Raw genomic sequence first — 72,089 nt, forward strand, 5'->3', positions numbered from 1 at the left:
GAGATGCTGAGGCTGAGCCATTGAATGTTCCTTAATCTCAGCGGTTTGGACTACAAAACCAATTTTGGAGGTCCTTAACGACCGTTTTTTATACCCATAATCTGCCATCTCAATTGCATATAGTCTCAGATAAATTCAATTTGATAGCGTTCAAAAAAATTGCAAAAAAGTTTGTCGGCCATGGAGCAATGAAGAAATAGGCTCGAATTTTTATTGTCTGTGATTATGTAAGATGGAAACATATTAGCATCTTATGTGCAGGCCTTTGCTCTTAGGATTATCAGCGTTCTTTGTAATTTTGATACTACTTCATTTCTTTAATCTATGGATTGCTTGCCTCAAGTATCCGTAGTACCCTACTTTTGTTTTCGACATTTTTATCATAATAGTGAAATGTCATCATACATTTTTCAGTTCCTAACTTTTGTAATCACTTTTAAACTTGATGCTGTGTTTAAGTTATCACGAGGCATCCTTTAATGGATGGACGGCTAAATCTGGTTAGGACTGTCAGTATTTGATACATGTGTTCGGCTAGTCATTTGCTGTGTTATACTTTTTATACATTTTAAACATACGACTATTGTTTTTTTTGTTCTGTAATATAATTTATTTTTTGACACTCGTATAGAATATCATGGATTGTATTTGGACTAGTGTTCTACATGACATGTTTGTTCTCGATTAAAATGTTGAAAAATAAAATATAATGGGGTAATAGTACAAAACTTCCTATCTTTCGATGTTTTTGTGAAAAATGTCCTTACCTTTTATTTTTTGATGGGTTATATCCTCACATTTACCTTTTTTTTTTGCGCAAAACATTTTTCTGTCAACACTTTGTTAAAATGCTCCGTTAAATCAAAGGGTAATTAGCACAAAAAGTTTCTACCTGTTCATATTATTGTACAAAACGTTCATACTTTTCATTTTTTGACATAATTAGCACAAAGGGTAATTAGTACAAAACATCTCTATCTTTCGATGTTTTTGTGAAAAATGTCCCTACCTTTCATTTTTTGACGGATTATGCCCTCACATTTACTTTTTTTTTTTTTTTTGCGCAAAATGTCCTTCAGTCAACTCTTCGTTAAAATGCTCCGTAAAATCAAAATGTAATTAGAACAAAAGGTTCTTACCTCTCAATGTTATCGTGCAAAACGTCCATACCTTTCATTTTTTAGCATAATTAGCACAAAAGGTAGGGCCCTTTCAATGTTATTATGCAAAACGTCCTACCTTTCATTTTTAGAATTTTCACCCCTACATTTCGCATTTCATTGCGCTAAAGGTCATTTTCATCCATTTTTTTAAAAATAAAATGACGATTTTACCCTCATATTGAAATAAAACAAAAAGAAAAAAAAATTAATTAAATGCAATCATAGTCCTAAATCTTTCAAAACATTACAGATAAATCCTAAATTCTCCACTACCGCAACTTTCACAACCCCACCAAGCCATCACCAATAGATCCATATAGCACCACCTTTCGGCCACAACACCTATCGGACTCCACCACCACCAACCTCGCTTCACTCTCTCCAATATCCTTCTCCATAGTGTTGGTCACCAATCTGTCCGAAACAACCACATTTACGGTGGTAGAGTCCGGTGGGCATAGTGGCCGAAAAGGTGGTGTTATGTGGATTTATAGTTGTCAGCTTGATAGATTGTGAAAGTGGTGGTGGTTTAGAATTTATGATTTCTTTGTAATTTTTAAAAAATTTAAGGGCTATGGTTGCAGTGGGTAATTCATCTTTTCTTTTTGTTTTATTTGAATAGGAGGGAAAAATTGTCATTTTATTAAAAAATGGATGAGAATGACCTTTTTCGCAATGAAAGGTGAAAGGTAGGGGTGAAAATGTTAAAAAATGAAAGGTAGGGACCTTTTGTGCCAATTATGCCAAAAAATAAAAGGTATGGATGTTTTGCACAATAATATTGAAAGATATGAACATTTTGTGTTAATTACCTTTTAATTTAACGAAGTATTTTAACTGAAAGTTGATAGAAGGACATTTTGCGCAAAAAAAATGTAAAGGTGAGGGCGTAATCCGCCAAAAAAAAAAAAGGTAGGGACGTCTTCCACAAAAACATCGAAAGGTAGGGACGTTTTGTGCTAATTACCCTTAGCATAAAATGTCCATACCTTTTAATGTTATTGTGCAAAACGTTCATACCTTTTATTATTTTTTTTTTTTATCATTTTCATTCCTCCCTTTCACATTTCATTGCGCAAAGGTCATTTTCATTCATTTTTTTCAATAAAATGGTGATTTTACCCTCCTATTCAAATAAAACAAAAAGAAAAGAAAAATAAATAATTAATTGCAATCATAATCTTAAATCTTTCAAAACATTACAGATAAATCATAAATTCTCCACTATCGTCACTTTCACAACCCCATCAAGCCACCACCTATAGATCCATATAACATCATCTTTCAGCCACAACATCTATTGGACTCCGCCACCACCAGCCTCGTCTCACTCTCCCCAATATCCTCCTCTATAGTATTGATCACCAATCTGTCCGAAACAACCACATTTACGGTGGTGGAGTCCGATGGCATGGTAGCCGAAAGGTGGTATTATGTGAATTTATAGTTGGCAGCTTGATAAGTTTTGAAAGTGGTGGTGGTTGATAATTTATAATTTCTTTGTGATTTTTTAAAAATTTAAGTACTATGATTACAGTTGGTAATTTATCTTTTCTTTTTGTTTTATTTGAATATGAAGATAAAATCGTTATTTTATTGAAAAAATGGATGAAAATGACATTTTGCGCAATGAAAGATGAAAGGTAGGGATGAAAATGCTAAAAAATGAAAGGTATAGACGTTTTGCACAATAACATTGAAAGGTAGGGACCTTTTGTGCTATTTATGCCAAAAAATAAAAGGTATGAACATTTTGTACAATAATAATGAAAGGTAAGGATTTTTTGTGCTAATCACCCTTTGATTTAATGGAGCATTTTAACGGGGAGTTAACAGAAGAAAGTTTTGCACAAAAAAAAAAAAGATAAATGTGAAGGTGTAATCCGCAAAAAAGAAATGTATGGACATTTTTCACAAAAAACATAGAAAGGTAGGGACGTTTTGTGCTAATTATCAAATATAATGTATAAAATTAAATTTGTAAAGAATTTAAATTGATGAATGTTGACATGTTCGTGTTTTATTTTTAAATAAATGGATAATTGTAAAAGAAGTTCCAAATCTTTCAAACATTCGCAGAGTTTTCTCAAATTTTTGGTGTGTTGTATGCGTCACCTTTTACCTTTTCAAACGTTGCCTATGACACTCTTTCGGATGATTTTCATCCAAAGTTTTGTCAGTTGATCAAAAAAATGATTTTAACCACATTTTAACAATTTTTAAAAGGGTAGAATGATGACTTTACATTAAAAGCAAAAATAAAATTGATCTCTTTCTTCCCCATACCACCCAAAATCCACCCCCCACCCCATTTGCCATTTGATTGGAGGATGGGGTGTTTCATTTGTGTTTTCACTAAGGAAGAAACAAAATATAAAGAGAAACAGGAAATCTTCTCTCCCCCCAAACCTATCTTTTGTTTTGCAGTAATTTCTGCTTTAGTAGAAATAACTTTCAAATGAAATGAAGTATTTATCTAGTAAACTGGGACGCCCACGAGATATAAGAAACCACATCAGAAATAGAAGAATGCACGAAAAATATTAAAAATTAAAATTAGAAGTTCACCTTAAAAAATATAAAATGATAAACCGTTACCAAAAAAAATAAAAAAAGGGAACATCCCGGACTTAAAATTCTCGAATTTCAGACAAAAAAAAATGCGTTAATTATGAATACTATTACTCTTTTTTTTTTTTTTTTAAAAGGTGTCCTCACCGCAAAATATATGCAAACAAAATAGATCAAAAATGATTTGTGTACTTCGATTAGCAAGCCGAGAAGTAATTCAGGAAAGTACACAGCTTTCAGTTGTAATAACTAAAATCAGCTTGAGAAAAAGCTAGGAAGAGGGTGAAATCAAACGGCAAATGAGGTGGGGTGTATTTGGTGTGGGTTAGGGAATAGGAGGACCAATTTTATTTTTTGATTTTTTATTTTAATGTAAAGAATCATTCTGCTCCTTTAAAAATTATTAAAATGTGGTCAAAATCATATTTTTGATCAACTAACGAAATTTTGGATGAAAACCGTCCAAAAGGGCCTCACGTGCAATATTTGGAAAGATTAGAGGTGACGATTGCAACAAATCAAAGATTTGAAAAAAATCTACGATATTTCAGAAATTTAAAACTTCTGCTACAATTATCCCTTAAAGAAATTCACGTGTCCTGGTCTTTGTTTCGTGGGTCCTCAAGTGTATGGCCTAAACAAGCAATAAAAAGAAAAAGTAATGACATAAATTTGATAAAATAGCAAATTAGCAATATCGAATGAATTTAATATGGGAATTTGATTACGGTATTTATAGCAAATTTGGTTGTGTAAAAAAAGTTGATATTCATCATGTATAATGTTGGTGCCCGGAACAAGTAACAGTAGCAAAAATTCATTTGTAATTATCTTATATAAAATTTCCTGTTTGGTCTCCATCTATTTAAAATTCAATTTTTTTAAATTTATTTTCAATCGTACATTTTATGGAACTCACAATATCACACCTTTCATTAATTTTAATCAAAATCTACTAAAAATTTGACTTTTAAGCTAAACAAAACATATAATTAGGGTTAGTGAGCTGTGCAAGTTACACCTCATCCTTTGCCTTGGTAGTGGATAGTAACATACTAACAAACCTATGTTTCCTTGTAAACTACTCTCTCCGTCTCATTTGCATATACTTGTTTTGTTTTTTCCACGAATTAAAATGTTACTGAGAAGCATTTTTTGTCAAAAAATTTCTTAATCTGCCATTATTTATATTTGTACAATTACAATATTAAGTGGAAAAATTTGATTATAACTAGGCAAATTAAATAAGGATATATTAGTAAATGAACAAAGTAAAATATTCTCAATGAAAAAAACATGATTATGTAATTGGGACAAGAAAATAAGAGAAGTAAGTTTATATAAATTAAATGGGACGGAGGAAGTATTATGTTAGGATTAATTTATGTTGACAAAAGAAAAATGACAGAGAGATTGATAGATGTGTATATGGTAGTAGATGAGAGGATGAAAAAGTTGAATGTGTTTTAAACTTGAATAATTTGATTTTTACTCTAAAAAATGTACCGAATTGTTTACCCCTTTCACATGCATGTGAGACCCGTGTCAATAAAAAAAATCCCAAATATGATTCCTACCCTTTATTTTGAGTAGTCGATAAGGAATTAGATAAAAAAAAAAAAAAAAATTAGGTACATGTAGCATGATCTTTTAAACTTTCCAATAATAAGATGCTATGTGATATTTGGCAATGTTACGTGTACATAATCGTTTACACATGACTTTACATTGCCCTCACATGGAAGAGGGCCCACACTAAGGCCGTGTGTACACCTTGAGATGTAGCCCTAGCATTATTTATGTGATATTATGTCAGGAAATATGTCAATCATTATAGAGTTATGCTACATATATGTTATAGTATTCATAATGTACAAGTGATAACATGATTGAAGAGTTGAAAAACAATCTTTTCAACCCTCCAATTACGAAATTTCATATTTACATTATGAACACTTTTATAAATATTATAATATACATGTAGAATTATCCATTATTATATCACTATAGTATAATTCATTATGTTACAGCTGTCGAATTGCTTTAATCTTTATTACACACATGTTACTATACAATTTGACCAAGGTAAAACTGTGCAACAATTATTATGCCAACATCAGTATTACATAAATAAATAAATAAATAAATAAATTTATCCTTTTCCGAAAGTTTATAATAATGGTCCCTTAGTCACCAGTACACACACACACACACATATTTATCATAAAAGAAAAAGAAAAGTTGCACGAGCGAGACGGGGCGGTTTGTCAATTGATATTACTGTCTCTGTCAATATTTCTTTACTGAAAAAAAGACATAAATAAGAATCTGTACAAGGCCTTGTCTTCTCATAAAGAATCAGTAGACTGTACAATAATTTATCAGTTAATGTTCAGACCAATTAAACATAGGAATGAAGCCTTCAATAACATAAATCTTCACTAGAAAGAGAAGCAAAAATAAATAAATAAAAGATGAACCTTTTGATTTTCTGTTGGAGGAAAAAGATTCTGTTATCTTTCAAAAAAGTTTCAAAGAATTTATCTACATTTCCATTTGAATCCATTGTAGCGCTTGACTGGATTAAAATAATCCATTTTTGCCTATGAAATTATAAGAAATATTTATATACTCTCAACCACTGAATTATTAATTACAATGTACCATAGACTAATAAAAAAATTTCATCCACTGCTCTATAGATGCAAGTGGAGAATCCATAAAGCATGCATCTCTTTTTGCTTCACCCAATATATTCCCAGCTTTTGATCCTGTAGTAATATTTTGTTCATAAAAGTATTGATTATTATGGTAATGCAACGCTTATTACCATTTGGGTTGGATACATGAATGATTTTTAATGAGTTCAACATAAAATCTCGTGTGAAAGTTTGATTAATGAAAAAGTTACAGTATAATTAGTATCCGAAAGATCAACTCGCTAATAATTAATTAAAATCTGATCCCTATTTACGAGAGAATGAAAGAAAACAACCAAAATATGCACACAAATTATAATCGTGTTTTGCTCAATGTCAGAGGTACATCCACTTCACCGCAGTGAGTTTTCATTACAAAATAATCTCGACGTCTCTCGAACAAAAAACCAGCTTCCTTTGTATAAGAAATATTAAATGCAGTTCAACACAAGTTTGTTTTGCATAATAAGATTTAATTACTCCCTTCGTTCCATAAATATACGATTGCTTCTATTTTCACACAAATAAAGAGAAATGTAATTAGTATAGTTGGAACAATATATTTTACTTACATCTCTCCTAATATACTCCTGCGTTAATAATTGTTTAAGTATTAATAGTTCGTATGTATTGATAACAAGACAAAAGACATACTAGAAAACTAATAAATAACTATACTCTCTACAAGAAAAGTTACTTATAATTTGAGACATATGGGAATGAAAATCAAGTTTATCTATATGGGACGAAATGAATAGCTTCGTTCTACTAACTATAGATTTTAACTCTTGTTTCATTGAATATGTCAACAAGAAATCATTTGAAATTCATAATTTGATAATACTGTATCTTCACATGATAAAGAAAGAAGAAGATAATATTTTCTACAAATCTGTTGGGCTCTGTATCTTCACATGATAAAGAAAGGAGAAGATAATCTTTTCTTCAAATCTGTTGAGCTCGATATCCGTTGAACAGATTCGCATGTCATTGCAAAACAATAATCCTCCGGTCCAATAAGAATATAAATAGAATAGGTTATGGATTCTTTGATCGATCTTGATTATGACAAATTGTTCCATATCATAATTATTAATCCCATTCTTATTCCTTGTTTGGAGGAACCAATCTCGATTTTTAGAAACCTCAACCTTGTGGGCTTTTGCTATATAAGGAGGTGTTGCACCATTCTTTTTATACAAGAAACTTCTCCATCTCGCTCCAGTCCTATGTTTTCATATTTAATCCGAGGAGTAGACATGGCGTGATATTGCTTTTGGCTCAGCACTTTCTGTTGAATTTGCATGAACAGTTGGGCGATGAGCCGAATCAATATCACTCTTGTATGCTTCTTTGCATCAATCAGCAAGCCTCAGGTTATGTAAACAGTTTCACTCTCTCTGATATTTTCGATATTTTCAATGGTTTCAGACTACAGAAAACTGTGTAGATCCATAATTTCTTGAAAAGGGATGAATAGCGATTGTAAGTAGAATCAGTAGTTCGGTTCCTGACTCCGGCTCGGTAAACATTCCTTTATCAAGTACGCTCATAAATCAGGCACTTCGTTTTCTGTCATTTCGTTTTAATTCCTATAATCTTCATAATTCATTTCTTCAATGAATACAGATTACTGACGCATTTCAAGCATCACGAACCATCATGAAGAAGTTATTTTCAGATTCAACAAATTTTTAATATTCCCATGTTAAAGACGCTTTTCTTTTCTGAATTCTTTGGTTACAAAGTTGTAGCTGATGGAGGCGGCTTTGATCCGTTCATAGCATAAACTGGTTACAAGATGAGACTTGAGATGGAGACGCAAAGCCAGAAGAAAAGAACAAGAAATATAACAGTTATGGAGAATTAAGGAAGTGCTTCCAACCTTACAAAAAGTTTAAGCTTTTAGACGATGTTGCTCCGAGAAGAGGACTCGAGTTCAAGAAATCGTATTTGTCGGGCCTTTGTGAAACTGCAACTGACGTTATTTTGGAGTCGTAATTAATTTAGTATCTGACCCTCTTTAAAATTGCTGGTTCAACATGATACCAAAGCTGAAATAAACCATTCTTGCTCCATAGTTTCTGTCATTTTGTGCGGAAGACTTTTAGAATCATAAATCAAAAATATCCCACAGATATTGAGTGAAAATGAAAGCATTACCAAAGAAATTGTCTTGGAGAAGGAACATATTGGCCCGGTGGCATTCTATATATACGATACGGATGGCCAAAACCGAGTAAAACTAAAAATACACTTCCCTACCATCTTGAATACGTTGTACTAACTCCGTTTCAAATTTACAGTACCGTATGACGTAAATTCAGAGCTTCTTTTTCTACTTTTTATTCATATATTATTCAAAAAATCATTGTTACAAAGTCCATTCTCCGTTGGGCTATGATGAAGGAAAGAAATGCTGAGGCTGAGCCATCGAATGTTCCTTAATCCCAGTGGTTTGGACTACAAAACCAATTTTGGAGGTCCTTGACGACCCCTTTTTGTAGCCATAATCTGCCATCTCAATGGCATATAGTCTCAGATGAATTCAATTTGATAGTGTTCAAAAAAATTACAAAAAAGTTTGTCGGCCATGGAGCAATGAAGAAGTAGGCTCGAATTTTTTTTGTCTGTGATTATGTAAGATGGAACATATTTGCATCTTATGTGCAGGCCTTTGCTCTTAGGATTATCAGTGTTCTTTGTAATTTTGAATGCTACTTCATTTCCCTAATCTATGGATTGCTTGCCTCAAGTATCCATAGTACCCTAGTTTTGTTTTCGATATTTTTATCATATAATAGTGGTATTGATTATTATGGTAATGCAACGCTTATTACCATTTGGGTTGGATACATGAATGATTTTTAATGAGTTCAACATAAAATCTCGTGTGAAAGTTTGATTAATGAAAAAGTTACAGTATAATTAGTATCCGAAAGATCAACTCGCTAATAATTAATTAAAATCTGATCCCTATTTACGAGAGAATGAAAGAAAACAACCAAAATATGCACACAAATTATAATCGTGTTTTGCTCAATGTCAGAGGTACATCCACTTCACCGCAGTGAGTTTTCATTACAAAATAATCTCGACGTCTCTCGAACAAAAAACCAGCTTCCTTTGTATAAGAAATATTAAATGCAGTTCAACACAAGTTTGTTTTGCATAATAAGATTTAATTACTCCCTTCGTTCCATAAATATACGATTGCTTCTATTTTCACACAAATAAAGAGAAATGTAATTAGTATAGTTGGAACAATATATTTTACTTACATCTCTCCTAATATACTCCTGCGTTAATAATTGTTTAAGTATTAATAGTTCGTATGTATTGATAACAAGACAAAAGACATACTAGAAAACTAATAAATAACTATACTCTCTACAAGAAAAGTTACTTATAATTTGAGACATATGGGAATGAAAATCAAGTTTATCTATATGGGACGAAATGAATAGCTTCGTTCTACTAACTATAGATTTTAACTCTTGTTTCATTGAATATGTCAACAAGAAATCATTTGAAATTCATAATTTGATAATACTGTATCTTCACATGATAAAGAAAGAAGAAGATAATATTTTCTACAAATCTGTTGGGCTCTGTATCTTCACATGATAAAGAAAGGAGAAGATAATCTTTTCTTCAAATCTGTTGAGCTCGATATCCGTTGAACAGATTCGCATGTCATTGCAAAACAATAATCCTCCGGTCCAATAAGAATATAAATAGAATAGGTTATGGATTCTTTGATCGATCTTGATTATGACAAATTGTTCCATATCATAATTATTAATCCCATTCTTATTCCTTGTTTGGAGGAACCAATCTCGATTTTTAGAAACCTCAACCTTGTGGGCTTTTGCTATATAAGGAGGTGTTGCACCATTCTTTTTATACAAGAAACTTCTCCATCTCGCTCCAGTCCTATGTTTTCATATTTAATCCGAGGAGTAGACATGGCGTGATATTGCTTTTGGCTCAGCACTTTCTGTTGAATTTGCATGAACAGTTGGGCGATGAGCCGAATCAATATCACTCTTGTATGCTTCTTTGCATCAATCAGCAAGCCTCAGGTTATGTAAACAGTTTCACTCTCTCTGATATTTTCGATATTTTCAATGGTTTCAGACTACAGAAAACTGTGTAGATCCATAATTTCTTGAAAAGGGATGAATAGCGATTGTAAGTAGAATCAGTAGTTCGGTTCCTGACTCCGGCTCGGTAAACATTCCTTTATCAAGTACGCTCATAAATCAGGCACTTCGTTTTCTGTCATTTCGTTTTAATTCCTATAATCTTCATAATTCATTTCTTCAATGAATACAGATTACTGACGCATTTCAAGCATCACGAACCATCATGAAGAAGTTATTTTCAGATTCAACAAATTTTTAATATTCCCATGTTAAAGACGCTTTTCTTTTCTGAATTCTTTGGTTACAAAGTTGTAGCTGATGGAGGCGGCTTTGATCCGTTCATAGCATAAACTGGTTACAAGATGAGACTTGAGATGGAGACGCAAAGCCAGAAGAAAAGAACAAGAAATATAACAGTTATGGAGAATTAAGGAAGTGCTTCCAACCTTACAAAAAGTTTAAGCTTTTAGACGATGTTGCTCCGAGAAGAGGACTCGAGTTCAAGAAATCGTATTTGTCGGGCCTTTGTGAAACTGCAACTGACGTTATTTTGGAGTCGTAATTAATTTAGTATCTGACCCTCTTTAAAATTGCTGGTTCAACATGATACCAAAGCTGAAATAAACCATTCTTGCTCCATAGTTTCTGTCATTTTGTGCGGAAGACTTTTAGAATCATAAATCAAAAATATCCCACAGATATTGAGTGAAAATGAAAGCATTACCAAAGAAATTGTCTTGGAGAAGGAACATATTGGCCCGGTGGCATTCTATATATACGATACGGATGGCCAAAACCGAGTAAAACTAAAAATACACTTCCCTACCATCTTGAATACGTTGTACTAACTCCGTTTCAAATTTACAGTACCGTATGACGTAAATTCAGAGCTTCTTTTTCTACTTTTTATTCATATATTATTCAAAAAATCATTGTTACAAAGTCCATTCTCCGTTGGGCTATGATGAAGGAAAGAAATGCTGAGGCTGAGCCATCGAATGTTCCTTAATCCCAGTGGTTTGGACTACAAAACCAATTTTGGAGGTCCTTGACGACCCCTTTTTGTAGCCATAATCTGCCATCTCAATGGCATATAGTCTCAGATGAATTCAATTTGATAGTGTTCAAAAAAATTACAAAAAAGTTTGTCGGCCATGGAGCAATGAAGAAGTAGTCTCGAATTTTTTTTGTCTGTGATTATGTAAGATGGAACATATTTGCATCTTATGTGCAGGCCTTTGCTCTTAGGATTATCAGTGTTCTTTGTAATTTTGAATGCTACTTCATTTCCCTAATCTATGGATTGCTTGCCTCAAGTATCCATAGTACCCTAGTTTTGTTTTCGATATTTTTATCATATAATAGTGAAATGTCATCATACAATTTTCAGTTCCTACCTTTTGTAATCACTTTTTAAACTTGATTCTGTGTTTGAGTTGCTGTGTATTTGTACGAAAGCATCCTCTAATGGATCGATGGATAAATCTCCTTATTAGGACTATCAGTATTTAATACGACACACCTTTCAGACACTCCATGACATGTGTTTGGCAAGTCATTTGCTATGTTATACTTTTTATATATTTTAAAAATACGATTAATGTTATTTTTGTTTTGTAATATAGTGCTTGTTTGGTAAGGATTTTAATAATTAATTTTTTGACCATTAGAGATAAAGTGAATCCTCCATATGAGAGAAGGATTCAAAAATGACGACTGTAATAGTGAAATAACGGTAAAAAAATTGATTTTGATTGACTTAAAATATGTACCAAACAAGCACATAATTTTTTTTTGACACGCTTATCAATTATCAGGGATTGTCTTTGGACTAGTGTTCTACATGGCATGTCTATTCTCGATTAAAAAGTTGAAAATTAAAATATAATGTATAAAATTAAATTTGTAAAGAATTTAAATAGATGAGTATTGACATGTTAAATCTTTTACTTTTTAAAAGAATTCACTTGTCCTTGTCTTTGTTTCGTGGGTCCCCTCAAGCGTATGGCCTAAGCAAGCAATAAAATGAAAAGGATTGACGTAAATTTGATAAAATAGCTATATCGAATGGATTTGATATGGGAATTTGATTATCGTATTTATAGCAAATTTGGCTGTGTGAAAAAAGTTGATTTCATCTTGTATAATGTTGGTGCCTATAACAAGTAACAGTACCGAAAATTCATTTGTAATTATCTTATATAAAATTTCATGTCTGATCTCCATCTATTTAAAATTCAATTTTTTTAAATTTATTTTCAAATCATAAATATTATGAAACTCACAGTACCACACATTTTATTAATTTTTATCAAAATTTATTAAAAATTTGACTTTTAAGCTAAACTAAACATATAATTAGTGTGAGTGAGCTGTGCAAGTTCAACCTCATCCTTTGCCTTGGGAGTGGTTAGGAACATAACGAAACCTATGCTCCCCTGTAAACAACTCTCTCCATCCCATTTACATATACTTGTTTTGTTTTTTTTACACGAATTAAAAAATCTTATTTATTGTTATTGAAAAAGCAATTTTTGTCAAAAACTTTCTTAGTCTACCATTATTTATATTTGTAAAATTACAAAATTAAGAGGAAGAATTGATTATAACTAGGCAAATTAAAAAGGGTAAATTAGTAAATGAACAAAATAAAACACTATCAATAAAGAAACATGACCATAAAATTTGGATAAGAAAATAAGGAAAGTTGGCTTATATAAATAGTATGGAGGGAATATTATGTTAGGATTAATTTATGTTGACAAAAGAAAAATGACAGAGATGTTAACAAATGTGTATGTGGTAGTAAATGAGAGGATGAAAAAGTTGAATGTGTTTTAAACTTGAATAATTTTATTTGTACACCAAAAAATGTACCGAATTGTGTACCCCATCTCACATGCACGTGGAACTTGCGTGAATAAAAAATCACAAAATGTGGGCTTAACTGAATTTGATAGCCTTTAATATAATACACGATAATTTATACATAAAAATTCCTCACAATCTCCTACTTGGGTTATATGTGTCACCTTATAATTGTGCACTAAACATAACCTTATGAGTACTCAAAATTTTGCTATCACTACCAAATGTATCCCAAACAATTTGGTCCCTCAATCATATCAACATAGGATCACAGCGATTTTTGCTACTTTCATTGTAACTGGACTCATCAATGGTTACGTATATCAATATAACTGAATGACATGGATTAAGCATGAAAATTACATGTGATGTGATCTATAACATGCCTATTTCCAAGTTCCAACTAGTCTACCTTAATAACTAGTGAGATCATTTTAAACAAGTTCAAAGATAATGAACCAAATAAACCTTATAACTGAAAATAACTTTAACCATAAACGATATCCAAAATAACAGTACATGTATCCAATATGAAAAGTAAAAATATAAACTCCCACTGAAACTAAATATTTTCAAGGTACATTACACCCATATCTCACAGTGTGCTCACGAAAGACTTTGAGAATCAATCCCTTAGTAAGCAGATCTGCAATCATGGAGTTTATTTCAATATGCTCTATTGACATTTGTCCACTCTGAACTCTTTCTTTAATAGACAGGAACTTGATCTCTATATGTTTTGACTTCATCAATCTCCTGTTGTTATTAGAATATAGCACTGCTGATTTATCGTCACAAAATATTTTAAGTGGTCTTTCTATATTGTCCATAATGTGCAACTCAATGACAAAATTTCGCATCCATATTCCATGATTCAATGCCCCATAACACGCTATAAACTCCTCTGCTATGGTGGAAGTAGTAATGAGTGTCTACTTAGCTCTTTTTCAGGAAATAACACCTTCAGCAACTAGGTAAATATAGCCTGGAGTGGATCTCCTACTATCTTGGCATCCCGCGAAATTGGAATTAGAATAATCAACGATCTCCAACTGATCTGATATTCTGTATATGAGCATGTAGTCTTTTATTCTCTGCAAATACCGCATAATCCGTTTTGCTACTTTCTAATGATCCATTCTTGAATTACTTAAATATCTCCCTAGCATCCCAACAATGTATGCTGTATCCGGACGCGTACAAATCTGAGCATACATTAGACTCTCTCTAATTGAGAAATAATGAATCTTCTGCATTCTTTAATTTCCAAGTCATTTTTAGGGCACTAAATTAAGCTGAACTTGCCTCCTTTAGCCACAGCGGTGTCACATGGTTTACAATTTTGCATGCTATATCTTTTAAGTATCTTTTCAATGTAGCTCTTTTGTGTTAATCCAAGAATGCCTCGAGACCGATCTCGGTGTATTTGAATTCCTAATACAAAAGAAGCGTCACCAAGATCTTTCATCTCAAAATTCTTTGCTAGAAATCTTTTAGTTTCATGCAATAAGCATATATCATTGCTGGCAAGCAATATGTCATCGATATACAAAACCAGAAAAATATACTTGTTCCCACTGAACTTGTGGTAAATACAATCATTGGCCAAATTCATCTCAAAATTAAATGAGATGATCACTTGATGAAACTTGTTATACCATTGACAAGATGCCTATTTGAGTCCATAGAATGGATTTCTTTAATTTACAAACCATATGCTTTGCATAATCTGATACGAAGTTTTCTGGTTGTACCATATAAATTGTTTCATCAATATCACCATTGAAAAACGACGTCTTAACATCCATTTGATGTAACTCAAGATCGAAATGTGTTACCAATGCCATTATAGTCCTGAAAGAGTCTTTCGAAAAAATTGGAGAGAAATTCTTTTTATAATTGATGCCTTCTTTTTGTGTAAAGCCCTTTGTGATTGATAAGACATGAAATGTCGTGATTTACATCCATTAATTCTTGCATATTTATGATTAATTAACACCTAAATGTGCTAAGCATCTTTATACTGTGATTTAGATTGCATTTGGATGATCATGGTATAAAATAGAAGAAAAGAGTGAAAAAGGACTTAAATGGAAGAAGTTAAAAGTTCAAGGACCAAGTTAAAAATATTCCCTAGATGAGACGAGCAATGGAATGAAGATTCAAGAGTATTAGAGGTCAAGTGGATGAGGGAAAAGTCAAAGAGATAAAATACAATCAAAGTATAATCACACATCAATTTTCGATCGAAAAAAGTTATGCACCAATTTTTAGCATCATATTGGGACCCCTTTTGGACATCATAGAAGATCAAATTAGAAGATAGCATCACTGAAAACTTGTAGCCCTTTAAGTTTTCTTTCCAATGTATCTTGAATCACCTCAATCAGATATCGAGAAAGTAAGTTATGATCAAAATACTGAAAGATGTCCGGCGAAGAAAACTGCAAAACCATGGGGTCGCATGGTTCATTTTCTATGTGGTCGCACAACCTATTTCAGCGATTTCAAGAATTTTTTTGACATAACCATGCGGTAGCATGGAAATATACCATACGGCCGTATGGTAGAATCTGAGACGCGATTTTTTTTGTTTCCTAATTCCACCCAACAACTTATGGAAACAAATCCTTTCACCATATAAAAACCCAAAACTCGTCCAAGAGGGGACAAAGAAGACACCACAAACTTTTCTCTCTTTTTGCTTAAGGATTATTAATGTATTGCTAAATTTCATCTCTTGGTTGAAGGATATTGAAGACTAGGAATTATTCAAACTGTGAGATCTAAATAAATTTCATTGTTTTAATTCATATTTTATGTATTGAATATTCTTCTATCCATGATTTTATGGTTGTTGTATTTGAATTCTAAGAGGTCTATTAGATGTTCATGTACTTCGATCGATTGCTTGTTTAAAGCACAAATACGTAATTGTTTGATATCTTTGACATATGAAGCAACTAGAATTTGATCAATCGCTGCTTTAGAGATTATTAAATTCTAGGGAGGATATTTGACTAGATTAAACATGACCGCTTGTGATTGTGTTGTTTAGTTTTATCGATTTCTCTAGTTTCCAATGCTATTATTAAATTAATTTTTAAGTGTTTTCTTGGGTTATTTGATAGTAAGGATTGATTGAATCGCTTGTTTTTTGGGTTAATTACAACTAAGGAGAAATAAGAAATATAATTCCAACGATGAATGTTAAAAATATGAATTGGTAATTAGTTAAGGATCTATGATCAATTCGGAATTCTTACGGTGGTTATTGACTTAGACCAATGTTCGTTCTATAGATTTAATCCAATTTATTAAATTGCGTTGCTTTTAGTTAGAATTAATTTAATCACAAATAAACCCCCCCCCCCCGGCGGTTATTGTTAACATTGCATAAAATTAGACTAATTAATCTTCGTGGGAATGATCCTTACGTCCACTACCATATACATTTTTTTGAAAGTGTAGGTTTTATTATTTTTGGATGCCTGTGACAGTACACCAAATTTTAGCGCTGTTGTCGGGGAGTGAAATAGATTAGTTTTGAGCTTTTTCTTTGTTCATTCATTCTAAGAAAAAGGTGCATTTTTTTTTATTTCCTAATTTTTAGTTTCTTTGATTGTGTATTACTGTAACTAGATCTTCTAATCAAGGTAATTTGCAGTACGATCTGAAAATTGAGAGAACTTTGTGTAGGTTACGGAGTGACACTCGGCGGAATCTTGAAGAAAATGATCTCAACCCAAACATCCTATTTGCAAGTGAATTTGATTTAGAAGAAGAAGACGTCATGGATGGAAATAGGACTTTGAAGGAGCTTGCAGCCCCAGATTTGATTCATCAACCTTTATGCATTACTTTTCCTACTTTAGATGCTACCACTACTTTTGAACTTAAATCTGGACTGATTCATTTCTTGCCCACTTTTCATGCCCTTGTAAGTGAAGATCCCCACAAATATCTAAAAGAGTTTCATGTGGTCTGTACAAGCATGAAACCTACAGAGTTAATAAGATGCAAATTAAATTGAGGGCTTTCAATTTTCATTGAAAGATTTGGCAAATGATTGGCTCTATTATCTACCTTCTAGAAGTATCACCACATGAAATGAAATGAAGAGGCTATTTCTAGAAAAATACTTTTCAGCTTCAAAGGCAGCAAATATTAGAAAAGATATTTGTGGAGTGAGGCAGGATAACATGGAATCTCTACGCGAATATTGGGAGCGTTCGAAGAAACTGTGTGCAAGTTGTCCCCATCATCAAATTGGTGAATAACTTCTCATCTAATATTTCTATGAAGGCATTCTACCTATGAAAGGAAGTATGGTTGATGCTACAAGTGAAGGAGCGTTGATGGATAAAACTCCTGAGGGCGCGAGAAACTTAATTGCGAACATGGTAGCCATTTCTCAAAAGTTCGGCACTAGACTCTACACTCATACTAAAAGTGTCAATGAGGTAAATATCTCATCCCTTGAGCAACAGATTTCGAGTCTAACTACTCTTGTTCGACAAATGACTATACGTACTATGTAAATAGTAAAGGCGTGTGGAATTTGTACAGTAGCAGGATATCCTACTGACATGTGCCCTCCAAGAAGACCCCAATGAACAAGTTAATGCAGCCGGTGGCTTTCCATGACAACCCCAAAGGAACTATGATCCACTTTCAAAGACATACAAACAAGGATGGAGGGACCACCCCAATCTTATCTATGGGAATCTATAATCAAACCAGCCCATGACCCAAAATCGCCAAAACTTTCAGTAATTCAAGTAGCCATACCCTCCTAAATAGCAATAGGGCCAGTCTTCTAAGTCTGGTATGACTCTAGAGGATATTGTTAAGTCTCTAGCCACTAACACCTTACAATTTCAACAGAAAACAAAACAATTCCAACAGGAGGCAAAGATGAGTATTCAAAGCTTGGAGAATCAAATGGGTTAAATGGTAACAGCAATCAATCAATTGGAATCACAAAGCTCGGGAAAACTACCTTCTCAAACGGTAGTAAATCCAAGAAAAAATACAAGCGCAATTTTGTTGAGGAGTGGCAAAAAAGGTTCAAATTCCAATGAAAGCAGTTTCTACATCATCATAGCAAGAAAAAGAGAAAAAAGTCACTACAGAGAAGAATGTCCCCAACGACAATGGTAAACGAAAGAGTAAATTGCCCCATTTCCCTAAGTATAAACCGGTACCTCCTTTCCCTCAAGCCTTATCAGAATCTAGGAAGGATGAACAAAATAAAGATCTTCATGAAACATTTTGTATTTGTGAGGTAAATATACCATTATTAGATGCTATTAAACAAATACCTCGGTATGCTAAGTTTTCAAAGAAGCTGTGTACAATTAAGAGAAAACAAAAGCTCAAGGAATATGAAAAAGTTAGAGTGGGAGAAAGTGTTTCAGTGGTTATTCAAAGGAAACTACCAGCAAAGTGTAAAGATCCAGGTATGTTCACTATCCCTTGTACAATAGGCGAAACTAGATTCGAGAAAGCTATGCTAGACTTAGGAGCCTCTATAAATGTTATGCCATATGCTATTTATGTTTCTTTGAAACTAGAAACTTTGAATAAAACTGGAATAATAATTCAATTGGCTGATAGGTCTAATGCTTGCCCTAAGGGTGTGATTGAGGATTTGCTTGTACAATTTAACGAATTGATTTTTCCTGCTAATTTTTATGTGCTTGAAATGGAAAACGGTTATCAAAATGCTCCCATCTTATTCAAAAGACCATTTTTAAAGACCTCCAAAATAAAAATAGATATGCATAGTGGCACACTTACTATGAAAATTGATGGTGAAATAATCAAATTTAACATTTATGATGCCACAAAATTTCCCAATGATGATAACCTTGTCTATGCTATTGATGTGATTGATTGCTTAGCTCAGAAAATTTTTGAATTTGATGGAAATGATGAATTGGAAGTCACTATTGGTAATCATCTTGGGGAAGAGGATGGGGAGTTAGCCTTGAAGACTGAGTTGCAAGAAACTGTTGCAGCATTAAATGAACTTCCAAAGTTACCACATGCAGGCAAAGTGTCATGTGTTGCGCTACCCATTTTTGACGAGAAGCCTTTACTTTCTGTTTTGCGGGCTCCTACTCCAGATTGAAACCTCTTCCCGAACACCTTAAGTATGTATTCCTTAGGGATGGAGAGACATTGCCAGTAATCATCTCAAATGAGCTTAATGCATCGCAGGAGGAAAAACTTGTGCAGGTTCTCAAGAAGAATCAAACAGTTATTTGTTGGACAATTGTAGACATCAAAGGAATTAGCCCATCTACATGCATGCATCGCATTTTACTTGAAGAAGAAGTGAAACCTTCCCGTCAGCCACAAAGGAGATTGAACTCGCCTATGATGGATATAGTGAAAAAGGAGATTCTCAAGCTCTCGAAGTTGGATTAATTTACCCTATTTTTGATAGCAGTTAGGTTAACCCAGTTCAAGTGGTTCCTAAAAAGATCGAGATAACTGTTGTAAAAAATTAAAATGACGAGTTGGTGACCACTCGTGTTCAAAATGGGTAGCGAGTTTGTATAGATTATATGAAATTAAATGTTGTGACCTGTAAAGACCACTTTGCCTTATCCTTTATTGATCAAATGCTTGAAAGATTGGCTAGTCATCCTTATTATTATTTTTTTATGGCTATTCAGGTTATATCCTGATTGCAATTGCTCTAGAAGATTAAGAAAAGACAACTTTTACATGTCCATTTGGAACCTTTGCATATCGTCGCATGCCCTTTGGCGTGTATGGTTAGTATATTTTCAGATTACATTGAGCATATCATAGAGGTCTTTATGGATGATTTTACTGTTCATGGGAACTCATTTGATAATTGTTTGCATAACCTTACACTTATCCTTAAAAGATGCATAGAAACTAACCTTATTTTAAATTCTAGAAAATGTCATTTTATGGTTGAACAATGCATAGTTTTAGGTCATGTTGTTTCACCTGGGGGAATTGAAGTAGATAAAGCAAAAATTGACATTATTTAGTCTTTACCTTACCCTGCTAATGTGCGGGAGACCGGTTCTTTTCTTGGACATGCAGGTTTTACCGCAGATTCATCATGAACTTCTCCAGCATAGTCTTACCTTTATGCAAACTACTACAAAACAATGTGAAATTCGAATTTGATCATGCATGGAAAAAGGCTTTTGAAATGGTTAAGGAATTGTTATCCTCCACCCAATTTATCCAACCTCTTGACTGGAACTTTCCATTTGACATAATGTGCGACGCAACAACCTTGCAATTGGTACCTGTTTTGGGTCAAAGAATTGGAAAAGCATCCCAAGCCATCTACTATGCTTCCAGGACTTTAAATGATGCTCAACGAAACTACTCCACAATTGAAAAAGAACTCTTAGCTATTGTTTTTGCTTTAGAGAAGTTTTGCCCTTATTTGCATGGTACTAAAGTAATTATTTATTCTGATCATGCAGCACTTCGCTATTTGATGATGAAGAAAGAGGTAAAACCAAGGCTAATATGATAGATCCTTCTCTTGATGAATTTAACTTGGAGATCAAAGACAAAAGAGGAATAGAAAATTGTGTTGCAGATCATTTGAGTCGTTTAGCTCATGTGGATTATGAACTTCCATTGCAGGAATCATTCCCCGATAACCAATTGCTCGCTGCCAATGCAACACTACCTTGGTACGCAAATATGGTAAATTATTTAATTATTAATGAATTTCCTCCTGAATTGTCTAGGGCTCAACGGGACAAAGTCAAAAGTGATGTTAAGTACTATGTGTCGGATGACCCATACTTATGGAAGCATTGTGCGATCAAGTGATAAGAAAGTGCATCCCTGAAAATGAAATTATGTCCATTCTCACTTTTTATCATTCATATGCATGTGGAGGTCACTTTGGATCAAAAAGGACAGCAAGAAAGGTATTGGAATGTGGATTTTATTGGCCATCTTTATTTCGAGATGCTCATTCATTTCGCAAGACTTACGAACAATGTCAAAAGACAGGTAATCTATCCCAAAGGAATGAAATGCCACAAACATCCATACTCAATTTTGAAATTTTTGATGTTTGGGGTATCGATTTCATGGGACCATTTCCTATATCTTTTGGTCATGCTTATATTTTACTTGATGTTGACTATGTTTTGAAAAGGGTGTAAGTAACCAATGATTTCAAAGTAGTTATAGGTTTTATCAAATCCAACATATACTCTAGGTTTGGAACCCCAAGGGCTTTCATAAGTGATCGAGGCACTCATTTCTGCAATCGAACTGCGGAAGCCTTGCTGTAAAAATACCATGTAACCCACAAGGTATCCACTGCCTATCGTGCACAAACTAGTGGACAGGCGGAGGTGTTAAATCGGGAAATCAAATCCATCATTGAGAAAACAGTCTGTTCAAGTAGAAAATATTGGAGGCTACACTTAGATGAAACTTTATGGGCATACAGGACTGCATACAAGACACCCATTGGAATGTTACCTTACCGGTTCATGTTTGGAAAACCATGGGCTACACTTAGATGAAACTTTATGGGCATACAGGACTGCATACAAGACACCCATTGGAATGTTACCTTACCGGTTCATGTTTGGAAAACCATGCCACTTCTAGTCGAACTAGAACACAAGGCTTTTTGGGCTATCAAAAGTTTTAACATGAAGATGGATGAGAGTGGAGAACACAGGAAGTTACAACTTCAAGAATTAGAAGAAATTCACAATGATGCCGATGAGGGTGCAAGAATTTACAAAGAAAGGACGAAGGCTTTCCACGACAAAATGATCTCTTGGAAGGAATTTAAAATTGGTCAAAATGTCCTTCTATACCATTCAAGATTTCGATTGTTTCCAGGTAAATTACGTTCCTATTGGATTGGATCATTTGTTGTTACTAATGTCTTCCCTCATGTTGTAGCTGAAATACAAAGTTTGGCAACTTCTAAAGTGTTCAAGATAAATGGCCATAGGCTTAAACCTTTCTCTAAAGGTATATATTGTTTCCGTAAAGTAGAGATCCAAAAATAGGTTCACGAATACCATCAATATCTACTGGAGGTGCAGCAATGAAGACAATAATAAATATAGAAGTTGCGGTCAATGAAGTAGGGATCATCAAAACACCAAACCATCCAATGTAAAGGCTGTTTTTGGTGTTGGTTGTCCAATTACAGAATCGACCCCATAGGCTTTCGCTTTCGCATCTCTCTAAAATTGCATTCATGGTAAAATTTTGGTTTATTTAATAACTTGGAGTCGGCGGCTCTTCCAGAGGTCCCTTATCTGAGATCCCTTGGAAAGAGGATCAAGTTGGCCCTTACGAACATCTTGATGCACTACCTTCCTTCAACCCTTCAAGCGAAATGCGGTAAAAGAAAAGGAAGGAAATCCATAGACCGACCCCATCATCTCCACCTTGTAGGAACTACGAGATCTTCCTTTTCCTTTGTTTCGAAAAATCTATTGATCAATTCCGATTCTTTCTTTTTATCTTGATTCTTTTTTGATCGAGATGTATAGATCCTGTTCAAGGATTAACGAAAATGTACAAAAGCTATATTTGTCTCTGCCATTTTATGAGTCTCTTCCTTTTTGCGTACAACTTTCATCGTACTATGCTCTCCAAAGAGCAACTCTTCGAGAAAGCGACAACATTGGATCTTGAAGATCCTCTATATGCCAATTGAAGAAGGACACAACGAATTTACCCAAAGATAATAAAGGAAGGCATTGCCTGGGAGGCAACCCAAGGGGAGTTTGTTCTTTTATCTTTTTATTTTTATCTTTTTACATTCATATGTTTGGTTATTGTTATCAGATTTTTTGCATTTTACCTTACATTGGGGACGATGTAAGTTTTAAGTGTGGGGGAAGAAATTTAGGTTGAATCTAAAATTTTCAGTTCGTATTTTTTTGAGTTTATTTTTAACTTTTTGATAAAACTTCGACATAAGAGGGAGAAAACAAAGTGGTTTTGAATGATTTTATTGTGTATGCTATTTGCTAGATTCAATTAAGCTTCTGAAGAATTCATAACATGATGGAATAAGTAATATCCCAACTTAGAGTTAATTGGTGTGGAATTTTCTTTGAGGATGGTAGTAACTAGATTTTGTAGACAAAAATCTAGTGAGATTTTGAGCCTTTGGATTGACACATCTATACGAGTATCACTATTTTCTTTCATGAGTGATTTTCTTCCATGAATTTGTTTCTCTAGAACTTACCTTGATTATTTTTGAGGCTATATTGATACATGGACGCATGAACATGACTAAGGTCATCTTTGTTACGTAAGTTAGCCACCTAAGCCAAATAGCCTACCCGGTAGTTAATTTTACCCATTGATGAACTCCTTTGAGCCTTATTGCCATACTTTTTAAAAACCCACATTACGAGCCGTAAAGCTAGTGGAGTATTGTTCATCATTTTGAAGTGTAGGTGTGCAAAAGAAATAAGTGTGAGGATGTATGAATCTATGGTAGGACTACGATTGGTGGAATGGAACATGTTATTCAATTTCGATTCATAAGTTCCATTATTAGTGAAATGTTTTGAGTTGAGGAAAAAAATGGGATGAAAAAGAGAGAAGAAAAGAAGTGTGGAGGAAATGATTTTCACTATTCCATAAATTACTCTATGTTCATGATTGCTCCTAGTATCACAAGAAAATGATTAGGTTATGTGATATGATGCAAAGAAGTTGTGAGTGGAGAGATTTGATCTCACATGTTTTATATATGCATTTGAGCTGAGTTAATTCATCTTTACTCCACTAATTTCTATGGCTTTTGAGTTACTTACCCAAATATCTCACACCTGGACCCTAACCCACGTTACAACCTGTGAAAAAGACCTTATGATTTGTGTCGTGCATGTGAACTAGTTGGTGGAGAATGAGAAGATATGCAAGCGTATGGTAGGACACTTCCATTGGAATGAATTTGAGCGAAACACTTACCCTTCAAACATATGAGAGTTGAGAGCTTACTTCTGTGAGGGTCTGCATGTTTGGTTCATCCATCTACATCTGAGAATGCTTGTTAATTAAATATAAGTTGTGTGAGAATGTTTATCCATCAATTGTTATGTGTTTTGAAGAGTTTGATTGTTCTATGTATGTGGCATTGCAACCCTATAAAAGTGAGTTTGAGTTTTACTTGAGGATGAGCAAAAGTTAAGTGCGGGGAAATTTGACAAGACATGAAATGTCATGATTTACATCTATTAATTCTTGTATTTTTATGATTAAATAACACCAAAATAAGCTAAGAACCCTTATATTGTGATTTAGGTTGCATTTGGACGATCATGGCATAAAATAGAAGAAAAGTGCAAAAAATAACTTAGATGAAAGAAGTTGAAAGTCTAGGGACCAAGTTGCATATAATCCCTAGATGAGATGAGCAATGGAATGAAGATTCAAGAGTGTTAGAGGTCAAGTGGATGAGGAAAGAAGTCAAAGGAATGAAATACAATGAAAGTATAATCACACATCAATTTTCGATCGAAAAAAGTTTATGCATCGATTTTTAGCATCAAATTGGGATCCCTTTTCTACATGGAAGAAGATCAAATTAGAAGATGACATCTGCAGTAAACCTGTATGCCTTTGAGTTATCTTTCCAATACAACTTGAATCACCTCAATCGAATATCGGGAGAGAAAGTTATGATCAAAATATTAAAAGCTATTCGACTGAGAAAATTGCAAAACCATGCGGTCGCATGATTCATTTTCTATGTGATCGCATAGCCCCTTTGTAATGCCCCAAATTATCGGAACCCGAAGCGTTAAAAATAATCAAATTTTCTTTGGTTCGACCTCTTTGATGTTAATCAAAATAATTTGTGAATTAGAAAGTTTTTTGGATGCGGAAACATATAAAAATATAACGGTATAGGTAGTTATTCATATAAACTTCGGCAATTATGACGAAATTTGGTTTTGGAAAACAGCTGGAGGCAATTCAGCAACTACGGATTGAACAATAGCGGAAGAAAAATATATTTGGCCTAACAATTGTCTATCAAAAATTATGAAATTTTTACAGGGACTAAAGTATTCATATATGTACCACATATAAAAATTTTGGGGTTTGATGATAATGTTTGAAGCACTAACATATTGCTCGTATATGCTGTACAGCAAACTCGGATTCGAAATGACACTGTTTACCAAAATGTGCATAACTTTTTCTTTAGATAATATTTTAAGGTAATTCCAAAGTCTACTATTAGAAGACTCATAGACCTCTCTAAGGCCACTGATGTCACTCTAAAATATGTACTGTAGCCCAAATTATACCATTTTCAAATGAAAGACGAAATTTGAAATTATAATCAACAGTAAATAAACTTCAGTCATAGTCATTCCAATGTTTCCAAATTATGGTTCACATTAATAGCATATAAACTGCACGAAATAGATGTTTAAACATTTTTAAATGTTCCATCTTGTTATTCATAATATGTTTACATAAATTGGAAATTTTACTAGAAAGTTAAAAGCTTTTCAGATTGCTGAGCACTTGCCACTATGCCAAACTGCAACCATGCCTCAAATCAACCTGTGACAGTATAGTGGGTGTGAGTGCTACAAATAATACTCAGTAGGAAGACACAAGAGTAAATAATAAAATATATATATGTTTTCAAAAATGCAAACTTTGATTATTCGTGTCACTGTCAATTTCTTTCTCTCATTTGAACCACAAAACGGTGCTTCCTTCATGAGTAACACAATAATAATGTCACCTTCAATCTATTTCTCTTATTTGAGTCACCAAATGGTGCCTTCTTCATGAGTGACACAACAATAAGTTTGATACAAAATGAAAACAAATAATTCATAAACCACTTACACTAGTGTCTAGAACATCCCTACCTTAATGCTTGAAGTTTGAATATCGTTTCGTGCCAAAGAAATAAAATGCAGCGTACTTCTTGCCTCTTCTTTAGAAATTTTAGATTCAAAGTACTTTATATTGTTGAACGAGAAGGCGAAATTACTTTATGCACCAATATAACGGTTTGGGAGAGGAAACTTGGCTTTAGAAGTTATAAGAGTTTTCAAATGCAAAAGAATGATGGCAAATTGCAATAACCAAAATGGAAGTAAAGGCAAATGGTTGTGGAATATCAATTATGGTTATAAAATGGTGGACGTGCAAGTTACTGTTCAAATGTAAATACATCGGTTTTTGTTTTAAATTTCAAGTGAAAGTGACAGTTGGCAAGGTATCAAAATGGGACAATTTTATTTTAAATTCCAGGTGAAGTGGTGGTGCTAATATATTTAAAATGAGAGTTACAAATCCTTAAATGCAATGGTGGTGAAAATTGTATTTAAAATTGGAGGTTACAAAAGTAAGTGGGAAGGTAATGGGTTTTAAAATGGTAATATTAAATAGGGACGTGCTGTGTTAATTTCCCAATATGATCACATGGCAGTTGTTTTTTTTTTTTTTTTTAGTGGGTCTGGAAACAAAAGATATGGAAACTAGTATGGTAAGTGCCAAGTGGGGAGTTAATGGATAAAATTGGAGTTGTAATTATATTTTCAAATGAATGATCAGGGACGGTTTTGGCATTGACAAAAATGAAAGTTTATTAAAATGGTAAGTTGGAGTATAAATGATGGATGATGAAACATGCAAGTAAACTGTCCAATTTAAAAAAAAAAAAAAGTAGATTACAAAATGGAAATCAAAATGGTAGTATTAAAATAAAGTGTGTCGTAAGAAAAATAATGTAACCAAATTAAAATAAAATTTTGTCGTTTAAAAGCAGTTTTAACACCTCGTAAAATTTAAGAAAATCAAGTACGCGAAATATTACTTTCGTGACCAAAGGTTAATGTGGACTATTAGGAAGTGTCGTAGTGACATAATAATTTAACCCAAATTATATTTGAGTCATATAAGAAAATTTTATTTTGAAACAAAACACTTTTTTTCGGTCGCTACAACTCTCCCCACTTAAAATAATTTTGTTCTCGAAATTTAACTAACTTGCTTTAAGGAGATCGGGATACTTGACTAAAATGTCCTCTTCTTGTTCCTAAGTAGCCTCATACTCACCATGTTTACTCCACTGGACTTTGACTAATGGAATCTTTCGATTTCTCAAAACATGGTCTTTTCTCTCTAGAATCATTAAAGGAACTTCTTCGTACGTCATATCACTCTAGACATCTAGTGATCGAACATTCACATAGTTAGGATCTGAAATGTACTTTCTTAACATAGAAACGTGAAATACGTTGTACACTACTGATAGTTCGGGTGGCAATGCTAAACGATATGCCATATTCCCAATTTTTTCAAGAATCTCAAATGGACCAATAAATCTTGGACTCAATTTTCCTTTCTTCCCAAATCGTAGTATTCCTTTCATTGGTGTCACTTTGAGAAATACTTTCTCTCCAACCTCAAAAGTCAATTCTTTTCTCTGTTTGTCAGCATAGCTCTTTTGACTATCTTGGGCAGTCTTAATTCTTGATATACTTTTATGTATAGTCTCCAAAGTCTTCTTGACCAATTCAGGGCTAAAACTTTCCTTTCACCAACTTCGTCCGAGTATAATGGAGAACGACATCGACGACCATACAAAGCCTCATTGGTGCCATGTCAATAATAGCTTGGAAGTTATTGTTGTATGCAAATTCAACTAACGGCAAATGGTCTTCCCACTTACCATCCAAATCTAGGACACAAGCTCTCAACACATCTTCAAGTACTTGGATAGTTTGTTCAGATTGTCCGTCAGTCTGAGGATGGTATACAGTACTAAATGTTAACTTGGTACCCATAGCTTTCTAAAGGCTTATCCAAAACTTCGAAGTAAACCTTGGGTCTTTGTTCGATATGATAGAAATTGGAACACCGTGAAGCTGGGTAATCTCTCTGATATAAATCTATACGAAATATTCTAAGCTATAGGTTGTCCGAACTGGCAAGAAATGAGCATATTTTGTAAGTTGATCCACAATCACCCAGATCGCATCATGACCTCTCACTGATCTAGAAAAACCAACGACAAAATCCATTGTAATTTTTTCACACTTCCATTCGGGTATGTCCATAGGTTTCAATGGCCCTGACGGCCTCTAATGTTCAGGTTTGACTTGTTGACAAACCATACATTTAGACACAAACAAAGTTATATTTCCCTTTATATTTCTCCACCAAAATCTATCACGCAAATCTTTATACATTTTAGTCCCACATGGGTGTGTGACATAAGGAGTAGAATGAGCTTCAGTCATAATCTCATTCCTCGATACTTCATCCTTCGACACGCACAATCGACCCTTAAATATCAAGGCTTTGTCTTCGGCTATTTCAAATCCTTTCCTCTTCTCAGTTCTCACATCAGCCTTCAAAAAGGGATCATCTTTCTGAGCAGCTATTATTCTGTCCTAAAGTGTCGGCTTCACATTAAAACTTGCTAACATCGTCGATGTCCTTACTGGTGACATTAATACTTCAATTCTCAAGTTCTCAAAATATCTGATTAAATGATCTTGCCTCGTACAAAGTACTAACAACTGTCCTATGTTTTTTCTACTTAACGCATCAGCGACTACATTGGCCTTACCCGAATGGTACAAGATAGTGCAGTCATAATCTTTCACCAAGTCTAACCACCATCGCTGTCTCATATTTAACTCTTTTTGGGTGAAGAAGTATTTGAGACTCTTGTAATCAGTATAAATCTCACACTTGCTCCCGTATAGGCAGTGGCGCCAAATCTTCAATGCGTGCACTATTGCTGCTAGTTCGATATCATGTGTAGGGTAATTCCATTCATATTGCTTCAATTACCTCGAAGCATAAGCAATGACTTTCCCATGTTACATCAAAACACATCCTAAACCAAGCTTGGATACATCACTATAAATCACAAAACCTTCCGAACTGTCTGGAGTAGTCAACACTGGGCCAGATACGAGTTTGTCCTTTAACTCTTGGAAACTCTACTCGCATTTCTCTGACCATACGAACTTAGTACCCTTCCGAGTCAATTGTGTCATAGGACTCGCTATCGTGGAAAACCCTTCTATAAATCTTCGATAATAACCGGCTAAACCTAGAAAACTTCACACTTCTCCAACATTTGTAGGTTTCAGCCAATTTGTCACAGCCTCAACTCTGGACTGATCCACTTCAATTCCTCGTGCTGATATGGCCTATAAATCCAACTCGATCTGGCCAAAATTTACATTTCTTAAATATGGCATATAACTTTTATTCATGCAGTGTTTCTACAACTATCCTTGGATGTTCTTCATGGTGATGAGAATCTCTCGAGTATATCAATATGCCATCAATAAATACGATGACAAACACGTCCAAATACCGATAGAACACTCTATTCATCAAGTCCATAAACATTGTAGGGACATTCATCAAGCCAAAGGGCATCACTATAAACTCATAATGCCCATATCGGGTCCTAAATGCTGTCTTTGGTATGTCAATCGACTTGACCTTCAATTGATGATAGCCTAACCTTAGACAAATTTTTGAGAACACGGATGCACCCTTCAACTGATCAAATAGGTCCTCGATCCTAGGAAGATGATACTTATTCTAAATCGTCAACTTACTTAGTTTACGGTAGTCGATGCACATCCTCATAGTACCATCTTTCTTCTTTACAAAGAGTACCGGAGCTCCCCATGGAGATACACTTGTTCTTCAAGCTGCATCTTCAACTCTTGTAATTCCTTTGGTGCTATTTGGTGTGGAGCTTTGGACATAGGATTAGCTCCAATCGTGAACTCCACTTGTCTATCGGGTAGAGTACCTGGTAGATCTTTGGGAAACGCGTCAGCACACTCTTGTATTATTGGTACATCATCTAATACTTTTTCTTAAGTGGATGTGCTAGTAAGACTAAAAAGATATCATTGACAGTCAGCATTTCTCAACATGCTCTCTGCTTTTAAAGTTGAGATAACGTGAAGAAGTGCCTTAATCCTCGATCCATAAAATCTGAACTCCTCTTTCTCCGTTCTTCAGAAAATTATCTCTTTCTCAAAACATACTATCGTGTTTGGATTCTCACCCAACCAGTCATACCTAAAATAATATCAAAATCTTTCATCTCTATAACATACAAGTTAGCCTCCTCTAAAGTCAGCCCATCAAAATCTATTTGTACCCCTTTTGTTATCCTATCCGTATCAATAGTTCCACCTGATGGCATACTCACCTCTAGTACAATATCATTCTTCTGATATGAAGCATTAATCTTAGCTAGACATGCATTAGATATGAACGAATGTGTCATACTGAAATCAATTAGGACATAAACAAGAATATTAGAGACGGATAAAATACCTACAATCACGTCCGAATTTTTGTTAGCCTCATCATGAGTCAAAGCAAACACCTTTGCTTTTCCTTTTTTCTGTTGTTCGAGTTTCTTAATAGATGGGCACGAAGAAGTCACATGGCCGAGTTGACCACACTTATAGCAGACATACTTTCCCTACAGACATTCTCCTCTCTGAAACTTGTTGCACTTAAGACATTGGGATACATGATTGCTTGACTGAACCGCATGCATCTACTTCTTAAATTGTCCCGTATTCTTATTCTTGTCCTGCCACTTCCTTTTCCCGAAGTCTTTACGCTATCCCTGATTTACCAACTTCTCCCCCGAGTAGGTCACTAATTGAGTTTTCTTTACCACCGCTTGAAAAGTGGTGAGATCATGTGAACTCACAATCTACCTAATCTCTGGGCGCAGGCCCCTCTTGTAACGTTTTGCTTTCATGAGCTCGGTACTTGCAAGATGTGGGGCATATCGGGACAATTCCTCGAATTTGCTCTCATACTCAGAAAGTTCTGTATCTCCCTGTGCCAGTTTTAAAAATTTCGTCTCCTTGTGATCTAGCATAGCTTGTAGGAAAAGCTTTTCTATTAGCATAAACTCTGCACATAATACTTTTTAAATTTTTGGGAAAGAGATGTGCCGAAAAATCTTCTTAATACTATGCAACCACTCCTCAACTGCTAGAGGATCATTTCCACCATCAATGGAAGTTGGTCAATATCTACGAAATTCTTCTACCGTCGGAACAGGCGGTGCAGTTGGGTATGTTGGTGGCACCAGCGAAGCTTGTGGAACTAGTGAAGCTTGAGGTGCTGGAGGTGTAACCTGAGCAGCTTGATGTGCTATAGGTATAACCTGAGCAGCCAAGGCCTGTTTCAACTCATCAATCTCCCGCCTTAACTCCCTAACTGTCCTCACTTGTGCCATATTTCTATATGCCAGAATAATTGCAATCTCATTTAAAGGATTCAGTGATATTTGCGCAAAATAGGAAAAAGATTCATAGCTCAACATTCTTTATTATTGTCTCATACAAATCCTTTAGGAGACAAAAAAAAAATAGTAAAAGATCGCCTAGCGCCATTCCACAGCATTATAAAAGAAATTCTACTAAACATCAACAACAATTAAACCTGATAAAAACTACTAAAATTCACTATTCATCATTGCCATCATAATCATTAATCCAATCTCCATGAATCCTAGGTTTCTTAGGAAACTAAACCTCATAGTCTGAAATAAATGGAGGTGCATCTTCACGAATGTGCATTTCAGTAGGTGTTTGTCTTTGGGGATCTTAAGATGGGCCAGCTCCCACCGTTCAATTAGCTCTATGCAGAAGGCCTTATAATCAATCTCTCGAGGTAAGGTAGGCATTGCAACCTCTCATAAATAATTATAAATTGATTCGGCTACCTCTAGCCACTCTTCTGGCAAAGTCTCAATAAAGAGGTGGACGGCTCGATGACCAGGGACCACATAGCCTAGTTGTCTCACTTCCCTCCATCTTACTAACATCTCCCAAATGTGTTGGCCCATGTTGTGCATTAGATTCCACCGATACTCTTCATATTGCCTCAAGATCTCATATCGATGAGGCACAATGAACTCGTCTTCCTACAATTTTTATTAATCCGTACCAACTGAGTCATATCAATTATTCAAAGTCCAATAAGTGGGTGTTTAAAAAGTTTTAGTTAATTTTCGAGGACTTAAACAAACATTTAATCTCGTCATGCTCTCAAAAATACTTGGTACATTACTAATTATCTACAAAAGGTATTCAAACTATATGCTGATATTCATACATACATTTCAAATATTGCATCTCAAATAAACTTTCTCATAATCATTGCATAGATGCAATCACATTTGTGAATCTTTCTTTACCTCAAAATTTGCATGGCGCAGCATGGCACGCACAGTGCTCATGATCCTCATTAGAAAAAAAAAATTGTTCAACTTATATGTGACACAATATTCTCAAGATTTACTTTCCAATGTGAGTCTACAGAAAATGAACCATTACTCTGATAGCAAGTTGTAACGCCCCGAATGTTTGGAACCCAAAGCGTTAAAAATAATCGATCTTTCTTTGATTCGACCTCTTTGATGTTAACCAAAATAACTTGTAAATTAGAAAGTTTTTGGATTTTGAAACATATTAGAATATAATGGTAGGTAGTTATTCATATAAACTTAGGCAATTATGACGAAATTTGGTTTTGGAAAACAATTGGAGGCAATTCAGCAACTACGGATAGAATAACAGAGGAAGAAAAATATATTTGGCCTAGCAAATGTCTATCAAAAATTATGAAATTTTTAAAGGGACTAAAGAATTCATATATGTACCATATTTAAAAATTTTGGGGCTTGATAATAATGTTTGAAGCACTAACATATTGCTCGAATATGCTATATAGCAAACTCGGATTCGAAACGACGCCATTTACCAAAATGAAAATAACTTTTTCTTTAGCTAATATTTTAAGGTAATTCCAAAGGAAACTATTAGAAGACTTATAGACCTTTCAAAGGCTACTGATTTCACTCTAAAATATGCAAAGTAGACCAAATTATACCATTTTCAAATGGAAGACGGAATCTGAAATTATAATCGACAGTAAATAAACTTCAGTCATAGTCATTCCAATGTTTCCAAATTATGGTTGACATGAATAGCATATAAACTGAATGAAACATATGTTTAAACATTTTTAAAAATGCCGCCTAATTATCCATAATACGTTTACATAAATTGGAAATTTCACTAGAAAGTTGAAAGTTTTTTAGATTGCCGAGCACTTGCCACTTTGCCAAATCGCCGCCATGCCACAAATCAACCTATGAGATTATAGTGGGTGTGAGTACTACAAATAATACTCAGTAGGAAGACACTAGAGTAAATGATAAAATATATATATGTTTTCAGAAATGCAAACTTTGATTATTCGTGTCATCGTCAATTTCTCTATCATTTGAACAACAAAACAGTGTTTTCTTCATGAGTAACACAATAATAGTGTCACCTTCAATATCCTTCTCTTATTTGAGCCACCAAACGGCGCCTCCTTCATGAGTGACACACAATACGTTTGATGCAAAACGAAAACAAATAATTCTTAAACCACTTACACTAGTGAACACCCGTACCTTAATGCTTGAAGTTTGAATATCCTTTCGTGCCAAAGAAATAAAATGCAGCTTACTTCTTGCCTATTCTTTAGAAATTTTAGATTCAAAGTACTTTATATTGATGAACGAAAAGGTGAAATAACTTTATGCACCGGTATAACGGTTTGGGAGAGGAAACTTGGCTTTAGAAGTTATAAGAGTTTTCAAATGCAAAAGAATGATGGCAAATTGCAGTAACCAAAATCAAAGTAAAGGCAAATGGTTGTGGAATATCAATTATGGGTATAAAATGGTGGACGTTCAAGTTACTTTTCAAATGTAAAGACAGCAGTTTTTGTTTTAAATTTCAAGTGAAAGTGACAGTTGGCAAGGTATCAAAATGGGACAATTTTATTTTAAATTCCAGGTGAAGTGGTGGTGCTAATATATTTAAAATGAGAGTTACAAATCTTTAAATGCAATGGTGGTGAAAATTGTATTTAAAATTGGAGGTTACAAAAGTAAGCGGGGAGGTAATGTAAAGTCTTAAATTGATGGATGGGGTCGGCAGGTTAACTTCCCAATTTTATTAAATGGCAGTTTTATATTTACCTGGGCAGTTGCCAAAATGGGTTTTAAAATGGTAATATTGAATAGGGACGTGTTGTGTTAATCTCCCAATTTGATCACATGGCAGTTTTTTTTTTTTTTTAGTGGGTCTAGAAACAAAAGACATGGAAACTAGTATGGTAAGTGCCAAGTGGGGAGTTAATGGATACAATTGGAGTTGTAATTTTATTTTCAATTGAATGATCAGGGATGGTTTTGGCATTGACAAAAATGGAAGTTTATTAAAATGGTAAGTTGGAGTATAAATGGTGGATGATGAAACATGCAAGTAAACTGTCCAATTTAAAAAAAAAAAAGTAGATTACAAAATGGAAATCAAAATGGTAGTATTAAAATAAAATGTGTCGTAAGAAAAATAATGTAACCAAATTAAAATAAAATTTTGTCGTTAAAAATCGATTTTAACACCTTGTAAAATTTAAGAAAATCAAATACGCGAAATTTTACTTTCGTGACCAAAGTTTAATTTGGACTATTAGGAAGTGTCGTAACGACATAATAATATAACTCAAATTAGATTTGAGTCCTATAAGAAAATTTTATTTTGAAACGAAGCAAAACACTTTTTTTTTTCAGGTCGCTACACTATTTCAGCGACTTCAAGATTTTTTTTGACATAACCATGCAGTAGCATGGAAATATACCATGCGATCGCATGGTAGAATCCGAGACGCAATTTTTTTGCTTCCATATTCCGTCCAACAACTTATGGAAACAAATCCTTTCACCATATAGAAACCCAAAACTTGTCCAAGAAGGGATAGAACAGACACCATAGACTTTTCTTTCTTTTTGCTTAAGGATTATTGATATATTGCTAAACTTCATCTCTTGGTCGAAGAATATTGAAGCCTAGGAATTATTCAAACTGTGAGATCTAAATAAATTTCTTTGTTTTCATTCATATTTTATGTATTAAGTATTCTTCTATGCATGATTTTATGGTTGTTGTATTTGACTTCTAAGAGGCCTATTATATGTTCATGTACTTTGATCGACTGCTTGTTTGAAGAACAAATACGCAATTGTTTGATATCTTTGACATATGAAGCAATTAGAGTTTGATTAATCGCTGCTTTAGAGGTTACTAAATTCTAGAGATGATATTTGACTAGATTAAATATGACCGCTTGTGATTGTGTTGTTTAATTTCATCGATTTCTCTAGTTTCCCATACTATTATTAAATTAAATTTTAAGTACTTTTCTTGAGTTATTTGATAATAAGGATTGATTGGATCACTTATTTTTGGGTTAATTACAACTAAGGAGAAATAAGAAATATAAATTGCAACGATGAATGTTAAAAACATGAATTGGTAATAAGTTATGGATCTACGATAAGTTCAAAATTCCTACGGTGGATATTGACTTAGACCAATGTTCGTTATATTGATTTCATCCAATTTATTAAATCGCATTGCTTTTAGTTAGAATTGATTTCATCACAAACAAAACCCCCCATTACTGTTAACATTGCATAAAATTTGACTAATCACTCTTCGTCAGAACAATCCTTACTTCCACTATTACATACATTTTTTTGGAATTGTAGGTTTTATTATTTTTGGGCGCCTGCGACAGCATGCCATTGACAAGATGAGCCTTATATCTCTCTGCATCACCTTTCAAACCCCTTTTGGTCTTAAATATCCATTTGCAACCAATGGGCTTTGTACTTTCGGGCAATGGAACAATGTCCCACACGTCATTGTCCTTCATGAACTTTATCTCTTCATTCATAGCATCGAGCCACTTTCGAGAGTTAAACTTTCCATAGCTTGACGGAAGTTGATCGGATCATCTTCCATCATTCCAATGTTAACTTCATGTTCTTGGAGAAATACGATGTAATCATCTGAAACGGCACTTCTCCTCCCTCTAGTGGATCTTCTTGATGGCATTGGTTCTTGAGGCTATAGAGTTTGCTCTTCTGGAATGATTTGTTAACTTTGAAAGTTAGATACGACATTATCTTGATCCGAAGTTGTTTATTGAACAATTTCAAGGATAGAAACCTGATCATTGTCAATGGCAATTAGGATAATTTCAACATATTCCTCCTTAAAGACAAAGCGTGTAACCCTTTCTCTCCTCACAAACTTAACATCCTCAATGGACCTAGCATTTCCTGTCTTGTAAATTTCCTTAGTTGTGGGATCATAAAACTTGTAACCCCTGGACCTTTCGGAATATCCAATAAAGTAGCAAATGATGGTTTTTGCGTCCAGTTTCTTTTCATTTGGCTTATAGAGCCTTGCCTCAACTGAACATCCCCAAATGTGTATATGTTTCAAACTAGGCTTCTTACCCATCCAAAGCTCATAAGGAGTTTTATCAGTGGCCTTAGTTGGAACTCTGTTGAGTATATATGTTGTAGCCTTTAATGCTTCACCCCAGAGAGATTCTAGTAAGGTAAAATGACTAATCATACTCCTCACTATGTCTTTAAGTGATCTATTTCGTCTCTCAGCAACGCCATTCATAGTGAGCCAACCTAGCATAGTGTACTAAAAGACGATACTGCATTTCTCTAGGAATTTGGCAAATGGCCCAGGACGTTGTTCACTTGAACTATCATATCTGTCATAGTATTCACTCACGATCAGAATTGACGCTTTTGATCCTTTTGTCGAGTTGGTTCTCAACTTCAGTTTTATAGTTTTTGAACACATCCAAAGAATGTGATTTTTCATAAATGAGATATATATAGTCAAATCTTGAAAAGTCGTCTATGAACGTTATAAAATATTGCTGACCATTCCAAGAACCTATAGGGATTGGTCCACAAATATCCGTATGTATAAGTTCTAAGACGTTCGAAGGCCTGTTAGCTTGAAATTTCCTTTTATTGGTTTGTTTTCCTTATATACAGTTGACACACAAATCATAATCTGTGAAGTCAAAGGGGTCGAGAATCCCATTAGACACATGTCTTTCAATTCTCCTCTTGAATATGTGACCTAATCTCTTGTCCACAACAAGGTAGAATTCTCGTTGGTTAATTTTTACTTTAGACCTCGAGTACTTAAATGCAAAATTTCATTAAAAGAAGCAATTTTATTAATTGAATAAAGATTATTGTAACCTGATAAAAAATCTGAGCCAATCAATTTTGAATCATGAAGTAAACTAAATTTTTCATTCCCAAATGAACAAGAATAACAAATTTTGTCTAAAGCAGAAATAGAAATCAAATTTTGTCTAAAAGATGGTACGATAAATGTCTCATCAAGATCCAAACAAAATCCAGTCTTTAAGAATAATCTAAAATTTTTCCTATTGCCTCTACTTCTACCGTCTTGTCGTCGCGAACATAAATGTATATTTCACCATTACTTGATTTTCAACAACTCAGGCAACCTTGCATAGACATACTGATGTGAGTTGTTATACCAAAATCTATACACCATGTATGTCTAGGTATTGAAATTAAATTAACCTCAGAATAAACCAAATCAAGAATACCTTTCTTTACACGTCAAGCGTGGTGATTGGTGCAATTTTTCTTCATATGACATGCGGCTCCACAGAAGAAACAACCACCTTCAGTTGATTCCTTATGTTGTTTCTTTTGCAATGTTGTACCCGCATCTTCCTTATCAATTTTCCGTTTCTTGTTCATTTTATCCCTGGACACAGTGGCTAAATGAGCATTCTCTGTCTTCTCATGCTTCAATCTTTCCTCCTCCTAGACACAGTGTAAGATGAATTCACTAAGGGACCATAAGTCCTTTTGACAATTTTAGCTCACCTTGAATTAGCTGAAATGTGTCGGAAGGGATATCAAAACCAAGTGCACTAACAAGTCTTCAGATAAATCCAACTTGAGTTCCTTTAGTTTTGAAGCAATGTGAGATATTTTCATAATGTACTCCCGAATGTTTCATTTTCCTTTATACCTCATTGAGACAAGGTTTGCCAAAAGTGTACTTGTTTCAACCTTTTCATTCTCAGCAAACCTCTTCTCAAGATCCTCAAAAAATCTTTAGCTGTAATCACCTTATCGGACATAATGCCCCGGAATGCTTCTGGAATAGCACACTTCATGACCATTAAGCTTATGCGTTTCGTTCTTTCCCATTTTTCCATCTCTTTATCATCAGAGGTACTCTTATCAGTAAGTGCAGCAGGGTGATCGACCCATAAAGCAAGGTCTTGACTATGAGAGCAATCATCACGTTCTCTTACCATGCCCTGAAATTTGTGTCATTAAGCATTCGAATTGAATTGATGCTAGCAGAGATATTGGCAGCAAAACCTGAAATTGAATTAGAGAATGATTATTACAAATAGCTCACATGAATATCTTTAATATGCAAATAATAATATTCTCAAACAGTGATAGAGTCCATCACAAGATACCTAGCACAACATCAATATCTGGTCTTTAGACAGAAATATTGATTTGTAAGTGGTACTCTTGGCGTAGTGATCAAACATTGACGATAAAACAATATATCAATCAATAAACATTTCTTGGACTGATTTATTGCTCACACGTTAAGCCAAATAATCGTCATAAGTTTATCACCACAGATGCACGTACAGTTCGGCTAAATATTGACCTTCCTTGGACTGATCAATATTCTCATGAATAACATACACACAAACACCTTGCTTTGCAATTTGACCAAGGTATAGCTATGCAAGAAAAATTATCCCAACATCAATATTACAAAAATAAATAAATAAATTTATCCTTTTCCTAAAGTTTATAATAATGGTCACTTAGTCGCCCGTGGGTATGTGTGTATATATATAAGAAAAAAGGTTGCATGGGCGAGACGGGGCGGTTTGTCAATTGATATTACTCTCTCTCTCTCTCAATATTTCTTTGCTGAAAAAAAGACATAAATAAGAATCTGTACAAGGCCTTGTCTTCTCATAAAGAATCAGTAAACTGTAGGATAATTTATCCCTTAATGCTCTGACCAATTAAACATAGGAATGAAGTCTTCGATAACATAAATCTTCACTAGAAAGAGAAGCAAAAATAAATAAATAAAAGAGAAACCTTTTGATTTTCTGTTGGAGGAAAAAGATTCTGTTTTCTTTCAAAAAAGTTTCAAAGAATTTCTCTACATTTCCATTTGAATCCATTGTAGCTCTTGACTGGATTAAAATAATCCATTTTTGCCCATGAAATTATAAGAAATATTTATATACTCTTAACCACTGAATTATTAATTACAATGTAACATAGACTAATAAAAAAATTTCATCCACTGCTCTATAGATGCAAGTGGAGATTCCATTAAGCATCTCGTTTTGGTTCATCCAATATATTCCCAGCTTTTGATCCTGCAGTAATATTTTGTTCATAAAAGTATTGATTATTATGATAATGCAACGCTTATTACTAATGAATTTGGGTTGGATACATGAATGATTTTTAATGAGTTCAATATTAAATCTCGTGTGAAAGATTGATTAATGTAAAAGTTACAGTATAATTAGTATCCGAAAGATCAAGTCGCGAATAATTAATTAAAAACTGATACCTATTTACGAGAGAATGAAAATATAGTTGAGAAAACTATCAAAATATGCACACAAATTATAATCGTGTTTTGCTCAACCTTAGAGGTACATCCGCTTCACTGTTGTGAGTTTTCATTACAAAGTAATCTCGACATCTCTCGATCTAGCAAACAAAAAACCCGGCTTCCTTTGTATAAGAAAATATTAAATGCAGTTCGACACAAGTTTGTTATGCATAGTAAGATTTAATTACGCACTTGTTCCCATAAAAATATGTTTGCTTCTATTTTCACACAAATTAAGAAAAATGGAAATTGTAGTAACGGTTCCTAACCTTTTTCATTTTTTACAGACTTTACCCTAACCTTCATTTTGTGTCAGCGAATATTCCTAACATTTCATAAATATGCAATTGAAGTCCATCTTGACGGAAATCGTCTAAAACAACGTCAGTTGATCGGGAAAATTCCTTGAACTATTTGCTACCATGACGACTTTATTGGATTTTGATACTTTTTTGGACGGTGTTTTGGACGGTTTTATTGGATATTAATTTCTTAATTTTTCATATTAACTGATGGTGTTTTAGACGATTTCCGTCCAAATGGACTTCAAGTGCATATTTATGAAATGTTAGAAATTTTGAATGGCACAAAATGAATATTAGGATAAAGTCTGCAAAAAATAAAAACGTTAGGGACCACTGCTAAATTTTCCCTAAGAAAAAAGTAATTGATGTAGTTGGAACAATATATTTTACTTATATTTCTCCTCATATACTTCTTCGTCAATAATTGTTTAAGTATTAATAGTTCATATGTATTGATAACAAGACAAAGGACATATTAAAAAATTAATAAATAAAAGTTACCAATAATTTGAGACATACGGAAAAGAAAATCAAGTTTATCTTTTTGGGACGAAATGAATAGCCACGTTCTCCTAACTATAGATTTTAACTCTAGTTTCATTGAATATGTCAACAAGAAATCATTTGAAATTCATAATTTGATAATACTGTATCTTCACATGATAAAGAAAGAAGAAGATAATCTTTTCTTCAAATCTGTTGGGCTCTGTATCTTCACATGATAAAGAAAGAAGAAGATAATCTTTTCTTCAAATCGGTTGAGCTCGATATCCGCTGAACAGATTCGCATGTCATTGCAAAACAATAATCCTCCGGTCCAATAAGAATATAAATAGAATAGGTTATGGATCCTTTGATCGATCTTGATTATGACAAATTGTTCCATATCATAATTATTAATCCCATTCTTATTCCTTGTTTGGAGGAACCAATCTCGATTTTTAGAAACCTTAAACCTTGTTGGCTTTTGCTATATAAGGAGGTGTTGCACCATTCTTTTTATACAAGAAACTTCTCCATCTCGCACCAGTCCTATGTTTTCATATTTATTCCGAGGAGTAGACATGGCGTGATATTGCTTTTGGCTCAGCACTTTCTGTTGAATTTGCATGAACAGTTGGGCGATGAGCCGAATCAATATCACTCTTGTATGCTTCTTTGCATCAAATCAGCAAGCCTCAGGTAATGTAGACAGTTTCACTCTCTCGGATATTTTCGATATTTTCAATGGTTTCAGACTACATAAAACTGTGTAGATCCATAATTTCTTGAAAAGGGGTGAATAGCGATTGTGAGTAGAATCAGTAGTTCGGTTCCTGACTCAAGGAGTGAAAGCCGGTTCGGTAAACATTCCTTTATCAAGTACGCTCATAAATCAGGCACTTCGTTTTCTGTCATTTCGTTTTAATTCCTATAATCTTCATAATTCATCTCTTCAATGAATACAGATTACTGATGCATTTCGAGCATCAGGAACCACCATGATACGAAAAAAAGGAAGTTAATTTCAGATTCAACAATATTTTTAATATTCCCATGTTAAAGATGTCTTTCTTTTCTGAATTCTTTGGTTAAAATGTTGTAGCTTATGGAGGTAGCTTTGATCCGTTCATGGCACAAAGTAGATACAAGATGAGATTTGACATGGACACGCAAAGCCAGAAGAAAAGAACAAGAAACATTACAGTTATGGAGAATTAAGGAAGTGCTTCCAACCTTACAAACGGTTTAAGCTTTTAGACGATGTTGATCCGAGCAGAGGACTCGAGTTCAAGAAATCGTATTTGTCTGGCCTCAGTGAAACTGCAACTGACGGTACTTTGGAGTCGTAATTAATTTCATATCTGACCCTCTTTAGAATTGCTGGTTCCACATGATACCAAAGCTGAAATAAACCATTCTTGCTGCATAGTTTCTGTCATTTTGTGCGGAAGACTTTTAGAATCATAAAACAAAAATATCCCGCAGATACTGAGTGAAAATGAAAGCATTACCAAAGAAATTGTCTTGGAGAAGAAACATATTGGCCCGGCGGCATTCTATATATACTATACAGATGGACTGATGGAGTAAAAATAAAAATACACTTACCTACCATCTTGAATACGTTGTACTAACTCCGTTTCAAATCACGGCTAGTCTGCCATTAATTTGTCTGATTGCAGAATTGGTCTACCATTAAGTGGTCCCTGATTGAAGAATTATCTTTCTTGTAATATTCAAACAGCCGAAAGCATAATTTACTTCAGAGTGACTTTTATGTTTTTATTTGTTGAAATGGTCCAACTCCTCGGAGAGAATTAGCAGCATTCTTTTAAAATAAATTTCGGGTAAAAAATTCTCACTTTAAATTATTAATTTTAAGATTTTTTTATGTCATTGAATCACTTTGTATTCACAATTGTGTTGTATACTCTAAATGGTTAAATACAACAATCCGATCGGTGAAGACAAATATAAATATTGGACAAAATAGTTTTTCTTTCCCACTCGAACTAATCCCTCAACTTTAAATAGATTTCTTCGACCTCAATTCTCCGAATTGGTCACAAATTCGATTAGCCAGATTTCATTAGAGAGCATTGAAGTTATTTTGCTACGGTGAGTACTCTGTAAAATTTCACCAAGTACTGTTTTTCAATTCAATTTTAAAAAATAGTTTTAAATTATATTACCATTGTTGAGTCATTGCAGAAGAAGATTTACAATCGCTGACGATGCTTAGTCGACGTTCTCTAATTATCGTTGTGTTTCTCCTTCTATCTCTACTATTTGAGCTAGCGATGCTCATTCATCATAGAGCGATGATCAGTTTTTCATTGAAGAAGTTGCCCGCAATGGAGGGGATAATGATGAGCGGGGTGCGCAAGAATGGGTGTTGGGGGTGGGGGACGATTGTTTGGTGGGGTGGCTGTGGGTAAAATAATTTAATTTGATAATATTATTATTTAAAATTAAAGTATTAAATTAACACTTGCCTTTTGTATTTTTAAATTTAATGTCTACAAATTGATTTGGTACATACATAGCCCCAAATATGTGTAAATTAAAATCAGATTTTTAATAGATTTTGATAAAAGTTGATGAAATGTATGGTTGAAATATTGTGGACCCATAAAATATGTAGTTAAAATTAATTTTTGACTTCGACTTAAAATTAAAATCAGATTTTAATTAAATACAAACAAGGGTTTAATACTTTGACTTCTGATTTTCTCCCAAACAGAAAAGACCAGTCGTATGATGCCACAAAGATGGAACATTTTGAGAATCAATGGACAGTATTGTTATCGATTAAAAGAAATAAGCTGTTTCACCTATAGAGCAATTAATAAAGAAAAATAAATTTAAGTAAAATACGCATTAAACCAACAATCTTATCAAGATAACAACGTGAATTTCATTATTAGAATGAAAAATGTGAGATATATATGCGTGTGTGTGATCCCTCAAATATCAGTGTTAAGCTTACGATTCACCAATTAAATGGTGTGACATGTCATCAGTACTTAACATAAGCTAAGTATCGGATCATTTCTGTATATATATATAAACACGCATTTCCAAACAAGCCCTTGAGAAAATACCAGTCATGCGCGCACTCTAGTGACGTATCCGTTTACTTGATCGTTGACTCCTTAAAACAGTCCAAATAGTTGCAAGGACCAAGCAATTCCGGTCCACCGAGAAAACCGCGTGATTTTATCCCAGAAGCATGTTTGGCTACGTTTCGGAAGCTTTTTCTCAAAGGTAACTTTTGTTAAGCTTGGCCAGCTCTATTGCAACAACCCAGAGAATCTAACAAAATTAAGACTATTCAGAGGGCTTATCACGACAGGTACTTGTTGCTACTGCTATGGTTTAAATGATCTTCTAGTTGAAAAATATGAAATTTCATGCAAATATATATATGCCTAATAGCTGCTTGAATTTTGATGATGTTAACGAGTTTAGGTTACTTTATGTTGGGTTCATTGATGTAAAATCTCAAATCGGTTAAATATGGAAATTAAAAACGATAATCAAGAGGCTCAGGCTACTATTTTTGAGCTTTTCAGATGAAATCCAAGACTTGATAGGGTTCTTTGGATTTGATTCAATGGCTTCAGTGATATCTGTTGTACTTATTATGATTCCTGGATGAATAAATTGGTCAATGATAATTATGGGCAAAAAATGAAATATAGGGTGGATCTTAAGTCTTGGTCATTGCGATGATCATTGATTCGTTGTTACTGGTTATCAATGTTCATCACAGAGGGAAACTCTTGTTGCGTGTTTGGTAATGTGGATTAGAAACGATGGCATAATTGTAGAAGTTAAAATATCGTCCATTTATACTATCCTCTGATACTTTGTACCAAATATGCAGTTGATCTTTACTATGCTTTCTTCTCATTTTTCCTCTTCTCTTGCTTTGTTATTAGAGTATAGATGGCCAGAATGCGGACTTTTTATCGGGTGTAAAGTTTAGCAGTTGATAAACAAATGATTAGAAGTTGAGGAATTTTTCATTTGTCTGTATTAAACATGGCAAGCAATGTAGTAGATGCCTCCCCCAGTGTGCCTTCCAACATTCTTCTTGTTACTGCAAAATTCATATTTGAAACAGTAGATTCTGCCAGACGAGCTGTCGTTCAGAAGGAGAATTTCGAAAAATTCTCATCCCACTTGGAAAGGACTGCTTTTTTCCTTAAAGAACTCTCCATGTTTGAACTAAATGATTTTGAGAGATTACATGGTGTCATTGAGGATCTTAATCTGGAGATAAAAGTCGCCAAGCAACTAGCGTCTGAATGCAGAAACCGGAACAAAATTTATCTCTTCTTAAATAGCCAGAAAATCATAGATGAAATAGAGAAAAGCACAAAGAATATAAGTAGGCTCATGAGCCTCTTTACTCCAGAATCTTTGAACGTTTCATCAGAAATAACTGAACAGTTAAGGACACTTTGCAAGAACATGTTAGATGCTGAATACCAACCAGCTGCCATAGAGGAAGAAATTTTGCAGAAGATTGAAAGAGGAATAGAAGAGAGAAACGTTGATCGATCTTACTCGAATAATTTGCTCATTTGTATTGCTGACTCTGTTGGAATCTCAAGTGAGCACTCTGAAATTAAGGCAGAATTTGAAAATTTTAAGAATGAAATGGAGAACAATGAGTTAAGGTCCGATTGGACAGAGGATTTACGGATGGAACAGATCATACTATTGCTTGGTAAGGCAGATATGGTTATGACTCCTAAAGAAAAAGAGACGAAGTACTTTAACAAACGTAATTCCTTGGGTCGGCAGCTGTTGGAACCTCTTCAATCATTTTATTGTCCAATAACCGGGGATGTCATGGAGGATCCAGTTGAGACTTCCTCTGGCCATTCTTTTGAGCGAACAGCAATTCAGAAGTGGTTAGAAGACGGACATGACCTCTGCCCGCTAACTAAGACTCCCTTGAACAAATTGTCGCTGCGGCCCAACAGAACTCTTCACCAATCCATTGAAGAGTGGAGAAATCGAAACACCATGATTAGCATTGCTTCCATGAAACCCGAAATCCAGTCGAGCAATGAGGAAGAAGTACTTCAATGTTTGGAGAAGCTGCATGACTTTTGCATAGGAAGTGAGTTGCACCGAGAATGGATGGTAATGGAGGATTATATACCAATTATCACAGGTCTTCTCTGTACAAAAAGTCACGAAATAAGACTTCTTGCTTTAACTATCCTTTACTGCCTTGCAAAGGATGCTGATGATAACAAGGTAAATTTTCGGCACTTGTTCCTAATTTATATTTAACATATGTCTATTACACCAGAACTCTGATTTCGTCTCAGGAAAGAATTGCAAAAGTAGATGATGGGATCAAATATATTGTTCGGTCACTTGCACGTAAAATTGAAGAAAGCACGATGGCACTTAAATTGCTTTTAGAATTATCAAGAAGCAGTGAGGTTATGAACTTCATCGGGAATGTTCAGGGCTGCATACTTCTACTTGTAACTTTGGTGAATAGCGATGACACACAAGCAGCAAAATATGCTCAGGAGGTTTTGGATAATCTTGCATTCCTAGATCAGAATGTTATACAAATGGCGAACGCAAAATATTTTGGACCTCTATTGCAGCGTCTTTGTGAAGGTAATATCTTCAACAGTGCCCTGTTATCAGGTGAAATCTATAGGATAATTTTCGGCTCTCAATATTTACCTATTTAGCTTATGAATCGTACCAAATAACTGACTATAAACTGTGACTGCTATCCAAAAGATGTTATTTCGTTTTCTTAACAGACTACATAATTGGTACAGGACCCATAAGCACACAGATGATCATGGCAGAAACCTTGGCCGATATGGAGCTGACAGATCACAACAAGATCGATCTCTTTAGAAATGGGGCACTGAAGCCACTCCTTCAAATGCTCGTCCTTGATGCTGAAGAGTACAAGGCAGTAGCAGTTAAAGCTCTTGAGAACCTCTCAAGTGTAGCACAAAATGGTTTGCAGATTATCAGAGAAGGGGCTACACAGCCACTGTTTGAACTTCTCTTTTGTCATACCTTAACGTTACCAAAATTGCGTGAACGGGTAGCAATAATTTTCATGCATCTATCTATATCAACCACTGTCCAAGAGGCTTCTGAGGATCAGGTTTTGCTTTTGGAAACTGAGGAGGATGTTTTCAAACTATTTTCGCTTATTTCATTGTCTGGACCTAATATGCAACAAACGCTCCTCAGCACCTTCCTTGAAATATGCAAATCCCCTTCCGGTTTTAATATCAGGACTACCTTGAGACAGGTGAGCATCTTCCTTATTAAAATTCAGGTGCACGTAAACAGAATTTCATAGGTGAATACTCCATAACTAAAATTTGACTGTATACCGCAAAAGATAGAAATCCAAAAGTGGAACTTCAGATAAATCTAAAACTCCAGAGTATATCTTCCCACGGCTCAAAGCAAAAACGTTTCATATTCATCATTTCATTGTTTTCTTCTCTTTGTTCCGTACCGAGCTAAGAAAAAAACACTGGAGGAGAAACTATTAATTGGATTTCTTAAATTTATCATTTCGTTTTTTTCTTCTCTTTGTTCCATACCAAGCTAAAAGAAACACTGGAGAAACTATTAATAGGATTTCTTAAATTTATCTGACATTTCTTCTCTTTCTCTCCCCTGCATTTCAGAGCTTGTGCAAACCTTGTTACTCAAAATATTTGCACCACTTTCCGTGCATTTTCAGTCTGATTCATCTTATTTTTAATTTCACCCATCAAAAATCAGAGTTATATGGCAAAATCATCATGTAGTCCTAATTTTATGTTATTCACCAGATCTCTGCCGTTAAAGTATTGGTCCAGTTATGCGAACTTGATGACCATGTTGTGAGGGTAAGTGCAGTGAAATTGTTCCATTATCTTACAGAAGATGGGGATCACAGCACCTTCTCAGAGCACGTGAACACGAGATGTATTGAGACATTGGTAAAAATTGTTAGAACTTCCCATGATGAGGACGAGATTGTTGCAGCCATGGGCATAATCTCAAATCTTCCTCGAGATTTTCAGATGTCTCAGCAGCTTTTAGACCTTGGTGCACTTGAAATCATCTTTGATTGCCTCACTTATAGAAATACTCATGCTTCATATAAAAAAGAAGTCACTGAGAATGCTGCTCGAGCCCTTTCCCGGTTCACCGTCTCGACAAATCCCGATTGGCAGAAGAGAGTAGCTGGAGGAGGCACTATTCCAGTTCTGGTGAGTTTATTGGCCTCTGGAACTTCATTGACTAAGCAAAATGTAGCCGTTTCGCTTAAGCAGTTTTCAGAAAGTTCTAGCAACTTAAGCAAGCCAGTGAAAAACACTGGGACATTCAGTTGTTGCTTTAAGCCTCCAGAATCTAGCTGCCCCATACACCGCGGTATCTGTACTGTTGAGTCGTCATTTTGTCTTCTGGAGGCTAATGCTGTTAAACCCCTTGTGATGGTTCTTGGGGAGCCAGATTCTGGTCCCTGTGAAGCTTCATTGGATGCAATTTTAACCTTAATTGATGGTGAAAAACTTCAGAATGGTGTTAAAGTTGTTGAGGAGGCCAATGGTTTGGTTCCCATTATTAAGCTGTTGAATTCACCCTGCACTAGATTACAGGAAAAATCTCTGGAGGTTTTACAGAGAATTTTTAGAATTTTTGAATTTAAACAAAAATATGGGAATTCTGCTAAGATGTCATTAGTGGACATCACTCAAAGAGGATCAAGTAATGCAAAATCTTTGGCTGCCAAAATTCTCTCTCAGTTGAATGTACTTCATGAACAGTCTTCATTTTTTTGATTGTGATATTGAAATGAAGGTACATATTTAATTATTTACATGAACATCAAGAACAAATTTAGAGCAAATGTAATTGTCCCTTTATTAGTTGCATTGTCTGTTGGAAAATTGATACTGTATTTTATACACTTATTCAAAGTCTTAAAACAATGATATTTAGTGCTTCTTTGATGAATTATGGTCTAAATTGTTGCAATTGGTGTTGAATAAGTAAAAGTCAATCTTTGCACAAGAAAGTGGAAGAAATGAGAGGAAAATCGGCGAAAAGGGAAGATTCAAAGTTTGGAGACCAAAATGTAAATACTCAAAAGTTGTGTCGAACCTTACGATGAAGATTCGAGAGTGTTAGGAGTCAATCGGATGAGGAAAGAAGTCAAAGGAGTAAAATAGAATCGAAGTACTCTCACAAGTCAACTTACAGCCGAAAAAATTATGCGCCGAATTTTTAACCTCAAGTTAATACCCATTTTTCGGTTAGATTTGAATTGTAAAATCCAGCCAACGACTCAAACACGATTTGGGAAGGATTTTGGCGATATTCTTGACCTAAATTTGTACCCTATAAAATACTAGATGACTCCAAAACATAAGAGCTCTCTCTTTTATGAATTGAAAATAGCTAAAACACTGGTGGATTTTGAGGGAAATTGAGAGAGAATTCAAGGGAATACACATCACCAGATTTATTCTACTCATTGGAAGGAAAATAAATACAAGATGATATTTAGTGCTTCTTTGATGAATTATGGTCTAAATTGTTGCAATTGGTGTTGAATAAGTAAAAGTCAATGTTTGCACAAGAAAGTGGAAGAAATGAGAGGAAAATCGGCGAAAAGGGAAGATTCAAAGTTTGGAGACCAAAATGTAAATACTCAAAAGTTGTGTCGAACTTTACGATGAAGATTCGAGAGTGTTAGGAGTCAATCGGATGAGGAAAGAAGTCAAAGGAGTAAAATAGAATCGAAGTACTCTCACATGTCAACTTACAGCCGAAAAAATTATGCGCCGAATTTTTAACCTCAAGTTAATACCCATTTTTCGGTTAGATTTGAATTGGAGAAATGCTAATTTTAGAAGAATTGTATCCGTTTGAGTTATATTTTCAACACACTTTGAATCACCTCAATTGGATATCAAGAGAGGAAGATATGGGCAGAATATTAAAAGCTGTCCGACGAAAAAAAAAAATAGCTATGACCACATTGTAGGGAGAAATTTGGCTTCCAAACATTGAACCATGCGGTCGCATGGGTTTATACCATGGAGTAGCATGGTTGTAAAATCCAGCCAACGACTCAAACACGATTTGGGAAGGATTTTGGCGATATTCTTGACCTAAATTTGTACCCTATAAAATACTAGATGACTCCAAGACATAAGAGCTCTCTCTTTTATGAATTGAAAATAGCTAAAACACTGGGGGATTTTGAGGGAAATTGAGAGAGAATTCAAGGGAATACACATCACCAGATTTATTCTACTCATTGGAAGGAAAATAAATACAAATCCAGATTTGAAGACAACATTCAACGCATAATAACATCAAGCAATCCAAGTTTTGAAGCATTAATTGAAAGGAGGAGAAGATCTTGGTGCAAGGTTGATTTCTTAGTCTACATTCATATTCAAAACCAGGCGATGTCTTCCATTATCATTTCTTGTGTTTCTTTCATTAATATGAACAGCTAAATCTAATTTAGGGCGAACAATGTAAACAATTTGGGAACCCTTATTTCTTTTATTTGAGATTCTAGTTCTTTTATGTTTTATGTGTTGATTTTTGCTATGATTTTAATGCATTTAATTACTTGGTCACTAATTAAATGATTTTGTGAATCTTTTATGAATCGAGAGGTGAGTTTAAGATTTAGATCATATAATAAAATTCGAAAAATTAATATAACGTGTAGAGATACTTATTTTAATGGTTGTGGTCATATAGGAATTCTTAGAACTATTCTTTCATTTAACTAAATTTTATTTGCATAAAGATATGTAATTGAATTAGTTAAATAGGTTCAATGAGAACTCGAAATGAATAAATTGAATATAACAGAAGAATTCGACCGAACAATATTTTAGATTTTATGAATTTCGATATAAAATGTAAAGGTGATCAATATGTGAAATTGTTCCGTTCTAACACCCATTTATTATTTGAATTCTCCATAATTCTTTGTTGCATCCACACATTTTTTTAGTAGTTGGATTAAAAAACACAACCAATCACTGTTCCGTTTATTTTCATTAAATAGAAATTAGAAATAATAAATTGTGTGCTAAAGTATAGTTCTTGTGGGAACGATAATCTGGATTCATAGGTCCACTATATTACTTGTTACGATCCGTACACTTGCGGGATAGAATAGACAACAAAAATAAATAGTATGTAAAATATGAAATTTAGTATTTTGAGGAGAGAGAAAAAAAAAGTGATCTCTTTCGCTTCATGTATTGTTGCTAAAAGAACAGGTGTTTATTCCTATTGATATGATACTTTTTTCAACATTAATACGAACTTGATTGAGGAATGAGCATGAGCACTTGTTTGCTTGGAAATAATAATATACTCAAGCATTTTTCTTGATTTGATTTGTGATTCAGTGTGAGTTATGCGTTCCTACCAATCAATAATTCAATTATATTTAACTATCGTTTATGAGTTAAGTTCAACCAGCTCTAAGCACGACTTGATCATAGTTTTATTCTGGATTAACATGCAAAGTAACAGGTTAATTACATGATTATCTAATGATTCACATGCCCTATATGTTATTCCTAACATCTATAGTCCGTGTGTTAACATTGCAGTGTTCTAAATTTATTGTGAGTCTTTCAACACTATAACAATAATTAATTACATAATTGGTAGCCATTCAATCAAATAATGCAATGTTCATGTATGATTAATCAAGAAAAATCAAGAATACGTTAAAATGCTAGTCCTTGAATTAAAAATAACCAAAATAAAGGTTTATCATCATCCAATAATAGCAAGAATTTAGCCTAGCATGATTTCTATGATATTACAATTATAAATATGAAAAGATATCACCAAAATATATATGATTACAATAACTCTGATTTGGGATCAATTTTTTGTTCTTGACCGTCAATTCCGGTTTTGGATCTTCAATTATTGATGTATATTGCCTTTCATTACAACTTTGCTAGACTCGATCTCTATGTTATGATGTGATATGCTATGGTATGACAAGTCTCTCCAAGGTTACTTCTCTTGTTCCATATTTACAGATGTCGAATTAGGTAAAGAAATGCGTTCAAATTGGATTCCAAAAGAGTTATAATCGAATAAGGAAAATTGTAAGTCGAAAATCAACCATGCACTCACATGGTAGAACCAGAAGAGATCACACAAGCAAATTAATTTGGCCAGAGGTTGTTTGAAATGAGGCGGTGCAATCGCAACATAGAAATTTTGAGCAAATTGCATTTTAGTCCTAGATTTTGCTTCTTTATTCAGATTGAGTCCTTTCTTCGAGCAACTTTTGTTATTTGTGTTCCAATGTCATTTGTCTTCCAATTGATTCCGTATGATCTTGAATCACTATTTCATGGTCTGATCAACTTTTGAATATTTGTAATTTGGTCCCTAACTTTGAAAATTCTTTTTTTCGTCAATTTTCGTTTATTTATTTCAATTTCATTTTCAATCATTGTGTTTTATCTAACAAATAATAAATACACAAGATTAAGCCCTCGTTTGGCCCCGGTTTTCGGAAAATGAAAATGAGTGAAATAGTATTTTTTTGAAAAATGAGTGGTTGAAAAAGAATGAAAAGTTTTCGATTTACGTGTAATATTATTTTACGAAAGATTGTGTGGTTAAAAATAGGAGAGAAAAATATAATGTAATGTAATGAAATTTAATGAGAGCCAAACGAGGGCTAAGTTATAATTTCTCAAAAGTAACTCTTGAATGTCTACATTTAAAGGTATAGATATGTGTATAAAAATACATTTATCACTAAGCATTGTTCAAAATAAATTTAAGGCTGGCTAAAATTAGTTGGTCTCTTTATCAGACACCGCTAGATATGGTGGATAATAGTCAAACAAATTGAAATAATCTTCAAAAAATAGCAACATAGGTACAATCATCATATCCACATGAAAAGAAAATTTCACTATTATGATGATATGAAAAATATGGCTTAAACAGGGGCTAAATATATTTACTATAAATTTAAATATCAACTAAATCAAAGTGAAATCACAATAAACTAAAATATAGTTTTTTTTTCATTTTTGTTCACCTTTTTTAGGCTAATGACGATACAATAACGTTACAATACAAGTCTACTAAACTAGATATAAGGTCCAAAAAACATAATTATGTCCAACAAAACCTCGTGATCATCATATCTGAAAAAAAAAAAGAATACTGATTAAACAAAGAGAATAACCAACCACAATAATAAAGCAATTGTTTATAATATCTAAACATAACAATTACACAGATTTACGTTTGTATGATGTTACGAAGCACATTTAATTTCAGATTCTTACCTTAATTTGCTCCAAAAAATTATTGATCTGAAACTTTATTTGTAGCAAATATTATCATCGAAGGTTTAGGATCTCTTTGTCTCCGATTTGGTATAATGGACTTCAATTCAACTTTGAAGAGATGTGAAAAATCTGAAAAAGAAGTGTGTGGTGCCGGTGGCTCAAAACTGTGTTGGATATCGACTGGAGTTCATCTAAATTTTGAAAAGGAAAAAGAGTTTTGATAGATTATGTTAGTTTTGAAATTATTAAATATATATTAGGATTATTGGATGATGATGATGATAATAATAATAATAATAATAATAATAATAATAATAATAATTCTGTATTAGAAAATTAGAATTGACAAAAATACTCACAAATGACAAAACTATTGAATTTTGCATATTTGAATGAATTTTCAAAAAAATTCATTTGTTTATTTTTATATATTTTTTCTCCAGTCCGGTTTGGTTTTAAATAGCAATTTAAATTCTCAAACTTAAACCAAACCATTTTGACCGGTTTGGTTTGGGTCAAAACCATTTTGTTGACCGGGTCTACGTGACACCAAACCGACGGTTTCTAAAATGCGGTTTCAGTTCGATTTTTCGATTTTGCAATTTTTGCTTACAGCCCTATGCTGAACAACAGGATAACAAGGTCAGCCCTTAGAATTTAGAGTTCTTATGCCAATTTCAAATATGTAACCCTATAAATATATAAAGATATATGTAATAGCAATAAGTAATATTTTTTATTAAATAAAAATATTCACTGCACTATAAAGCTTCTGGCCTTCATGAATGACTAGAATAACACTTATATCAAACCTACCTCCTCATATAATCGATTAATGAATATCGTAAGTATATGATTCGTTAACAAGTAGTAAAATAGATTTTTAAATCCAAGTATTTGTACCCATAGAAATTGTAAGTACTAATTAACTTAGCCTTAACCAAAACCATTGAAATTGATTATTTTTTTAAAAACTAAATTGTAAATAACTAATATACTTATGAATGCAACACCTAAATTAACTAAAATCAATGTAAAGTTGTGATTAATACAAATGTGTGAGAATGTGATGATGAAAATATCCTAGGATTCTGAATCATATTTCATCAACCCCTTTAACTTGAACATTTGAATTTGACAACACAATTTAATTATGAAGATCAATATTTTTAATTTCTTTAATAATTTCTCTTGAGTTGAATTAAACTTATTCTTACATATGACCCGATTATATCTCTATAATAAATGCGAACATACAAGAATACATTATGAATTAGTGAATAGTTAAATATTACATAAAGTATAGCGGTATATTTCTATAATTTATTTGACTCTACGATAACTAGCACTATGTCTAACTTATTTTCAATATTTCGAAGGTAAAATAGCAACAATACTCATGCGACAATTGCACATATAATTATAGAGAAAAGTAAACGCATGTCAGTCATTCAAGATTAAAAATATATTTTGAATGTCAAAAAAAAAAAATTCAAAAATCAAAAATTAAAGGTTCATGATACAAGATTCATCATAATCATAGCTCAAAGAATAATTAGCCTGACATGCTAGTGGAAATTAAACAAAAGAAGGTAAAATAATTCATCACCCGGAGCTCTTTGATTCAATTTCACTTTTATTTTTCACCTCTCCAAGCAGTCAATTGTTCGACCCTAATTCAAAGTTAACAAGTTGTATTTATTCTCCTAAAAAGAGTCCAAAAGGTGATCCAAATAAAAGCCCAAGAAGACGTTTCTTCGTAGAAGTGAGAATAAAAAAATTCGTTTACGAATAGCCGGGATGGTCACCCAAGCCAAACCTAGACGGTCGCACAAGCCAAGATTTTGGCCCTTATTGATGGTTTGAGGGAGGGCGCGATTTCTTACCTTAAATAACTGGGCAGTCGCCTAGCTCACTCCAAGTTTCTAAAACTGCATTTTAATATTTTTATCATAACTTTTTCTGTTGTTATTAAATTGAGGTGACTCAAAGTGCATTTGGTAGCTATCTCAAAGAACTACAATTCTTCTTGAAATATTTCCAATTCAAACGTTTGATATGTCAAAAATGAGTCTCAATCTCGGGTAGAAAATATGGAGCATAACTTGGACTGTTGGAAATTGATTTATGAAAATTCTTTGACTATAATTTACTTCTTTGACTTCCAATTCCATCTAATTGATCTATGTGATCTTCAATCATCATTTTGTGATCCAAATCAACTATTGAATATTTACACTATAGTCCCCAAACTTTAGATTTTCTCCATTTTTCTTTCATCCTTTTTCAAATGCATAGAAAGCTTCCGGATGGGATGCTTAAGAGCTTCCATGGTTACCTCTACTTTGATATCTTCATAAATTATGCTACAAAATTGTAAGGGCTTCCCCTTGATAGAGGTTCTTGATTTGATTTTATATCAAATCGGCTCAGCTTTATAGCCTACTTTAAACAGTTTTCCTAAGGTATCTATCTTTTATAGCACTTACTTAAATGAAAAGTTTGTTAACACATTGATCTATGGATTGGAAATATGACTCAATTTTTGTGAAACTATAACCAATTTTTGTTGACACATCTCTTTTTCAGTAAGATGCATCTTGCAGTACCTTGCACACATAGTACAAGGAAAATTGTAGTTTTTCCTCCTCTCTAATGAGTACGGAACTGTTGGCCTTTTTAAAACCCAAGGGTATAATTTTGTAGAGTAAAGGCCTCCATCCGTGAAAAAAAAAAAAAAAACGTGTGCTCCTTATCTGGAGGGTATAAGGGATCTAATTATAGCTGAAATATGCCTCTATAGCTTAGCAGTTTCTATCTATTGCATTTCCTAGTAGGGTTATAAGCAAAAATCGCAAAATCGAAAAATCGAACTGAAATCGCATTTTAGAAACTCTCAGTTTGGTGCCACGTGGACCCGGTCAACGAAATGGTTTTGACCCAAACTAAACCGATCGAAATGGTTTGGTTTAGGTTTGAGAATTTTAATTGCGGTTTAAAATCAAACCGGACCAGCGAAAAAATATATAAAAATAAAAAAAATGAAAAAATGATTTTCTTTTGAAAATTCATCCAAATATGTAAAATTCAATAGTTTTGTCATTTGTGAGTATTTTTGTCAATTTCTAATTTTCTAATACAGATATATTATTATTATTATTATCCAATAATCCTATTATATATCTAATAATTTCAAGACTAACATAATCTATCAAAAGCATTTTTCCTCTTTAGAATTTAGATGAACTCCAGTCCACTCCCAACACAATTTTGAGCCACCGTCACCACACACTTATTTTTCAGATTTCTCATGCCTCTTCAAAGTTGAATTGAAGTCCATTATACCAAATCGGAGACAAAGAGATTCTAGACCTTTAATGATAATATTTGTTACGAATAAAGTTTCAGAATAATAATTTTTTTGGAGCAAATTAAGGTAAGAATCTGAAATTAAATGCATTTCGTAACATCATACAAACGTAAAATTGTGTAATTGTGATATTTAGATATTATAAACAATTGCTTTATTATTGTGGGTAGTTATTCTCTTTATTTAATTAGTATCTTTTTTCAGATATGATGATTACGAGGTCTTGTTGGACATCATTATATTTTTTGGGCCTTATATCTAGTTTAGTAAACATTTATTTTAACGTTATTTAATCGTCATTAGCCTAAAAAGGTCAAAAAAATGAAAAAAATTATGTTTTAGTTTATTGTGATTTCACTTTTATTTAGTTGGTATTTAAATTTATAGTAGATATATTTAGCTCATGTTTGAGCCATATTTTCCATATCATCATAATGAGAAAATTGACTATTGGAGAGAAGGCTGTGTCCCACACATGAAATAGCAAGTCAACAAAGGTGACTAGACTTGTGGGATAACGGTCCAAATTTTCATTTTCTTATCCCAAAAACTTGGTTCAAACAGGGACTTAATTTGTTTTAGATTTATTACTAGTAAGATATAAATATATATTAAATTTAATGAATTAATGACATAAAAGTAGACGGGCAAAAAAATATATGGCGAAACCGACGGTTTAAAATCGGTCCAAACCGTTAAGTTTAGGTTTGAGTTTTTTTTCAAACCATTCAAAATGGTTTGGTTTAGGTTTGGATTTTTTAAAACCGTTTTAAACAGTTTGGTTTAAAATATGTCAAAAATTGATAAAATCGGACCGCTTACACCCCTATTTCCTAGTGATGTTTCTAAGGCAACAGAAAAATATCTTTAGCATATGCTTGATTTAACTAACACTAGTTTCGAAACCTAACTTGAATTGTTTTCATCTCTAATGAAGTTGTTCTCAATCGATTACACACATCGTCTCTCAAAGCTTCATATTTTTCAAAGTTGAGAGGTCTCCAATTGTCGCTATGTTAGTGGACCTTATGATCAATCTTGAGCATAAAGGATCGATCCTCGCCATGTCACTGTGCTTCCAAGTGAAGACATCCAAGTTATGGTACAAAAATTCTTTTAAAGCTCAATTCACTTGCTTCGACTGATGATTTATACTCTGGACCACTTTGGAGGGCTTGCAAGGTTACTTGGAAGCTTTCCAGCCTCTCTTCTAGTGTTACATAAGAGTAAAATTTTGTTATGAAAGGTCTAAGTCATTGTAGATTTTTTCCTCTGCTTCTAACAAGTTGTTTCGATGTGGAGCAACCTTTAATGTTGCCTCCGAGGATAAGGTTGGATTTCTTCACTATTGTCTCCTGGGGTTGGAGGTCTGACCATTCAACATCTAATCCTTGTACATGAGCCTCTTCATTTGTCCCTTATATTTGAGGTTGGAGGTTACGATCCTAAGCGCTCTAGCACTAAGTCAAATATGTGACATGTTAGGAATCTACTTATACATGCACAGTGGAAAATTAAAATTATTTCAATTCCCACCGAGGATCCCTTTTAAAGATTGTACCTTTGAAAAATTCTGCAATCCTTTTGTTTTTCTTTTCGTTCCAGCAATCTTAATTCGCCAACCACAGCTATCCAATTGTCCAGTCTCCAACGGTGATCCACATAGAAAACAAGATTGCAGCTACAAGGGTTTTTTCTCTTGTGCTAGCAAGAATAATTATGAGGAAAATCATACGGATTGAAAAACCTAGCCATAAATTTATATAAGTCCAAACGAGCGTGGCCCGTCCGATCCAATATTTGATTAATCCATTTAATTAAATTCGATCCGTGAATTAATTAATCCAATTAATTAATTCGGGCATATAAATAACCGATCCAATTCATTAATTTATCCAACAATTGTTAAATTAATTAATTGACAAATTGTAATATTCCAATTCTCTTTTGTGTGCGACCACCTTTTAATTTATCATCAATTCACACTTGTCGTCCCAGATTGACATCTAACAATGTGTCAGGGCAATGTATGTGACGGAAAATGTCATGTGGTATGACAAAACCAAACTCGTTCGTTTACCGTGAAACTATAATCCCTTCATCAGTATGATCCGATCAATTACGCGATATGGAAGTGTGTCAATCTCGATTATCGATCATATCTTTCACTCCATTATTAAGTCAATATAAGTCGAAAACTTCTTTTCGACTTATGAGTACACCTTGGCCAAAGATTTCATCATCGACTTAATTGAATGAAACGCAGATCATAATCTCCGACTATCTAAGGGTGACGAATCCTTTATTGGTCAATCACAATCTTCATACGATTCTTGACGTACTCGAATGATGTCGTATTAGCGGCCCTTTGCAGAGCAACATCCAACACCGCCAAAGTATGACTATCCTCATATAAGGTACCATGACGACCTCAAGTCAAAGGATCAATTCCACTACCGAACGCTAGAGATTAACCACTGACACTCAGATAGTTATTCATGTGGAATCTCTCGGCGGGTCTCCCATATTTTGTTCTATAACAAAACATTCACGTGTTCATTTAAGTGTCGCCACACTTTAGCTTGTGAGATCAGCTACTTATTTCATAAGTAAGAAATGCCACACGTGTTGGTCTATCCGTAATAACAATATCCGTATCTTGTTATTACTTACGACCACGGACGATTTAAGATTCAATCAGATGTAATTTGTATATCACAATCACAACTCCTTGCGATTAACAAATTACGAAGATTTGAATTTACGGACTCTATTATTTATTTAATTGTCTATTAATTAAATAATAGATCTGCCATTAAATTGCATTAATTATATATCAAAAGTATTTATATCCAAAGTTGATTGAACCTAGTGCATAATACTTACAAACTCCCACTTGCACTAGATCAAATCACATATGTATCCAATATCATAAGTGTACATGATGATCATCTTTGTGCTACGACAACTTTGTCAGTGGATTTGCAATATTGTTAAATGTGGGAATTTGTTCTTCTCTTTACGTCATTTCCTTGCATTATCTCTCTGATTAGATTATACCGTCTTAATACATGTTTGGATCATTGATGAGACCTTAGTTCCTTTGCTTTCGCAATGGCTTTATTGTTATCACAATACAATAGCATGTGATCAACAATATCAGGAACTACTCCAAATTCATTTATGAACATCATGATCCAGATAGCAACTCTTTGCTACTTCTGAAGTAATCATGTATTAGATTTCTACTATTGAATCAACGGTTGCTTCATGTTTGGAATCTTTCCAACATACCGTTTAAGAGTAAACCAGTTTCTCCATATGAAATCTTCTCAATATTTTATATAGATTGAAACGAGTTAAGCAACCTTCTAGATATATCTCTATAGATCAAGTTGCTTCTCCCATATCGTTCAAGAATAAATCTTTTAACAACCATTATTTCAATGATTGAAACATAGGGAAGTTGTTTTCTATAATATTACCAATACGACAATGCTCCCACTATCTTCTTGTAAACACACAATTCGTCTTCAAATTTGATAAAATCAAACACTTTGACTTTTTCATCAAATCAAAGATTTCAGCTCCAAGAGACTTCTCTTGACCTATAGTCACGGTATGCAGCTATTGCAAGCAAAATCCGAATGGACTTAAGCAAGGCCACAGGAGAAAGGTGTCACTAAGGTCAACACTTAACATTTGCTTCTAACCTTCTTTGTATATATGGATATTCCCATCCATATCGGCATTTCCCTTGTAAACTATTTACAAAACCTTATGGGTTTTATTCCATCAGGAGGTTCGACCAAGATCCAAACCTTGTTCACATACGTCGAGTTCATCTCAAGTATCATGGCCTCTTGCTGTCTCTTTTAAGTCAACACTTGACTTTATTTTGGTGCAATTATTATGTTCATCATCCTGGATCAATAATACCTGATTAGTAATCACGGATTCGCACATTCATAAAGGTCGAATGATCCAACTAAATTCACATAGAGCTGAGATGTCCTCAGGAGTCTCTACTTCCTGATTAAGAGTTATGTCCCATATCGGATGTAGAATCAAACTCGGATTTATCTTCTTGGTTAACTATATCTGTGGACTCTTTCAAGTTTTATTTTGCTCCTACTGTCCTCCCTTAGAGTAAACATTTTCTTTAAGAAGACGATATGTCGTGAGATGAATACTTTCTTCATGATAAAATAATTTATATTCAAATGTCTGCTTTGAATATCTCCACAAATACGTATTTATCAAATTTAGTGTCAAACTTATCCAATTCAAGGTGCTTCAAATAAACGTCATAGCCCCAAACTTTCATATGAGATAAATTGGGACTACTGTCTTTCCATAACTCATATGGATCTCTGTTAACCAACTTAGATGTGACATGATATAGTGTTTTGCACACTATAATTAATGCATGACTCCAAAACAATTTTGGGAGATTTGAATGACTTGTTATTAATCGCATTATATCTAATAATTAACGATTCCTCCTTTTAGATACACAATTATGTTATAGCGTATATGGAGGAGTTCACTGCAGAGAATCTCATTCTCTCTTAGATAATATAAATTTTATCTTTAAGAGATTCTCACTCGATAATCTTAATGTGAGGGTATCTTTACCTATTTGTTTCTTTACTTCTTGTCTGAATCTCTTGAACTTTTCAAGAGTTTCATATTTGAGTTTCATCAAGTATACATGATTATTGATGAAATAAGAGAAACATCACCTGACATCTATTGACATGAGTCCATATACATTACTATGCGTTAGACCAGTAATTATGCTGACCTTTCTTCTTTTCAAGTAAAAGAAGATTTGGTCATTGTGCTAAACATGCATAATTTGTACTTGTCAAAATCAACTAATCCCGAGTATACATCTTTATGTAACTTTGGAATTGCATTTCATCTATATGACAAAGTCTATCATGCCAGATTTTGTTAATAATTAGATTATCGCATTTTTGCCTTATAATTTCTATACTTATTATAGAATCCTTAGTATTAAAGAATATAAACGTCGTTTTGTAATTTATCATATTCATTAGGATCTTTATCAAAATAACAAGAACAACTATTGTCCTTAACATTAAAATAGTTCATGTCGGAACATGAAATTCATTTTAATGTTCTAGCTATGGTTGGTATAAAGTGACATTTCTTTAATTCCAATACTAAATCAAAAGGCAATGGCAAGAAATATATTCATAAAGGCAATGCAGCAACCTTTGCTCATTTCCAACGTGTATGTTAACTTCTTCCTTTCGCAGCGGTCTACTTCTTTTTAGTTTCTCCATATTTGTATAAATATGAGATTTACATCTGGTATCAAATACCTAAGGAACCAGTGAAGTAGATGTAAGCCACGCAATATTCCTTCCAATGACCTTTCATTCTGTAATGAAACAAAGGATCATTAGACTTGGTATTGTCCTTCGTTTTGACAGTCTTAACCATATTGAACGCTCTCACAAAGCCCCTTTAGACTTCCTCTTAATATCTTTAGAGGAATCAATGGCTTGCCAACTACTAACTTTGATGTTGGGTTTAACAGTCTTAAACATATTAAGCAACTCAATAATTGTGCATTCGAACTTATTCACGTTAAATTCATAATTAGTTGTGAATAGCTTTCTCTGATAGAGATTGCAGAACCAAGTCACTACTTAGTTCATGGTTTATGATTGAACTCAATTGAGACATTTCTCAACGTCAATCATCTTCAGTGTCTAAGCATCGATTGAAGATTACTCTGTCATTTTGCACCGGTATAGTTGTTTGGAAGTCTCAAATCCTTCCACACATGATTATTATCATACAACTCTTTGTAATGAAGAATTATGTGTTAATATCTATACTCTCAAGTTGCTTTTGTAACTCAGTGACATAGTTGCAAGCATCACATGCGTGCAATACTATCTCATCAATGTGCTTATTATAGTAGCCACATTTTCCTTAGTTAAGTCATCATCAGGTTTTATTGGAAAATGGCTACTTAAGGACAACCAAATTTCTCATGCCTGATAACAATTCTCAAATTGCAGTGCCAATCAAGAAGATTTAATTTGGTTGTTGGCATCCAATATGCCTCTCAAATACACATGGTTACTCACGATTCAATAAATATAAATGACGAAAAGAAAGAATAATATACAAAATGCATCAATTAATTTAACATGAACTTTTATTAAATTAATTATGCTCTCAATTCAAATTTATGACCCCTTTAAATAAATTTATGGACTCCATGCTTGACTCCCAGTGGACTGGGATCTCATCTATTATATTAAGACCTTGAGTGTACTCAACAAACTTTAATATAACATTTGGGTAGATGCTATTATCAATTGTATCTCCATACAACTCCCAGATCATAAAGCTGACAACTCCTTGTTTTCACATATCTTATGTGTTAGCTTAACATGCCTCTAAAATTTATCTCATTGAGTGTACTCACCAAAAGATATATTTTAGTTAAGTCAAACCCGTCATTCAGAAATATCAAATATTTCATAGTGTCAAACATATCCCTAATGGACCAGTTTTAAGTGTACTCAACAAGCTAAGACGATTTGAGACTCTGATTTTTCACTATAATGATGGAAAGCGATTGTAAATGTGACTTAATATTTTATGGAGGGATTTTGCATTTAAAGATCTCATCGTAACAATAATATATATATTTTATTATACATCTACCATGTAAATAAATATATATAACATAATATAATAATGTGGACGATTATGAAACTGTCTAGTCTTCCTGAACCATAAAGAAGACTAGCTGGTCAATTTTTAGGGGGTATTACATTGATTAGTGCCAATGTACCATCTCCATGATCTCCTCCTCTTCTTGTTTCTTCAATTAGTCAAGTTACAACATGTATTCTATACTAGTTGGCACACAGGCCTAAAAAAAATTGAACTCACAGGCCCATAGCAACAATATAAATAATGGATTCGCAAGTCCAAAATGATCAAGAGCTCACAGGTCCAAAATAATAACAATAATAATGGGCTCGCAGGCCCACAAAACAACAAGAATAAAATCAACTATTTAACACATCTATGTGGTCGAGTCCATAATTATCTACTAATAATACATTCATCACATAAATGTGTGTATATATAATATCTAATATTATATCCTAATATATTTCAAGTTTCTGGCAATTAAGATCGTCTAAACTCTTTTAGACTTATGGATCGGAACAATTAAATAATTAATTAATCATATTAATCAATTATTTAATTAGCGGGCATGTTTAATTAAAATCAAATTTTAATTAAATATCGAATTAGAGTCCAATTCTAATTCAACAATTATAGGGCGGGATAATTTAATTAAAATCAAATTTTAATTAAATATCAAATTAGAGCCAAACTCTAATTTCAAAATTGTAGGGCGAGATTATTTAATTAAAGTCAAATTTTAATTAAATATCAAGTTAAAGTTCAACTCTAATATCAAGATTTAGGGCGAACTTATTTAATTAAAATCAAATTTTAATTAAATATCAAATTGTGGGACAAGACAATTTAATTAAAATTAAATTTTAATTAAATGTCAAATTAGAATCCAATTCTAATTTGTAGAATATTTTTGGGTGAATAACTCATTAAAATCAAATTTTAATTAAGTATTAAATTAAAGTCAAACTTTAATTTAAATTGAATCAATATTTTAATTTAGGATAACACTCCTAAATAAAATAAAATTCAATATAGGGTCAAAGTTTAATATTTAAGTTAAAATCATATTTTAATGAAAATATTAAAGTCATCAATTTTAACTAAAATTTTTACGTTGGGTCAAAATTAAAATTATAGGCCAAATCCATTCAAAATATAATTTTAAAACAATTTTAAAATTCAAATTCAAAACCATTTTTGAAATTGCAATTTGACTCAATTAAAAATTATCAACAGGGCCCTTATCTACTAAAATTGCATAGGAGCCCCTTCTTTTAAAATTTACAAATTAACCCTTACTATATAATTGCAGCTGGGGTCCTCAATATTAACTTCTTGCAAAATGCCCCTTATTTAAAGTTTGCAAGTTGATCCTCCCTTTAAATTACAGGCGGCCCCTTTGAATTTCAGAAATTACAAAGCAAGCCTCCGTCTCTAATTCAACCAAACGTGACTGTAAAACCTAGAAATCATAAAATTTTTTTGCCCGTTTCTCTTGAATTCATGGGGCGGCAACCGGCGCCGCCCCTTCCCTTTCACGACAGGAAGTCGCCCGACGACTTCTTATATCTGCAGTAGTGTGCGCGGTGTTGCTGCTCCCTCCAATAGCGACAAGCAGCACAGCGCGTTGCTGCTTGCTGCAATCCAGCAGCGACGCTCGCCGCCTCAACCGTTCCCCTTTTTTATTTTTTTGTTTCTACAAAATCAGAACCAGATTTCAATAAAAAAAAATAATCTCTTCTTAATTGCTAGATCCATGAAAAATTATAACAATCAACATTAGATTGTTAAAACACATTAAACAATTTCTAGCAGACACAAAGTAGGCTCTGATACCACTGTTGAGAATCTACTTATACATGTACAGCAAAAAATTAAAATTATTTCGATTCATACTGAGGATTCCTTTATATTTAGATAGAAATCGTGATAAAGATTGTACTTTTGAAAAATTCTGCAATCCTTTTGCCTTTCTTTTCGTTCCAGCAATCTTGATTCGCCACCCACAACTGTCCAATTGTCTAGTCTCCAACGGTGATCCACACAGAGAATAAGATTGCAGCTACCAGTATTTTCTTCTCTTGTGCTAGCAAGAATAATTCTAAGGAAAATCATACGGATTGAAAACCCTAGCAATATATTTATATAAGCTCAAACGAGCCTGGCCCGGTCCGATCCAATATTTAATTAATCTATTTAATTAAATTCAGTCCGTGAATTAATTAATCCAATTAATTAATTCGGGCATATAAATAACCAATCCAATTAATTAATTTATCCAACGATTGTTAAATTAATTAATTGACAAATTGTAATATTCCAATTCTCTTTTGTGTGCGACCCATCAGGTTCTCGATCACGATACCTAACGACGTGAAATATTATTTTGATCTAATCAAAATTGATAAATTAAAACACCATTTTAATTTATCATCAATTCACACTCGCCGTCCCAAATTGACATCTAGTAATGTGTCAGGGCAATACATGTAACGGGAAATGTCATGTGGTATGACGAAACCAAACTCGTTCGTTTACCGTGAAACTATAATTCCTTCATCAATATGATCCGATCAATTACGAGATATAGAAGTGTATCAATCTCGATTATCGATCATATCTTTCACTCCATTATTAAGTCAATATAAGTCAAAAATTTCTTTTCGACTTATGAGTACACCTTGGCCAAGGATTTCATCATCGACTTAATTGAATGAAACGCAGATCATAATTTCCTACTATCTAAGGGTGACAAATCCTTTATTGGTCAATCACAATCTTCATACGATTCTTGACGTACTCGAACGATCTCGTATCAGCGGCCCTATGCAGAGCAACATCCAACACCGCCAAAATATGACTATCCTCATATAAGGTACCATGACGACCTCAAGTCAAAGGACCAATTTCACTAACAAACGTTAGAGATTAATCACTGACACTCAGATAGTTATCCATGTGGAATCTCGACGAGTCTCCCATGTTTTGTTCTATAACAAAATATCCACGTGTTCATTTAAGTGTCGCCACACTTTAACTTGTGAGATCAGCTACTTACTTCATAAGTAAGAAATGTCACACGTGTTGGTCTATCCGTAATAACGATATCCGTATCTTGTTATTACTTACGACCACGGGCGATTTAAGATTCAATCAGATGTAATTTGTATCTCACAATCACAAATCCTTGCGATTAACAAATTACGAAAATTTGAATCTACGGACTCTATTATTTATTTAATTGTCTATTAATTAAATAATAGATCTGTCATTAAATTACATTAATTATATATCAAAAGTATTTATATCCAAAGTTGATTGGATCTAGGGCATAATACTTACATGACATAGATTTGGGTGTGCGAGAATCACGAAAGAAAGAGAAATGATAGAATACATTTTATATTTTGAGAGTGAGATTTACCAATTTGCAATTACTTGCAAATGACATCAAGAGTAAATGCAAATCTATGAAACTAAAGTCATTCAAATGTTTGACACATAGCTTCAATCCAACGGCTCACAACTCAATTATCATGTCCTCATATCATAGCCATCATAGGCATGTGACCTCCCATACTTTGTCCTAAGTGAGAAAGGGATTCGACACCTAATTGCCTTTGTAAATACTTCGTATCAATCAAATTTCATGTAGTTCAATGTGTCAAATTACCAGATTGCACAAGATTTCGAGATATTGGATCCCAAGCGCTTAGGACGCCTAAGGCCTATCTGAAGTGGCTAAAGGTTAGGCCTTCCTGAAAAAGAAGAGTTTAAGTCTACATAGAGTTACGACGCTTTAGAGGTTGTTGTTGTTGTTGATAATGTGTTATTAACATGAATTTCTTTAATAATTGTCCATATAAACAAAATATAAGGAATTTAAAAAATTCATCTCTAATGCAAGTTGATATGGACTATGCAGATGATGTGTAGAGAAAAAACTGAAAGCCTGTTGGAGTCTCATTTTTCATTAAGAATGTATTTTGGAATAATAAATTGATAGAAAATGTGTAGTTAAAAGTAAAATAAAAAAAATTATTTGCTTGCAATATTATTTTATTGAAAAATATGTGGTTGAAAAGATAAGAGAAAAATGTATTTTGGAAATATGGGGATCAAATGATAAGTGTATTTTTACACACTTATTGACCACTTAATTCGAGCTATTGTTGATGAAATTCTACTCACAATTGGATAATTTTTGCTTTGGTAGGTCAGAATCACCCAAGGAAATGGAAACAATGCAAAAGGAGGAAAAATGAACTAAAAGTATACAAAATTGTGAAGTTGGAGACTAAAGTGCACGAGTTAAAAAGTTGAAGGACCTTGATGTACAATTTGTGGAGGGTATAATTGAAAGAAAAGTCAAAACTGAGGACCAATTGTACAAGATCAAAGATTAGGGGCCTGACACGCAATTATCTGGGAGACTTGGCTGCTAAATGAAACAAATTGTTGTGAGTTTAACGGGGATTTGGCACCTTTAAAAACTTAGGATCATTTTTATTATTTTTTCAAAACCTAAGGACTTGATTTCAATTTTTCTAAGGTTTTAATAAGCCCCCATTTGGCTCCCATTTTGTGGAAATGAAAATTGGTGGTATAATATTTTTTCTTTTTTTCAAAAATGAGTAGTTAAAAAAAAATGAAAAGTTTTTAATTTACGTGTAATATTATTTTATGAAAAATTGTGTGGATGAAAATAGGAGAGAGAAAAATAAAATGTAATGGAATTGTAATTAATGAGGGCCAACAAGGGGTAACAAATGACGGTAGCTACTCGAAGAGTCTCCTTTCTGGTTTTGTTTTGTTTTCATTTTTTTTTTCCCTTTCTTTTCCTTTCATTTTCTCTTCATTTTCTTTCGACAAATAATTGACATTTTGTGGGCAAAATCAAGGGCATAAGGAGAATCAACCAAAGGAGGTAGAAAGATTTTAGGAAAATTAAGTTCGAGTCTTTAACATCTTCAAATTTCCAACAAAGAGGATTGTATCTTTAATCTTTAATCTTGTATTTTTCTTCATTACTATTTCCTCTTTGTAATATATTGTGTGAAATATTCTCCTTTTCATTATATAAAATGGGCTAATTATTTGTGTTCAGATTTATGGTAGTAGCTTTACATAACTTTAATTAATTTTATACTTGCTCTTTGATATTGAAATTTTTTATGTTAATGTGTTTTTTATTATTGTTATTATTACATTTTTGTTTATTTGACCAAGAGATGATTGTGGTTTTAGTGATTTGTACATTATTCGAGAGAAGATTATGCAATTTAGTACAAATGATAACTCTACGTTCTTGTAGAAAATAGAGATTTATCATTAACCCTCGGTGTCTTATTAAGCCATTTTCACACAATTGTAATGTCGTTGTTTGGTTGTAATTGACATAGAGGTATAATATGTTAAACAAAGCAAATAGTGTTAATTTCGCTTGAGATAGATAATTAATTAATCTTGAAAAATCGGGTCCATCATCGTAATTAGATAATTTATTAATTGACTTGTGGAAAAATTAATTAGACAACAATTAAGCGAAACCATGAATTCCAACCACATTTTCCTTCTAAATTTTAAAGTGTCTATGTTTTCTTAGTTTGTAGAGTTTTAGTTTATTTTTTCTTATTTTCACATCAAAATCTTAATTTGTATGCTTTTCTTTGTTAGAATTAAATTGATTAAAGTTGTGTAATAAAAAATAAACATTTCTTGAGGGGTCTGACTTTCCGGACTCAAATTGTCCACTCTATTACTTGAATGCAATCCGTACACTTGCAGTTTACACCTTCTTAGCGAACATCAAGCAAAAACTAAATGTTGAAAGACATTCAATCTACATGATATACACTCAAAGTTCAAAATTGATTTTCAATGCATTCTATAGATTTCTACTGATGTATCTTTTATTTTTTGAAAATAATAATAAATTCACATATGAAATATAAATTTTCCTAAGTTTGCATTTTTTTTAACGGAAGTTTTGAATCTAGACGGATCATTGGGAAGGAAAAAAAAAAAAAACACCATTTTATTCACTACATCATTTTGATTGAGTCCTTATCACGTTTGCATTGGAGAGGAGTTTTTTTAAGTACATTACAACTATTAAGAATTCAACTCTTTCATTTGAGACGCTCTCATGGTATTGGTTGGTGGATGAATTGACTTTTCATTTTTATCATATTCTTTAATTTTATTTTTCTACTTAATTTATATTTTTTTTTTTACTAGACTTATTTAACTAAATGTAGGTATATTTTAATTCTTTTTATAAAAAAATAAAATTGACCTTTTTAAAGCGGGTAATATTGCCACCATAATTTTTTTTTTGTTGCACCACATTTTAATTGCAGTTGAACTCTTCAATCTTTGCTCGTTGTAACAATTATTTCTTTAATTATTTTCATCAAATTATTATCTCTGACATTCCATTAATTAGTACATCTCATCCTTAATGATTATTTATGTTAAAATATTTTATTTTCACGCTTTGAAATGAAGGAAACGTTATTTTTTTCATACTTTTTATTTTTAAATATGATGGAAAAATAAGTTGTTAAGCTATTATCAAATACAAAAAGGTTAACTAATAAAAAGTTCGAATATAAGAATGCCATAAAAAATCGTTAGGAACATAAATGCTATGAGTAAAGATTGAGAATTTTTAGTATAATTAAAATATGGTGTAAATAAAAATTATGACGTGGGTTGCATGAATAATATTTTTAGCGTCGCTAACTACTGATTGCAGGTTGGCTGAACTAAGAGCATACATGAGAGCTCTATATATTTATTCACTTTAATTATTTCATATTTATATTACTATGTCGATATATTTCATAAAATAAATTAAACAATTACATTAATTAATGTAAATACAAATTACAAATTACAATTTAGATTAAATTACAAACTTCAGGGAAAGAAAAAAGAAAAAAGCAATCGACAATAATTTAACGATATTCTTCTGAATCGAATATCAACCTATGGAAAAAGACTCATGACGTAATACCAATTCATTGTTGTTAATAAAAAATAATTTATATAACAATAAAAACACATTTTCAAACTGCATAGTTCAAATCAAGTCAGTTAATTACGAACCACTGCTGATTACTTTATTCTATATAAATTTTTTATATTGAGCCCCTTTTCGAGATTTACAAGACGTAGTTAAAAGAAACTTTGCTATTTGTACATTCGTTTCGGGGTTGACACTCCTCTCTCACAAGAGGGAGGCTCACACATAATAAAATAATTTTGGGCCCCCCTCTCTTGTAAGGTAAGTGTCAACACCGAATGTAGCAAAACCGATTTAAATATATTGAAGAATGTGTTAGTACTATTTATCATCTCAGCATCAGGCAGGCACTTGTCATGGATTAACAACTAAAATATAGCAACAATTTGAAGTTGTGAAAAATGTAATGCTGAGGAACAAACAGGTTTCTCTGTCTCCTTTGCTACCCACTCTTGGCCACCGTCCAGTCCCGTCCAGGCCAGTTTTGCCTTATCGGACTGGTATATACATTTCTTCCTTCCATCATTTAGCCGGTAACTTTCCCTTTATTGTTGTCGTTGGTGCTCCATTGAAAGCCCAACTTTCCGCCTTAGTTGTGAGGCCTGAATATGTAGTTAATTCAGATGTTTATTACAATGCCTTAAGAGTGTGCGTATATATAAAACACGCATGTGCCAAGCACAAGAGAGATAAAGTACATTCACAATCTACCAAACAAGGCTACAAAAAATCTAAGATTGCATTCAGAATAAGAAATTCACTTACAATTGCACAAACAAATGCCAGGTACATTCTTTCAGCTTCATTTTCAAACATTATCACTAGAGTTCCTGTTGCCACTATCAATACCTTCTAACAACCACTTTGATTCGTGCCAGACTGCGATGGGGGTTGATCACCACACAAGGTGTTAGTAGGTGCATTCAAATACTTGATGGGAACAAAGCCACATTCCACAAAATCTGAACCAAGAAACAGCATACTTTACAATCGGGGGATAGAATAGTCACTAACACCACCGACCTGAGCAGTTCAGTCATGAATGTTAACTGATTTATCTCCAAAATATGGTGACTCATAATCACATATAAATAATGTACACGTGTTACATATATCCCTAGTATGTTCACCATCCTCAGAGGCATTAAGAAAATCAGTTCAACTTTCTCAAAAGTGAAAGGCAATACTAAAGTTTTCTTGCCTGTGACTTCAAATTGTTTGAGTAACACAATCCAAAAGTTAGTTTGGTAAAGATGTTGGTTGCTACATTTTCCAATCCAGGCCATCTCAAAATGCTAACAAATTCTGACAAGACAAAAATACGCCATGCCAAAAGCAAGAGCCATCAAAAATAAAGAAGAGAGAAATCCCATTCCATTCTTTCATCGTCCACCCCCCAACCACGCAGGGACATCAAAACATTAAAAAAGGGATCCTATCAACGTGTTCCCACCAAGGATATAATAAGCTCCCCTATACCCTGTTCCTGTATGTTGATAAACTGTTCACTTCAGCAATAGCAATAGAAAGTTCAGTCCCTCATGAGTTTGCACAAACTACAACTAAAAGAAAATGGATAAAATCATTGTTGGAAGGACCAACAATGACCTATCCAGCAAAAGACAAGGATCTGAAAGAGTTACTAACTTAATTCAAGTAGCTCGGGACATGTGACATCCCAAATAACTCATTTCA

General features: G+C 33.4%; 4 protein-coding genes and 2 long non-coding RNA genes across 9 annotated transcripts in view; 4 read left to right on the top strand and 2 right to left on the bottom strand.

Annotated features, from left to right (window-relative positions):
- Positions 1 to 421, top strand: part of LOC111396339 (molybdate-anion transporter-like) — a 4,532-nt gene extending 4,111 nt beyond the window's left edge. The window contains exon 8 of the mRNA XM_023022751.1: positions 1 to 421. This exon is cut by the window's left edge and continues 30 nt beyond it. Within this exon, the coding sequence (XP_022878519.1) occupies positions 1 to 35 (35 nt within the window). The 3' untranslated portion in view covers positions 36 to 421.
- Positions 422 to 7,614: 7,193 nt separating this feature from the next.
- LOC111393416 lies at positions 7,615 to 9,218 on the top strand. The gene is made up of 2 exons (XR_002702416.1): positions 7,615 to 7,976; positions 8,063 to 9,218. It is a non-coding gene; the product is annotated as an uncharacterized LOC111393416 (long non-coding RNA).
- Positions 9,219 to 10,323: 1,105 nt separating this feature from the next.
- Positions 10,324 to 11,927, top strand: LOC111393475. Its single transcript, XR_002702432.1, has 2 exons — positions 10,324 to 10,685; positions 10,772 to 11,927. It is a non-coding gene; the product is annotated as an uncharacterized LOC111393475 (long non-coding RNA).
- A 24,378-nt stretch (positions 11,928 to 36,305) lies between these two features.
- On the bottom strand, positions 36,306 to 38,760 carry LOC111405446. The gene is made up of 4 exons (XM_023034338.1): positions 38,569 to 38,760; positions 38,113 to 38,257; positions 36,621 to 37,063; positions 36,306 to 36,482 (listed from the first exon to the last, which is right to left on the bottom strand). Exons 1-4 carry the CDS (start codon positions 38,758 to 38,760, stop codon positions 36,306 to 36,308), a joined length of 957 nt encoding a protein of 318 aa, XP_022890106.1.
- A 5,315-nt stretch (positions 38,761 to 44,075) lies between these two features.
- Positions 44,076 to 48,878, top strand: LOC111396346 (U-box domain-containing protein 43-like). Of its 2 annotated transcripts, none has more exons than XM_023022763.1 (5): positions 44,076 to 44,258; positions 44,848 to 46,180; positions 46,255 to 46,558; positions 46,729 to 47,219; positions 47,755 to 48,878. In XM_023022763.1, the coding sequence occupies exons 2-5, from the start codon at positions 44,951 to 44,953 to the stop codon at positions 48,748 to 48,750; spliced, it is 3,021 nt and encodes a 1,006-aa protein (XP_022878531.1). In that variant the 5' UTR covers positions 44,076 to 44,258; positions 44,848 to 44,950; the 3' UTR covers positions 48,751 to 48,878. The 2 variants fall into 2 exon arrangements, with proteins under 2 accessions (XP_022878531.1, XP_022878538.1); XM_023022770.1 differs by having other exon boundaries at positions 44,855 to 46,180.
- Positions 48,879 to 70,675: 21,797 nt separating this feature from the next.
- LOC111396360 (RNA-binding protein 1-like) overlaps positions 70,676 to 72,089 on the bottom strand; it is an 8,933-nt gene continuing 7,519 nt past the window's right edge. The window contains exons 6-7 of one of the 3 annotated variants that reach the window (XM_023022810.1): positions 71,160 to 71,273; positions 70,899 to 70,996 (exon numbers count right to left, since the gene is read on the bottom strand). In XM_023022810.1, the coding sequence (XP_022878578.1) occupies positions 71,203 to 71,273 (71 nt within the window). In that variant the 3' untranslated portion in view covers positions 70,899 to 70,996; positions 71,160 to 71,202. Of the gene's footprint in view, positions 70,997 to 71,159; positions 71,357 to 72,089 lie in introns of all 3 variants that reach the window. The other 2 variants (XM_023022782.1, XM_023022800.1) reach the window with 2 other exon arrangements.

This window comes from Olea europaea, chromosome 1 (genome assembly GCF_002742605.1).
Source record: "Olea europaea var. sylvestris chromosome 1, O_europaea_v1, whole genome shotgun sequence".
NCBI classification, from domain to species: Eukaryota; Viridiplantae; Streptophyta; class Magnoliopsida; order Lamiales; family Oleaceae; genus Olea; species Olea europaea.

Bases quoted from the DNA above. Each gene is read 5' to 3' on its own strand.
- LOC111405446 (XM_023034338.1), bottom strand. From the start codon at position 38,760: ATGGTAAGAGAACGTGATGATTGCTCTCATAGTCAAGACCTTGCTTTA. The intron at 38,258-38,568 runs GTGATTACAGCT...CACTGTGTCTAG, and splicing joins GGGGCATTATGTCCGATAAG to GAGGAGGAAAGATTGAAGCA. The intron at 36,483-36,620 runs GTTGAAATTATC...CAAACTCTATAG, and splicing joins TTGTCTTTAAGGAGGAATAT to CCTCAAGAACCAATGCCATC.
- LOC111396346 (XM_023022763.1), top strand. From the start codon at position 44,951: ATGGCAAGCAATGTAGTAGATGCCTCCCCCAGTGTGCCTTCCAACATT. The intron at 46,181-46,254 runs GTAAATTTTCGG...ATTTCGTCTCAG, and splicing joins AGGATGCTGATGATAACAAG to GAAAGAATTGCAAAAGTAGA. The intron at 46,559-46,728 runs GTAATATCTTCA...TAATTGGTACAG, and splicing joins ATTGCAGCGTCTTTGTGAAG to GACCCATAAGCACACAGATG.